Source organism: Mchenga conophoros, linkage group LG9 (genome assembly GCF_057382185.1).
Source record: "Mchenga conophoros isolate Kocher_MC1m ecotype Shallow Benthic linkage group LG9, M_conophoros_male_GT1.1, whole genome shotgun sequence".
Taxonomy (NCBI): Eukaryota; Metazoa; Chordata; class Actinopteri; order Cichliformes; family Cichlidae; genus Mchenga; species Mchenga conophoros.
The window spans coordinates 732,078-783,080 of record NC_140534.1 but is presented as its reverse complement, the minus strand read 5'-3'; the positions used below and the strand labels follow the sequence as shown (position 1 = coordinate 783,080).

The 51,003-nt window shown below is 42.7% G+C and overlaps 6 protein-coding genes, 2 long non-coding RNA genes and 2 other non-coding genes across 17 annotated transcripts; 4 read left to right on the top strand and 6 right to left on the bottom strand.

Moving 5' to 3' along the window:
- The first annotated feature begins 268 nt into the window (after nt 1-268).
- LOC146566554 (leukocyte elastase inhibitor-like) lies at nt 269-18,855 on the top strand. 2 transcript variants are annotated; one of them, XM_085286088.1, is made up of 11 exons: nt 269-371; nt 489-515; nt 1,222-1,403; nt 13,661-13,846; nt 14,340-14,480; nt 15,295-15,412; nt 17,302-17,444; nt 17,825-17,902; nt 18,048-18,137; nt 18,209-18,389; nt 18,517-18,855. In XM_085286088.1, exons 3-11 carry the CDS (start codon nt 1,227-1,229, stop codon nt 18,741-18,743), a joined length of 1,341 nt encoding a protein of 446 aa, XP_085142214.1. In that variant the 5' UTR covers nt 269-371; nt 489-515; nt 1,222-1,226; the 3' UTR covers nt 18,744-18,855. The 2 variants fall into 2 exon arrangements, with proteins under 2 accessions (XP_085142214.1, XP_085142213.1); XM_085286087.1 differs by lacking the exon at nt 269-371 and having other exon boundaries at nt 378-515.
- Nucleotides 18,856-19,508: 653 nt separating this feature from the next.
- Nucleotides 19,509-20,768, bottom strand: LOC146566553 (transcription factor 7-like). The gene is made up of 3 exons (XM_085286072.1): nt 20,380-20,768; nt 20,137-20,244; nt 19,509-19,999 (listed from the first exon to the last, which is right to left on the bottom strand). Exons 1-3 carry the CDS (start codon nt 20,467-20,469, stop codon nt 19,865-19,867), a joined length of 333 nt encoding a protein of 110 aa, XP_085142198.1. The 5' UTR covers nt 20,470-20,768; the 3' UTR covers nt 19,509-19,864.
- A 708-nt stretch (nt 20,769-21,476) lies between these two features.
- Nucleotides 21,477-21,548, top strand: trnag-ucc (transfer RNA glycine (anticodon UCC)). The gene has a single exon. It is a non-coding gene; the product is annotated as a tRNA-Gly (tRNA).
- Nucleotides 21,549-22,123: 575 nt separating this feature from the next.
- On the top strand, nt 22,124-22,205 carry trnas-cga (transfer RNA serine (anticodon CGA)). Its single transcript has one exon. It is a non-coding gene; the product is annotated as a tRNA-Ser (tRNA).
- An 8,187-nt stretch (nt 22,206-30,392) lies between these two features.
- Nucleotides 30,393-33,839, top strand: LOC146566550 (uncharacterized). 2 transcript variants are annotated; one of them, XM_085286026.1, is made up of 3 exons: nt 30,393-30,981; nt 31,958-32,554; nt 32,909-33,839. In XM_085286026.1, exons 1-3 carry the CDS (start codon nt 30,964-30,966, stop codon nt 33,581-33,583), a joined length of 1,290 nt encoding a protein of 429 aa, XP_085142152.1. In that variant the 5' UTR covers nt 30,393-30,963; the 3' UTR covers nt 33,584-33,839. The 2 variants fall into 2 exon arrangements, with proteins under 2 accessions (XP_085142152.1, XP_085142150.1); XM_085286024.1 differs by having other exon boundaries at nt 32,906-33,839.
- A 145-nt stretch (nt 33,840-33,984) lies between these two features.
- On the bottom strand, nt 33,985-36,941 carry LOC146566549 (uncharacterized). Its single transcript, XR_014893787.1, has 3 exons — nt 36,741-36,941; nt 36,258-36,327; nt 33,985-36,058 (listed from the first exon to the last, which is right to left on the bottom strand). It is a non-coding gene; the product is annotated as an uncharacterized LOC146566549 (long non-coding RNA).
- Nucleotides 36,942-37,601: 660 nt separating this feature from the next.
- Nucleotides 37,602-38,100, bottom strand: LOC146566548 (kinesin-like protein KIF1B; the record flags this gene model as incomplete). Its single annotated transcript, XM_085287841.1, has 3 exons — nt 37,602-37,734; nt 37,828-37,949; nt 38,050-38,100. Coding segments are annotated over 3 exons (306 nt in total), but the record flags the coding sequence as incomplete, so codon positions are not given.
- A 60-nt stretch (nt 38,101-38,160) lies between these two features.
- LOC146566547 (kinesin-like protein KIF1B) lies at nt 38,161-38,849 on the bottom strand. The gene is made up of 2 exons (XM_085286074.1): nt 38,574-38,849; nt 38,161-38,395 (listed from the first exon to the last, which is right to left on the bottom strand). The coding sequence occupies exons 1-2, from the start codon at nt 38,715-38,717 to the stop codon at nt 38,210-38,212; spliced, it is 330 nt and encodes a 109-aa protein (XP_085142200.1). The 5' UTR covers nt 38,718-38,849; the 3' UTR covers nt 38,161-38,209.
- A 132-nt stretch (nt 38,850-38,981) lies between these two features.
- LOC146566546 (uncharacterized) lies at nt 38,982-40,819 on the bottom strand. The gene is made up of 4 exons (XR_014893790.1): nt 40,165-40,819; nt 39,560-39,656; nt 39,208-39,439; nt 38,982-39,109 (listed from the first exon to the last, which is right to left on the bottom strand). It is a non-coding gene; the product is annotated as an uncharacterized LOC146566546 (long non-coding RNA).
- A 4,094-nt stretch (nt 40,820-44,913) lies between these two features.
- On the bottom strand, nt 44,914-49,590 carry LOC146566545 (leucine-rich repeat-containing protein 31-like). Of its 6 annotated transcripts, none has more exons than XM_085286036.1 (6): nt 49,444-49,590; nt 49,062-49,174; nt 48,213-48,315; nt 47,723-47,887; nt 47,437-47,592; nt 44,914-47,173 (listed from the first exon to the last, which is right to left on the bottom strand). In XM_085286036.1, the coding sequence occupies exons 3-6, from the start codon at nt 48,265-48,267 to the stop codon at nt 46,716-46,718; spliced, it is 834 nt and encodes a 277-aa protein (XP_085142162.1). In that variant the 5' UTR covers nt 48,268-48,315; nt 49,062-49,174; nt 49,444-49,590; the 3' UTR covers nt 44,914-46,715. The 6 variants fall into 6 exon arrangements, with proteins under 6 accessions (XP_085142162.1, XP_085142161.1, XP_085142163.1 ...); XM_085286035.1 differs by having other exon boundaries at nt 49,079-49,174; XM_085286037.1 differs by lacking the exon at nt 49,062-49,174.
- Nucleotides 49,591-51,003: the final 1,413 nt, after the last annotated feature.

Below are 51,003 nucleotides of genomic sequence, written 5' to 3'. Positions count from 1 at the left end.
ACCTCACATATAAACATCGTAAACAAAGAACAATTTGTATGGAGCTGCTTCTGAAGATTATTAAATAAACTATCAACTATTACTTGCACTTTGTCTTCTTCTTAGCATCCATTTATCCATTCATCCCTTTTCTGTATGAGTTTTTTCTTTTCAGGGTAACTTGAGGAAACGGGTCCAAGACACACCCATTGGCACTAGATGTGCACCCATCAGGGTGGGTGCATGTTTCACTAATGGGTGTGAGCTCTTAATCATTTCTCAAGCTGAAGCCACCTACATGAGCCTGGGTGTGTCAGAGAAGGCTTAAAAACTGCGTCATTTAACTGAAACAGTCTGGATCATTCCTTGAGTCAGAGGAAGATTTTATGTCAGTAAGTAGAGGATGTCAATTATTGTTACTGGAGCGTGAGGATAAGAAAGGTAACAGAGAAAGGTAACGGTCAGACTTTATGCGACTAACAGCTCTTCTTTCATACCTTCTGATACAGTTTATCGGGATCAACAGAGATTTAAAGGTAAGTGAAGAGATCATGAGGAAAATAAGTTTTGTCCAAAGTCATTGAAAAAAACTTTGGGAATGGTGCAAATTTTGTGTTTCATACATGTTCCCTTTTTATTCAGCTTATTCTCTACATGTTTCTGATGGAGAATCATAAACATTTCATAAGTTTCTTTTATTGGGAAACAAATCAAATGTGACCCTTCTTATCTTCTGAAATTCTTCCTGGCACAAGCGTCTGGGCTATATCCTGACTGATGAGGACCCATCCCTGCCTCATCACTGCACTTTTAAGGATTGATCATAGATTATAGATCAGACTAAGATCTAAAGAGTTTCCTGGATCCAAAATATTAATTTGATTATCTCCAAGCTGCATTGTTATCACTTTGCCTTTTGCGTCATCACACTGGAAAACACACAGATTGCCACCAAATTGCTCCTGGATTGTTGGTTTTTGAGGACATTCCTTAAACAGATCACAATCAGGCAGGATTTTGCCCAGAAGCTAAAATTCAGGATACCAGGAAGAAATGCAGAATTTATAAAGAAGTGTCTGTTCTTTAAATGCTGTGCATACATTTGCTGTAAGTCTTTGAACTTTATTAAAAGCTTGATTGTTTATTACTATATAAAAAATAGTGGCAGAAAAAAGTGGCAACCTGTATCAACACGTTGATATATGACATCAGTTTAATATTTATTTATTTATTTATTTTTAGATACAATGGCATCATCAGTCCCTGTATCCAAAGCTAGCACTGCCTTCTCTCTGGCTATGCTCAAAACGTTGAGTGAGGAGGACAGCACTGGAAACATCTTCTACTCTGGTCTCAGCGTCTCTGCAGCCCTCGCCATGCTGATGCTGGGGGCGAGGGGCAGCACAGCCACACAGATGTCAGAGGTAGAATATGCACATGTTGTGAAATACATACATGTTGTGGCACCCATTGGGATCAGAGCGTCTGCTTTCAAATATTATGGGAAGTGTGTGTGAATCTGTCTCATCAAGATAAAAAGAGGAAGGTGTGGTTTCAGGTGTTCGGGTAACTGAGTGCACAGTACAGTGATGTATGAAGGATTTAAAGGAGAGTAAAAGCAGGTTATTTTGTATTGAAAGGAGATAATAATAGGAGATCACAAATATATTTTAATACATTTTTATAATGGGGATAATGGGAAGGTTTGAGGAGGGTTTCTAGTGGAATTTTTTTTAACCCAGCAGGCAGAGTGGGGTGTGACAGGAGAAAGTGTCTGTGCAGGCATTCATTACTCACTTGGTTTCCCAGTGTCAGCAAAACAGGTAGGGAATGCTTGTGTTGGCTGAGGTTCAGGAAAGGAATAATGAATTCCACTGCACTGTGAAGCATGACATCAAACAGGAGACTTTGAATTTCAGTCAGGACAAGTTCCCGATTAGCTACTGGAATTAGACAAGAACAAGCCCAGGCAGGCTTTTTTTCCCCCTGTTAGTGTTTGCGACTTAAACACAAGTTGATATGGACAAAAAAATTGACAAACATAAAATATAATTGTTAACTTCTCAACCAAAGTTGTTAAACTATAATACATTTTCAACCTTTATGTTTTTTACTGTGTAAATGACAAAAATGATCAGCCTTTACCCTGCCCTGCTTTACACTACGTCCCATTTTTCTTTTTCATATTTTTATTGAGAGACAAGTGTACAGTGGTTTACAATGACAATACAATCTGTTCCCCTCACATATTTTTTTAGTTTTTCTTACATGAACAGATACGATAACACACACACACACACACACACACACACACACACTTAAATAAACAAACAAAACAAAACCTAATAAGAAACCCAAAACAAACACAAACAACAAACCCCAAAACAAACACAAAAAAAAAAAAAAGGGGGGGGGGGGGGGGGAAGAGATATGATATTAATCAGCAGGTAGAGCATTTAATGACTTGCAATAGTCTACGAAGGGGCCCCAGATACGATAAAATTCTCTGTATTTGCCCTTCGCCACAAGGCCTATCTTTTGCAATTTAAGAAATGACATCACATCTCTAAACCAAAAAGAAACTGAAGGTGGCTTTGAAGATTTCCAAAGGAGTAAGATGCAACGTCTAGCCAAAAGTGATGTAAAGGCTAAAATTTTGAAATGTGTAGGGTCGGTTAGACCAGTGTTGACTGGAAGCCCAAAAACAGCTAGAAAAGGGTCCATGCAGATTTGGGTCCCAAGAGCCTTGGAAAGAATAACTGAATACTGACTCCAGAAGCCATGGAGTCTTGGGCACAGAAAGAACATATGGCCTAGGTCACATGGGGTGGCATGACATCTCTCACACTGATCCATCACTTGTGGGTAAATCTCAGACAGACGAGACTTTGAATAGTAAACCCTGTACAACACCTTGAACTGGATAAGTTGTAACCTGGCACAGGACATACTATAACGGACATTGGATACTGCTTTCTCCCATTGCTGATCCGAAAAAATTACTCCTAACTCCCGCTCCCAAGCCCCCCTAATTTTAGCAACTGAATGGACATTTAAATCCATAAGTTGTTCATATATTAAAGATATAATTGAATTCTTATTGGGTTTAAGGGATAAGAATTCCTCCCATGGTTGGACATTAGGAAGAAGAGGGTAGGAGGGGAAGAGAGCAGAAGTGCAATGCCGTGCCTGAAAATAACGGAATAGATTGGTAGCCGGAAGATTTGTTTCTGAACACAGGTCTAAAAAAGTTAAGAAAGTGCCATCTTTATAGAGATCCTTAAAGGTATTAATACCATGATGCTTCCACTGTACATAGGTACCATCAATGAGGCCAGGAGTAAACAGATGGTTCTGCGTGATGGGCATGTGTACTGACGCAGAGATGTACTTAAAATGACTCCTGAGTTGTGACCAGACCCTTAGACTAGACTGTACCACGGGATTTTGGGTGAAATGAGAAGGCTTAAGTGGTAGTGGAGAGAACAATAAAGCTTCTAAGGATGAGGAAGTGCACAACAGGCGTTCCAGTTTACACCACAGCAGTTCTTGAGATTGAAGCTAATGGGTCAATTTGTGAATATGAGAGGACCAATAGTAAAATAAAAAGTTAGGCAAGGCAAGACCACCATCAAACATCAGTCTCTGCAATAATGATTTCCTCACCCTGGGGTGTTTCCCTCCCCACAAAAACGATGTAACTAGCTGGTCTAACTTTTTGAAAAAAGCTTTAGGTAAAAATATAGGAATATTCTGAAACAGAAATAACAATCGAGGCAAAATGTTCATCTTTACAGCATTGATCTGACCAATTAGTGACAAAGGTAGTGAATTCCATCTCTGAAAATCTGATTGAATTTGAGTCATTAAAGGGGAGAAATTGGAAGAGTATAGAGAAGACAAAGTACGAGTCACGTTAACTCCCAAATATTTAAAGCCGGCAGGGCTAAGTCTAAAAGGAATGTCAGATTGTTTAAGTGTAAGACTTAAAGAATTTATGGGGAAACATTCACTTTTAAGAAGATTTATTTTGTAACCTGACAGAGAGCCGAACTTGTTTAATAGAGACACAATCGATGGTATGCTAGATAAGGGAGCAGAAACATATAGAAGCAGGTCATCTGCATACAAAGACAATTTTACGTCAAGGCCTGACCGGGAAATACCACGAAAATGAGGAAGAGCCTTCAAAGCTATAGATAGGGGTTCAATTACAATAGCAAAAAGTAGGTGGGACAGGGGGCAACCCTGTCTCGTGCCGCGTGACAATGAGAAGTAGCCAGAGGAAACACCATTTGTCTATACACTGGCTTGGGGTGCCTTGTACAACAGTCGAATCCATGAAATGAATCTGTCCTTGAAACCAAATCTTTGTAAGACCGCAAAGAGAAAGCTCCACTCCACACGATCGAAAGCTTTCTCAGCATCAAGTGAGATAACTACTTCTGGATTAGTGGTCGAGTGTTGGGAAAGAATGACATTCAAAAGCGTGCGGACATTAAAGAACAGCTGGCGGCCTTTAATAAAGCCATTCTGTTCATCTGAAATAATAGTAGGAAGAACCTTTTCAAGGCGAATTGCTAAAATTTTAGCCAAGACTTTAACATCAACATTCAGCAGTGAAATAGGCCTATACGAGGTGCAAGACGTAGGATCCTTACCCTTCTTTAAGAGAACAGTAATTAGTGCTTGAGACAATGTAGGGGGCAATAGACCACGTTCAAAAGATTCATTATACACTGAAAGAAGTAGTGGGGCTAACTTGTCTATAAATGTTTTTAAAAATTCAACTGAAAACGCGTCAGGTCCTGGTGCCTTACTATTGTGCATGGTCTTGATTGCATGCACAATTTCATCCAACCTAAAAGGGGCATCTAATTGTTCAGCTATAACAGGATCGACAGTGGGCATTATAAGACCGTTAAAAAAAGAATCCATCTCAGAGGCGTCAGCAGCAGATTCAGATTCATATAGGGAGGAATAATACGTCTTAAACACCTCATTTACTTCCTTTGAATCAGAGACCAAGTTGCCTGCCGCATCTTTAATTTGAGAAATTAATCGAGAAGAGGCCTGACGTTTTAACTGATGGGCCAAAAGCCTTCTGGGCTTATCACCATGTTCATAATAAGTCGCACGCGCACGAAGTAAAAGACGTTCAGCATCTGCCGTAGAAAGTAAATCAAATTCGGTCTGCAAGTCAAGTCGTCTTTTATGCAAATCAGGAGTGGGACTGTCAACAACCTGTCTATCTATGTCACAAATTCGTGTAGTCAAAGTTTGAAGTTTGGCTTTGTGGCTTTTAGTGGAATGGGCAGAGAAAGAAATTATTTGCCCGCGCACATATGCCTTGAGAGATTCCCAAAGCAATGACCTCATAACAGTATCGCTGTCGTTAAACACCATAAATTCATCAATTGCAGATTTGATAATGGTAACAAACCCCTCATCCGAAAGCAACAAAGAGTTAAATCTCCAGGGTGAGGAAAAAGAGGACTGGGCTATGAGCTTGATGTCAACGCTAAGTGGTGCGTGATCGGAAATGACAATAGGATGATACGTAGATGACAGTACTTTTGGAATAAGGGAACTGTCCACAAAAAAATAATCAATCCGCGAAAAGGACTGATGTACCTGAGAAAAGAAAGAGTACGCTCTGGTGGTAGGGTTAGAAAACCTCCAGGGATCTACAAAACCATTCTGAAACATAAACTCCGAAATAGACTTGGACATAGAGGATTGGGTCAGGGTCCGAGGATTCGAGCGATCTAAGGCAGGATCAATAACACAGTTTAAGTCACCACCCAATATCAAAAGATGAGTATCAAGGGAAGGGAGACTACTCAAAAGTGCATCTGTAAAACCTGGATTATCAAAATTTGGCACATACACATTGACTAAGAGGACGGGTACATTGTACATGGTGCCTACAACAACCAAATATCTCCCGTTTTTGTCAGCTTTAATCTCAGAGGCTGTAAACTGTACCCTTCTGTTTATTAAGATCGCCACCCCCCTGGCTTTTGAATTAAAGATTGAATGGAAAGTATGACCCACCCATGGGCACCTGAGCCTAAGATGATCCCGATTTCGCAAATGGGTCTCTTGCAAAAACATTAGATCACTCTTTAAACATTTAAGAGGCGAGAATATTTTAGATCGTTTAATTGGGCTATTCATACCTTTGACATTCCTCTTTTTTTTCTTTTTTTTTTTTTTTTGCCTGTCCCATTTGGTTCTTTAGCCATCAGAATTGTTGTCTGAAGACCAACAAGGATACCCAATGGATTTAGTTTGCCAAATGGATCATCGTGGCATTGCCGTATTGGTCCATTTGGTCGATCTTTGTTTTTATTATTTATTATATTTTATTTTCAGATGTTACAGACGGGACAGACATGAGTGAGGGATAGGAAAGGGAGAAAGAAAGAGGAAGGAAAGGGAAAACAGAAGGGGAGAGGGACAGTGAGAAAGGGGGGGAGAAAAAAAAATAAAAATCTCCTGGATCACCTGTTGAGAGAAAAATAGAAAACAAGCAAAAAAAAACAAAGCAACATACTAAACACAACACCATCGCATTAATCTAGCTAAGTGTAAACAGCAGTAAATACTAAATATTCAATGTTGTTGTGCAGCACGCAGGACAGATGTGCTTCGAAGTAGCGGCCAAGAAAGGTGTAATTTGGGTCTACGAGCAGTGAACACCCGTGTGCATACCTGTGTGGATCAGCGCGCTTGTATTCCGAAGGTTTCTCTATGTAATGATCTGCTAGGGAGTGTGGGGGGGCCACAGCCCCGTCCTCCAGGGTGTGAAGCGGGTATGGAGGAGATCAAAACTCCAGACATCCAGAGGCCCCCAGAACACAACAGACCATGGAAGACCAACAGAGGGGCAGCCGCGCCACTGTTCCAGTAAGAGCTGAGGAGAGTCCCAGATGAGGGTTCACTCAGCAGCCGCGGAGCAGAAGCCAGGGGGAGTTGCAGTGACGCGCCCGTGAGCTCCGCCGGCCCCCAGCTGTGCCTGAGTGACTGAGCCCCAGGCCGAGAGGCCGGGGGCACCCCACCTCCGAAGGGGCCCGAGCGAGCCCCAGGCTCCAGGCCCCGATAAGCGGCCGCCAAGGAGTGAGCCGGTGTGTACCCGGACGCCCACCCCCAGACACAAAGAACCACCAACGCACCGACACCTGAGGGAGTCCGCCACCGGCAGGGGAAGTGGTGGTGGGTGGAGATAGGCCTCCAAACCTTGGAGGGCCTGAGATGTCCCCAAAGAGGTGGCGTCTGATACCCAACCTGACATATAGACACAGACATACAGGCACACACAGATACAAACATCCATTCCCACCCTCATGCTCTCATATGTACTTACTCCACACTCAACCAACGTGGAGACAGACATAAAGAGACGCTGTACACACGATCACACTCCCCAAGCATACTCTACAAACCGGGTCTAGGTACCCTTGCCCCTGGAGGGGGGAACTGCACCCAGACCCAGGTGGTGTTACCCTTTTCCCTGCGGTGGGGAGAGGCAGACCACCCCGACTCCGTAGCAGCAGGGAGGCCCCACACCCCAGACCGCAGTCGGACGGCCAACTCCTCTTAGCCCTCCCGCTCCAGCAGGCCGCAGAGAACGGGGGTGGGAGAAGACTCCAAACCTCCCTCCACCCGCTCATTGTAGTGTTGATGCATGTGTGTTCTAAGGTGCAATCTTCAACTGGTGGGGGAGATGGTCACATCTTGCAGGAGCTCTCCTCTCTTCAGGAACTCTCTCTGCAGGAGGGGGAGATACAGGAGAGGTGGAGGAAGATCTCAGCCTGGGCGTTTACTGTCTTATGTAGTCTGGAAGATGAGTGGATGGTGGGGTGGGTGTAGTTTTCTCTGTGGTGGGGTTGGGTGGACTGTCCCGGGCTCTGTGGGGCCGGGGGGCGCTGCTGCACTGGGCCTCGGTCTGGATGGGCCTGGGCCCCCTTTCCCTGGCGGGTCGCGGAGTATGGGAGTGCCTACTGGGGTCAGCGGGGGAGCTGGCCCCAGGGAGGGGTTACCTGCCCCTCCCTTCCTTCCCTCCCCATCTCCAGCTGCCTCCCTCTTCCAGCTCCACCACAACCACCCACACATGCAGGGCCTTGGAGTAGGGGTATGTCACCAGGGTGCAGAGGAGGCTACCCCCCCCCCCCCCCCCGTCCCCTTCTGGCTGCCTCTGCCTCAATTTTATCCCACAACTTAGACATTCACATTATTCACACTCTCATTACACATACATATAGGATCTTGGGGGTGGGCACAATCACGGAGTCCAAATTACCATCAGGGTGTACACCTCACCCCTGGCGTCGTTGCCCACCTCTCAATTTTAAATACACGTAGACATTAAGGGCTATCAGGAGGGACTATGCGCTTACCTGCTGCTCCCTGGCAGGTAGCTCCATGCCCTCCTGGGTTTTAATTGTACCTTTGACATTCCAAGTTAAAAATCTAATACCACTATTGCCTAAGGACTGACCTGAAGTACTGGTCATTGCAGAAAGATAAAAGAGAAAATACTTATTTCTTCACCCCCAAAGAAAGAACAAGTGGGAAAAACACACTCACACAAACACACAACGCAAACCCACAACAACAGAAGTACAGCTTCAGAATAAAAATAATAATAACACGTCAAATGCACCCTCCCGCCTCCCCCCTGCACAGCAAAAGCCCCCATCCCCAAACGATGGAGACGGCAGTGCACGCTCCCACCCGGAGCAATCTGAACAAAAACGCTCCCGACTACGAAACGAACCGTGTCAAACCAAAGCTCCAACAGAGTCATTTCTCAATAGATTAAAAGGCACAAATAAAATAAAAATAACCCAATTATACTTTACTATTAGACAGGTAAAACAAAACAAGTGTTTGGCAGAGTAACAAACTTAGCTTACCACAATGATGTTTGGATTTGGATCATGCGCTATTTCAAACAAACAAACATTGTCCCGCTATATTTTTTATCGCGTGGTTATTGTCTTAATATATTCCTTGGCCTCATCTGGCGAGACGAAGTCGCGCTGCATTCCTTGATAAGTGATCCGTAGTCTTGCCGGATAGAGGATCCCAAATCGGACTCCCTGGATGCCGCGAAGCTGGCGACGGACCTCATTGAAAGCCGCACGGGCCCGCGCTGTCTTAGCGGTGTGGTCGGGGAACACAGAAATGGTCATATTATTTATCTGCACCCTCTGCAGCTCCCTGGCCTTCTGGAGAATCCTAGCACAGTCAGCGTAATAGTGCAGCTTCACAACCATAGCACGGGGGCGTTCACCGGTGTTAGGTTTGGGGGCCAAAGTTCGGTGGGCTCTGTCTACAAGCGGCTCCTTCCCAAGCTGAAATGCCTCCATCAACAGCACGGACACATCTGTAGCGGACAGGACGTTCTCCTCTGGCACACCAACAATGCGTATATTATTGCGGCGAGACCTGGACTCCAAATCCTCGCATTTATTCTCCAATTTGGCCAACTCCTTTGACATCGCATCCACTTTGGCTTGGAGGTGGACAATATCATCCGTGCATGTGGAGAGAGACTGTTCCATCTCCGTAACTGTGCTTCTGAGGCCAGCGAATTCCTGCCGCATGGTAGTTATATCTGAGGAAAGGTCCGTTTTTAGTTGCTGTATGTCGGACCTGATAGACGTGAGATTCTCCGCAAACGCTGTCGTCAGTTCCTTTTTAAACAGTGCTGAAATTTCTTCACTAAGTTCAGAGAGGAGTTCAGCCTTCGTGAATTTTTCCGTATCGACGAGCGGCGTGTCGGGTGACCCAGGCAGTGGTGAAGTTTTACCACGAGGCGGGGATGCAGTGTTAGCAGCAGGCCGCAAGTTTGGCTGAGAGGTGCTTGCGCTCTTATTAACCTTACGCGACATTGTAAACACAAAAAGCAAAAACAGTCTTGTCTCGGAACTAAACAAAAAGAAAAAACCCGTCAAAATGTGCCTGGAAATGCTAGATAATAACTAGACTCTGCAGGAGCTACGCTCGGTGCGACCTACGCCATAGTCACATAAACCGGAAGTCCCACTACGTCCCATTTTTAAGCTCAACATTCTTGTTTGAATATTTTAATATTATCTGTAGTTCCATCCCACTTGTCAGATTTAGACCTAGCATTGCACAAATTTGATGAACTAATAAAATATATTGTACTGAATAAACAACTCGGCATTATAAGGTAAATGAGTTTCAACCATTTCGACAAGTTTACTTATCTTAATGAATTAAGCTCATTCTATTTTGCCTAGGTTGCTGTTTTAGTTCAGTGTTTCTTAGATCTCTTTGTTTCATCACCCTCTCTGTTTAAGTCTCCCTCCTAGGTTTGTCATGTTGAGTCTGCGTGTCTTAACTTGTCGTGTTTCTTGTCTGCATGTCCTGTGTTGTCAAGTTCGTGTCATATCTCCATCCTGTTATGTTTCCTGTTTTATTTTGAAGAGATCGGGTGTCCCATGTTCATTGTGTTTAGTTTCACTTCCCGTGTGGCATCATTATATTCATTCTAATCAGCTGTTTCCCCGTGTGTTTCCGCTTCCCCTGATCACCTCCTGTGTGCACTTAATGGCTGTATCCCAATTCAAGGTCTGCAGCCTTAAAGTACGCAGCCTCAACGATCCTCAAGGGCCGCATACTTAAAGACCGCTAAGGCCGGAAGTGCGAGGCTTGTGAAATGGGACGGTCTAGCCGCCGTTGCGCTGCCCAGGTTGCCTAGCAACCATGATACTAACAGCTGGAAACGTGTCATACAACTTTGTTTGACAGAAATGAAGGAGAAAATCTTTTGTTCATTTGTTTGTTTGTTTCTACAAGAGCTTTGATCATTCTCTGTAAGATTAAGCTCAGCTATTGAACGGCGTATATTTTAAAGTAAAGGCTTTAAAACCAAGTTAGTACAAACGTCACTAATGTTACATAACTTTGCCGACATGTGGCCAACAGTAATGTTTTAATGTTCTTCATTATTAAACATCTGCACATAAATAAGTGACATAATATTCAGTACTTAAAGTCTACTCTTCGGCCGCCCCTCATCCGCCGTTTTTTTCGGCAAAATTATCCATACCCACCGCCGCGCTATGCATTCTGGGATATGTTGGGCCACGAAGTCTACACCGCCACGTCCTTAAAATTCAGGGAAATGACGGACGCATTTGAGGGCCGCATTTCGAGCAGCCTTCGAATTGGGACAGCCTTCGTCGCGTCGCGGTGACGTAATCGGCCTTAAAATGCGGCCTTTAAGGCTGCAGACCCTGAATTGGGATACAGCCAATCTGTGCGCTTTCATGCCTCATCCACTTTTAAAGGTTTTTCATGTTTATTTTCTCCACGTCACATTTTTTTATGTTTAGGATATTTTGTGTTTTCTTTCTAGTTTTCCCCGGTTCAGGTTATTGTTTAGCTTTGAATTGATTTCGCCTTTTTATTTTTGTACTGCTTAATCAGCCATAATAAATGGCGCTTTTTCTGTTAGAATCAAGTTTTGTTTTTGCGTGTCTGCATTTGGATTCTCCTCCTCACTCCACACAGTCAGCTTCAGCCCAACTGTGACAATAATATATAATGTTCCACATAGAGAAACAATATATATTTTTACAGCCTTGTACTCCTTAGTAACATTTAAAGGCAGAGGTTTTACTCATAATGATATATTTCTACTGCACAGTGCTGCTATTTACTGAAGAAGTGAACTGTAATTCAATTCAATTCAATTTTATTTATATAGCGCCAAATCACAACAAAAGTCGCCTCAAGGTGCTTCATAGATACAGAGAAAAACCCAACAATCATATGACCCCCTATGAGCAAGCACTTTGGCGACAGTGGGAAGGAAAAACTCCCTTTTAACAGGAAGAAACCTCCGGCAGAACCAGGCTCAGGGAGGGGCGGGGCCATCTGCTGCGACTGGTTGGGGTGAGAGAAGGAAGACAGGATAAAGACATGCTGTGGAAGAGAGACAGAGGTTAATAACAGATATGATTCAATGCAGAGAGGTCTATTAATACATAGTGAGTGAGAAAGGTGACTGGAAAGGAAAAACTCAATGCATCATGGGAATCCCCGGCAGCCTACATCTATTGCAGCATAACTAAGGGAGGATTCAGGGTCACCTGCTCCAGCCCTAACTATATGCTTTAGCAAAAAGGAAAGTTTTAAGCCTAATTTTGAAAGTAGAGATAGTTTCTGTCTCCCGAATCCAAACTGGAAGCTGGTTCCACAGAAGAGGGGCATTAAAACTGAAGGCTCTCCCTCCTATTCTACTTTTAAATACTCTAGGAACAACAAGTAGGCCTGCAGAGCGAGAGCGAAGTGCTCTAATAGGGTGATATGGTACTATACGACTGCAAGGTTCCTCACAGCGTTACTGGAGGCCAAGGTAACACCATCCAGAGTAAGAATCTGGTTAGATACCATATTTCTAAGATTTTCAGGGCCGAGTACAATAACCTCAGTTTGATCTGAATTAAGAAGCAGAAAGTTAGCGGCCATCCAGGTCTTTATGTCTTTAAGACATTCCTGCAGTTTAACTAATTGGTGTGTGCTACCTGGCTTCATGGATAGATAGAGCTGGGTGTCATCTGCATAGCAGTGAAAATTTATGCTATGTCTTCTAATGATGCTGCCTGAGGGAAGCATGTATAATGTAAACAGAATTGGTCCTAGCACTGAACCCTGTGGTACTCCATAATTAACCTCAGTGTGTGAAGAGGACTCTCCATTTACATGTACAAATTGGAGTCTATAAGATAGATATGATACAAACCAAACTGTACACTGGTAAACTGTTACAGTATTGGTCCGTGCAACCGACAAAAGAAACAAAGCCCCCCCCCCCAAAAAACAAACAAAACAAAACAAACAAACAAACAAAACTGCTGATGGTTATACAGGAGTATGGATTACAGAATGATTACATCAATCATGTCATTTCACTACATATCTGGCAAACAGATCATGATTTGTGTACAAAGGCTGGTTTTGCTCCTATCAGTATTATATGTGGAATATAAGTAGATATTGAAAGTGCAAATAAAAGCAGATGATCTTTGCCAAAGCAAGGGGAAAATTTGTGGCTTTAATAACAGTAGTCGTTAATATTTTACCACAGAATAAAGCCCAGAAACCCAATATTACAATAATAAGCTATTATGGTGATTCAGCTAAACCATTTAGACAAAGCTTCACAGTTCAAATGGAAATAAACTAAAAACTGTTGCAAAATAAACCAGAGAGTTTCTCAAGACAAGAAATGGGATATTCTTCAATGGCCAAGTCTGTGATCACATGGCTTGTTAAGTATGTGTCAACGTCCAGTACAATACTGTATGAATATAATAATGTATTTCTACCTGAGAGTTTTTGGTTTGGTGCAGAATATGTACATGCATGGCATCTAGGCTGCCGAATACTTTCATTGCCATATATAACATAGAGGAGAGGTGAAATGTGTCCATAACCCTCCATATTTCTTTAACCTTAAATTTGAGACTTTTTGTCATGTGGATTTATTTTTTTATTTCCAAAAGGGAAGCAGGTCACCACAGAATGTCTGCTCAAACATATTTATATCCAAATAACATGTGTAATGCATGCATGCATTCACATATTCACACACAAACAAACTATGAAAATGTCAACAGTGATTCCTCCCTCACAGGTCCTCGGCTTTACTGAGGTTGAAAAACTAAAGTCGGCAGAAGAGAAACCGACACAAACACAGTCAGAAACGTCGTCGTCGCTACAGACGCCAATGCAGACCCTGATGCAGACACGGATGCAGACGCGGACGCAGATGCAGACGCAGATTCAGCAGCAAACCAGACTGCCGGGCTACCTGCGCAAGGTGGTAACAAAGCGAATAACTGTGATCTGACAGGGAAATTCAAGGTTTTAGCTCCAGAGTATCTCACACCAAACTTCCCACCACATATATCCAACACATAGCTAACACCTTAAAACAGAATTAGTAGAAAGCAGATTTATGCAGCAGGTGAAAAGTTCAGTGTCAACAAAAGCGTAACATCATACATGTTCTAAATGTTTAACATATTTGAGCGTTTGTTGCGTCTGTTTGTCCTTTTTCTGTATTCTTTCCAAAAGATGCAGGAGGCCTTGTAAATACAGATTACTACTGAGCCCTTCAGTTCCTTAAGACTTTGAATCCAATCATTCAGTGGATGTTAGTTATGAGAAAGCTATTACCAAATGAAAACAAACTAACACTGATACATTCAAAAAGGCCAATGCAGAGTTATGTTAGCCATATTAGCTGTCTTTCATCTGTCTTTTGTTCATCGTGGCTTTATAACACGTAAGTCTTCTCTGGCTGTTCACAGTGTCTGAAACCCCAGACCGATGAGGACGATGTCCACGCCAAGTTTGCCAAACTACTAACTGATCTGAACAAGGCTGATGCTCCATACTCCCTCAGTCTTGCCAACAGACTTTACGGGGATCGGTCCTACACGTTTCTCGAGGTGTGAGAGGAAACCTGTTGTTACTTAGACTTACAATAAATGACTAACCTGTGCAGTGAGCCCTGTTATAGGTCATGAGACCAAAGCTGTGCACGTTTCTCCCTGCTCCCTGGATTTTCACTTACACAAAGTTTAGGACAGTAATGCTAATTTAATACCATGAAGTTGGCTACATCTAGTCAGTAGTAGTGGTAGTACAAGTTCACTGTATTTACTGGAAACATTTCACAAGAATATGTTCTATGATAAAAAACAGACAAGTCTTCATAAAACACAGCAATAAAATAGAAACATTTGCATTAAAACTAAATAACACAAAAACAGTAAAACTGAAAAAATAGAACTAAACAGATAAAACTAAAATGAAATATAATCATTTTACAGTTTTATTTATTTACAGTTCATAACAAGAGACAAGGCACCATTTCTCTCCTTTGTGTTCCAGTCATCACAGCAGATTAAACTTTTAAAACATTTGCAAATAGTATAAAGAAATATATAAAGAAGTAAAACACTAATTTATTAATACTTAGAAATACTAAAATGTACATTTGTCAGCAAAAACTGCTGCCATCTGAACCGAAACGTTACAAACCAGCTTACCCACAATCTGTGTATTTTTCTATGCTGGCTACTTAAATTGGCATCCAACAAGCTATTTGCTTTAATCTTTTATTAGACAAAGGCTGACTGGTTAGTTCAAGCTTCAACTGCATCCAAAGGACTGAAAATGTTTTAACACAGTGACTGAACTTGATTGAAGTCTCCGTAGTTTGTTGAATCTGTTTCGAGTGACTTATTTTCACAATTCCAGGAATTTTTAAAAGGCACCAAAAAGCATTACAACGCTGAGCTCGAGTCTGTGGACTTCAAAGGAAATGCAGAGGAGGCCAGGGTCCACATCAACAGCTGGGTGGAGAAGCAGACACAAGGTAAGCATAATGTAACTTTAAATGATCTCCACTGTAAATCCTTGGGGATCAGTTGTGTTGTGTTCAGTTGAGACATTATTACCGGATTGTCCACCGTCCACATTATTTTCTGTTTCCAGTTCTTCCAGTCTAATTTCTATTCAGTATTAAGCAGCACTATCTCTGGGTTTTACTGTTTGGTTTCATGCTATTAATAAAACCATCACAGCAGTATGTTGCTGTAAATAGCAGGCCAATTCTTCTATTCTTATTATATTATGTGATGGGTACTTCTACTTTGATCACTTGTGTCTTTAACATATTTTTATTTTTCAGGCCCATTTAGGATTGGCTGCTATTGATTCTATATCTTTATATTATCTTAAGTGCAGCAGGAAATTCATTCATTGTTTTTATAAAAGCGCGATACAAATACAGGCCATTTATAAATCTACCATCTATAATAATAGGATACAAGGACTTTCTATGAGGGTTATAGGACTGTGGTGCCACCTGCTGGAAATGAGACATCTTAATCCCAGTTGAAAGAAGACATTATTTTTGTAGGAGCCATTTTTGGGTTGATACCTTATGTTGCCGCTAGAGGTAACCTTTTTAAGTTTCTTTTTTTTAAACTTTATTTAACAAACAATGAGTATACAACATACGAACAGATGAAGTATACAAAACAACAGAACATGAACACAAAAAGCCAAGAGTAAAAGAAAAAGGTAACAATTATAAGAATACACATACATGTATTGTTTTGAGAGCCTTTGTGTTGGTGGAGTCTGATATTGATTGTATGTACATTTCCACATCCTTAAAATAATGACAGAAATATGGTGTTTTGTTAGTAAACTTACATTTATGGATAAAAAATGTAGCTAAAAGTATGAACAAATTCATCATAAAAAAATTTTATCATACTTCTTGGGGAACTTAAACAAACAGAATAAAACATTTTCCCATCGTAAAGAAAACTCCCTTAAAATATGGACAATAACAAACCTGCTAAATTCCTTCCAGAATCTCTGTGTAAAAGAACAGTACCAAAAAAGATGCGTCACAGTTTCTGGATGATCCCCACAGAAAGTACAATTAGTATTTATGTCCCTTTTACATTTGACCATGTAGTGACTGGCTGGATAACATTTATGTAGAATTTTAAATGAGACTTCTTTCACCTTATTTACAATCAAATATTTATGGGGGACCATCCAGACTGTCTTCCACTTGATATCTGGAACATATCAGTTCCAATAAGATGTTATATATGGGAGAGAGACGATATCTTCTTGGAATAAACTACGTATTCTCTTATTGCTGTTACCAAGTTCCTGTGAAAAGCAGATTTTTCCTATTGGTGACTCAGCTGGATCGGGGAGAGTGACTGAGGCAGATATTGAGCTGTCAGTGTTTTTATATAACATTAAAGTCCCTGAGGGTGTGCCACCAAGCACCACTGAGGATTCCACCTTTTTAAGTTCCTGTATGGTAGGTTTATGTAAGGTATTTAAGGTGGACGCACGTAATCAGCGTCAGGTGTGTTGTTAATCATAAGAAGGCAAAACGTTTGTGACCGCTGCGCTTTTATCTTAAAATGTTTGGAACAAAGACCAAAAAGGACAAGATAAGTACTGCTGGAGTTATTGGACTGTTTAATTAATTCATGCATACCAGAAGCATCGCGTCACCCCCGCTAACAACCACCTCAGTGGCTTCAAGCCTACGCTTGAATTTTTGTTTTTTGTTCCCTGTTATACTGATCATAAAGCTTTTTCACCTTTTTTTAAAATAAAAACCATCTTGCTGTTGCCCTGTTTTCTGATTTTATAGCTGAAGATGTTGTACAGTAACTAGTGCATCTTTGGTAATAGTTAATAGTTTTCATAAATTCTTTTTACCAGATAAAATCAAGGACTTGCTAAGCCAGGATGCAGTGGGTAGCCTGACGAAGCTGGTTCTCGTGAATGCCATTTACTTCAAGGGCAGCTGGAACACGCAGTTTAAGGAGGAGAAGACTGCTGATGTGCATTTTCGACTGAACAAGGTAACAGTGCAGAAAGGCAGCATAGGATGGTGCAGTTATACTTTGATCTGTCATACTACAAACGAGCTGTGGACTTTGCTGAATGAGAACATAAAGCCTGGAGCTCTGAGGGGATAAAATCGTGCTTTTAGGACGATCACTTTCCAACTTTATGCAGTTATGCAATGCAGTTTATTATTCATGTAATATCCAATAAGTTCTCAAATAAATCTCAAACAACAGCACAACACAAACTTCGGCTAACAAGAACAAATTGTGTTGTGACGTGTGCTCTACATCCAAATCCACTCAATGGCTGGAATAAAACCATGACAGAACTTTTTGAGATCATTTTGAGACTAAACACAAAAAACATTTCTCTTGTCTCCCCTATTTTTCAGAACGACACTAAGCCGGTGAAGATGATGCAGCAGAAAAGTAAATTTCCTTTTGCGACCATTCCTGAGGCCAACTGCAAGGTAACATCCATCACTTTCAGCTTATTACAGGATTTCACCAGCATGATCTAAAACTTGTCTTTTACAAATATCAGCCTAAATTTCTAGATTAGGAAGTCAGATCATCTTTGATGGAGTAATAAATAAAAACAATGTTTCTGGACAGATTCTTGAGATGCCGTATAAAGGAAATGACCTCAGCATGCTCATATTCCTACCTAATGACATAGAAGATGATACCACAGGCTTGGAAAAGGTAAGATGCACTTACCAGTACTTTAATGTCCAGTTTCAATCAGACAAGCTAGTGACACTGTATCCACACAGCTGGAGAAGGAGCTGACCTATCAGAACTTTGTGGACTGGACTCGCCCAGACATGATGAGCCCCAACGAGGTTGATGTCAAGCTCCCTCGATTTAAGATGGAGGAGAAGTATGACTTGGAGAAAATCCTGACCAACATGGGAATGGAGAACGCTTTTGACATCTACAAGAGAGACTTCTCTGGTGAGAAATATTGCACCAATGAGACACACTGAATCAATTATACAGTTATATTGAGAGCACAAAAACTGCAAAACATCATCTGGTAAAGAATAAAACACAACTGATTTCTGGGCTCTTCATCTACTAGGAATGTCTCCAGCAAATGACCTGATAGTGTCCAAAGTTGTCCACAAGGCTTTCGTGGATGTAAATGAAGAAGGAACTGAGGCTGCTGCTGCCACTGGGGTTGACATGGAAGTCCGATCTATAACGATTCCCGCTGAGTTTGTTGCCGACCATCCCTTCATCTTCTTCATCCGACATAAACCCACCAAGAGCATTCTCTTTGTGGGCCGGTACTGCTCACCCGAGTAAACACGAGCTGACATTGACATGAATTAAACATAAAACATTATATACAGTATAAGATTTTGTAAGGTAAACCTAGTTCATACAAATGAAGTAAAGAAAAGTTATTAAAACAAAACGTGCCTTGCTGTTTATTCTTTCAGTGTCCCACAGTAGCACATTTCCTGCTAGGAAAATGTCAGAAGTCACATCATTTCTGTAAATTGGGAAGTAACTGTAATATATCAAGTCACCTCTGTCTCTTGTTACCAGGACTTTTAAAATGAATGGTACAACATGGAAAGAGGCCCTACACAAGAGTTTAGCTTTGAGCTCAATATGCGATGATCCTTTCAGCCATGACATCTCTGACATGGGAAACCAGGGAATTTGATTAGAAAATGGTGAAGGATTTTCTTTTCAGTTAGAAACTGGATTTGTGTAACATGTTGGTGAAAAGCCCCCAAAGAAACCAGCATATGATCAGTCGCTATATTGCATTTAATACAAACGTCCTTCGTGTATCCTTTGAATACAGAACAGATCATTTCTGATATCTATGAGTAAACCCAACGAGCACGTGTCCCAAAAGACCCCACAGTGTTTTTATCTGGCTTTTCCCTGACAGTTAGTGGACACTGACAGATGTGTGCTGAATATGAAAGGAAACAAAAGAACTAAAGAAGGTTTGCAGTGTTAAAAACAAGAACTACATGAAGGTTGTTTCATCCTGCTGTAACTTATGACAGAAGCATCTTTTGTTTGTTTTTTTATTTATTTACACAAAGACAGATGTTGAAATAACAGGAGTAACAGTTTAATTCAATTGAAATCGGTCCAATCGTCTATAATGAAATTATTGTTTTTCATTAGTTGGCAAAAGATGGGGGTTGTTGACGGCAATTCAGTGAATGCAACAGGGGAGGACGCCAGTTTGGATGGAGGGGAATCAGCAGGACAGATGAGATTTTGTTTAGGAGTCGAGTAGTTGTGTGAATGAGGAGAGGAGAGCACATTAGACTGCTGAGAGACGGGGAGGTAGTCAAGCACTGACCACATGTCTTCTTGGATTTCAGCAAAACAGATGGGCTCATCTCGGTCTTGAAATAATTCAACTCGGGGTTGAACTGATGCAGTTTGAGAGGCATCTACAGGAGAGGCAGGGGTGGGTGAGGGCTGCTGAGACTGCGCAGTGATGGGGAGGGGGTCGAGCTCTTCCAGCACTGACAGCAGTTCTTCCTCACTGTCTGCGACAAAGGCTTCCTCTGTCTGGAACTGAAGGGCTGCAACAGGGGAGTCCAATGAGGAAAACAAACACAGAGTTTTCATTAGCTGATACAAACTCTGTGCAGTGACTGTTTCATCATTCAGTGCAGTGATGCACACATGTAGGAACTGCATGTTGGCACTTTGGACATACATAGTTTTCTTTGGTCGACCAGGCTGGATGCTCTTTGGCATGATTCTGTCTTTCTGTTTCAGCCTGCTTGAAATATCTGGCTTTCTGGTCGTTTGAAAGCGACTTCCACTGTGGACAGAAGATCATAAGAACACACTGTGAGCACTGCTACTACACATAACTACAGGACAGCTGGGACACATGCAAAAACATGAGCAGACAACATTAACAGATGCATAAATGTATGCAGAGTTACACACTTACACTCTGTCCCACCACTGCATTTACGGCTGCACTTCCAGGGATGTTGAGTTCAGCAATGACCTTTGGCCTCTGCTCTTTGAGATAGAGCATGAAGGCATTTGGCAGCTTCGTGACGTATGGCCCATCTTCATCCTGAATGTGTTCACTGACAGGTGTTGCCAGCTGTGGTGGCTTGTCTCGCGCTCAAAGAGGACAAAATAGAGAACAATACAGTGTTCAGCTGCCTGGCTGTGCTTTACACACAGCCCTGCTCTGGTACACCCACTATGCCGGCCTTTGTACACTCTCTCCATCTAATGATAGAGAGGAAGGATACATTCACTACTTCTAGCCTCCACTATTCAAATTGAGTATTTTCACAGTGTCCTAAAAGCTTCCTGAAAAGCCTTTACACTATTTTCCAAAACGCTGCATCCAGAGCACAGTCAGGGACTGGAAGGAGAGAGTAGATTTCCCCCATATGGACTTCTCTCTTCATTGGCTCCCAATTAAATCCCAAATAAAAATCCAAATACTTGCCCTCACACACACAAGGTCTTGAATAATCACCCCCAATTTTGTCTACAAGATCTCAGTGCTTTGCTCTCAGACTGCTGGCTTCCGAGGGGATTTAAAAGTACAATGGAAGGCAGAGCCATCACTTTTCAGGCCCCTCTCTGTGGAACCAGCTCCCACTTTGTATTCGGGACACAGACACTTGCTCTCATTTTTTAATTAAGCGTGAAACCTTTTTGCCAAAGTCCAATAACTTGAGAGAGGAGCCAAAGACGTCCTCGTCCCAGATTCGTCCCAAGACAGATTCACACCTATTCGCACCTTGTCTGCTGTGACCTGAAGAACTCGCGTGACCATTGCGACTCTCAAGGTGCTAAAAATCACACAAGAGTTTAAATGCGTGAGAGGCCACACTTGAGTAGCAAAGAAGCTTAGCTGATGAGATTAAATGTGCAGTTGCATGAGAGCACTAGTCTTTTTAGTGATCTACCTTTTGACCAGTTTAGAACCTGACAAGCGAGTAATCACAATGCCCACCTTGTTAATTGTCCTGAAAGCTTCATAAGCCGGACAATGAATCAGTGATGTTGCATTTTTTCACAGCGATGGTGGTATAGTGGCGAGCATAGCTGCCTTCCAAGCAGTTGACCCGGGTTCGATTCCCGGCCATCGCAGTTGCTTCTCGCAGTACTGTTCAAGCATGTGGGCTGCGTACTGTTTTACACTAAAAACGTTCTCCGCTCTTTCTGCAAAGGCTTACAATGTCAGGCCAGGTGCATTCTTCATCGGCCTCGCTGCTACCGTTTGCTGTGGAAAGACACTGTTCACACAGGCTTTGAGTTCTCATCACTTCATACATATACCTTCTTACATGACACTGTGATTGGACACGCTACTTCTTCATAAAGACACCCAGTCCCACTTTAAATATTGTGCTGAATGTTTGGAATGAAGATAACATTTTACTAACCATGTACTGATCAGCTCTTTGCGGTGGCAAAATCATCAGCTGTGTGTGTTACTGTTCATGCAAACAAGCAAGCTAATGTCAGCCAGCTAGCTTCAACCGCAGCTGTGCTGCACCGATCTCACGGAACTGCAAAACCACAAGCTTTCTCACCAAAGTCATGCAGCTACCGCATTTACAATCCAGCGTGGCCGTTGTTGTGCACATCCTACTTGAAAGACGTGTGGCGTAGGACTTGGAAGACGTATGTCTTTCAAGTATGTAGCTCCAAAACCAAATGTGGTTGTTGTGGCCGAGCGGTCAAGGCGATGGACTCGAAATCCATTGGGGTCTCCCCGCACAGGTTCGAATCCTGTCGACAACGGTCAGCTGTTTTGCGGCAGTCCAGACGTTGATTTGAGAAGAAGCCACGGCATGGAGTTCACCTGAGAAGGTGCCAGGAGAAAGAGCCAGGCCTTTGCTTGTGAAAATAGAGCACGCAGAAGCAATGGACCCAGCTATGTCCTGACAAAATTAGGCACATATTCAGTAAACATGGCATCCTTCAATTGCTCTCTTAGCCACCCCAGACGTGTAGTCATCCAGGATCCTGTCTGAGTACCGCCAATGACTGATGCGTCTGACAAATGCTGATTGCTTTGCAAGAGGATCGGGATTGGAGGGACAGCGGATTTCACCGGGAATGGGACAACAGCAGAAATAGCTTCAAACATCAAACATTACTGCATGAAAAGCACAAAGAGTGGACACATTTCATTGTTTGGAACACTGCTTTTCACTTCAGCTCTTTGCATGTAAAAACTTTGCTCTTCTCCACAGCTGGCTGACGGACACGCAAAAGTGCAAGCAAGAGTGGCCACAGACCCACTATGCCGGCCTTTGTACACTCTCTCCATCTAATGATAGAGAGGAAGGATACATTCACTACTTCTAGCCTCCACTATTCAAATTCAGTATTTTCACAGCGTCCTAAAAGCTTCCTGAAAAGCCTTTACACTGTTTTCCAAAACGCTGCTGTGCTGCCCCTTTAATCCTCCCCAGTTCCCTCAGTTTGAGATCCTTCTTGGACTTGGTGTCATGGTACTCCAAGTTTTGCCAAACTTTGCAACTGTTGTAGCCCCTATGTGTGCCTGTGCTAACGACAAGAACACTTTCACATGGACTTCAGGTGCACAAGCGAGCTTTGAAGAAGTAAAAAAACTCCTGGTGAATAGTCCTGCACTGGCACTGTTTGACCCTGCCTTGCGTGTTGTGATCTCTACTGATGCAAGTGACTATGGGCTTGGTGCTGTATTTGCTCAAGTGCAACCTGATGGCACAGAAAAACCTGTGGCGTTTGCTACCTGCACACTGCCTGCAACAGATCAAAAGTACTCAACTGTTGAAAAAGAAGCTTATGCTTGTGTGTGGGCTGCAGAGAAATGGAGAACGTATTTGTGGGGCCGACGTTTCACTCTGCGGACAGACCACCAAGCTCTGACAACGCTGCTGAGCACCAAAGGGTTTAATAGGGTTGGCATGCGCATCGCCCGCTGGTCTGCCCGCCTCCTGTGTTTTGACTATGATGTTATTTGCCGCCCAGGTTCTCAGAACTATACAGCTGACTGTCTCTCTCGCCTGCCCCTGCCTGTTTCTTCCCATTCCACATCAGATTCAGATCATGAAATGGTAGCCCAAGTTTCTGCTGCCATGTCCTCACTTCCAGTTGCGGGCTTTGACTCTGCCTGTTCAACTTGCCCTGAACTGGTTGCTTTGCGTTCACAAATACAAAGTGGCTGGCCTGCCTCAATCAAAGCACTTGATGTCACGCTTGCACCTTACTACAAAATCCGTAATGAACTCTCAACCCTAAGTGATTATGTTCTCAGAGGCTCAAGGCTCATTGCACCACTTTCAGTGAGACCTAAACTGATTGCACTGGCACATGAAAGTCACCATTGTGCGCACAAAACAAAGATTAAGAGATCTCTACTGGTGGCCAAAAATGGACTCGCAAGTTCAGTCTGCCATAACCTCATGCCTCCTTTGCCAGTCCAATGACAAAACTGCACATACTAATCCTGCTCCTCTCCAACCCGTCCCACTGCCTGATGGACCGTGGAAAAAACTTGGTCTTGACATTGTTGGGCCTTTTGATACTGCAATACCTGCTTGTAGATACGTCATAACATTGACTGACTACTACTCCAAATGGCCTGAGCTTGCCTTTTCACCTTATGCTACTACTGATGATGTCATTCAGTTCCTCTCATCTGTCTTTAGTCGTCATGGCAACCCAGAGAACATCATAACTGACAATGGTGCACAGTTCACCTCTGTAATGTTCACCTCATTCCTCCAGAATAGAGGCATCTCCCACAGCAGAACATCTGTCTACTACCCAGCTGCAAACGGAGCAATCGAACGGTTTCATCGTGCCCTCCGCACCTGTATCCAGACATCAATCCAGCAGTCGAAACCATGGAAGGCGACTGTGCTGGATTGGCTTCAAGTTTACTGTGCAACACCGCATGCAACTACTTCCCTCTACTTCCCTCTCCCTAAGAACTCCTGTGTGGCAGGAAGATGCGTACTATACTGGATGTACTCCCTTTGCCTCCTGCTGTGTCTCCACTGGATACGTTGCACGTCACTCAGTTCGGAAATATCAGTTGAAAATGCAACGTTACACTGATGGTAGGCGTCACGCACGGAAACCTTCTTTTCTACCAGGAGAGAGTGTGAGGATAAGGAAACCCCACCATGTTCCCAAAGGACATCCCAGATTTACCCCTCCTGTAACAGTAACAAAAGCCAAAGGCTTGAATGCCTTCTTGCTGAGTGATGGAAAGAGTTGGAATGCCACTCATCTAGCACGCTGTCGCCCAGTGACTGAAAAGAACGCTGACACTGCTAGGCTGCACCACACTCAGACTGGCTCACCTACTGCCAGAAGACTGCCACGCGTCAAGTACAAGCCTCGCTGGCACAAAGACTATATTGTAGCATAATAGGTTGCTTCCTCTCTGTGCAGGGGGATGACTGAAGGGATCACCTTGCTAATCCTTGCTGTCCAAACTGGCCTCATTGAGCTGCAGGTCATCCACAGAGCCTTCCTCCTCTCTATCATTCTCTTTATTGTTGTTGCTTCCATCCTGCAGTCCATGCTGGAGATAGCTGAGTCCTAGCCCTGGGAGCATCTAGAGGCAATTAAGATAATATACCAAAGACTTTTTTCATGTGTTTATTTTTAAGAAAACTCTGTGTCCCACTGTTTGTTTTATTTTTTACTGATCATAAACAACCAGAGGTGTGGACTCGAGTCACATGACTTGGACTCGAGTCAGACTCGAGTCATTAATTTTATGACTTTAGACTTGACTTGAAAAAATGTTCTAAGACTTGTGACTTGACTTGGACTTTTACACCAATGACCTGGGACTTGAATTGGACTTGAACCGGTTTACTTGAAAAGACTTGATATTTCACCCCAAATATAAAATTTAACATACATATTATATAGAGATTGAAAATGTGACGTCATTCAGGGGTAAAACCGCAAAGGATTCTGGGAACTCGTGGCAAGAGGTACTAGCGCACGCAGGCTTTCAATTGAAATCACAGCGATAAAAAAGAAACACAAAAATGGCAAGAAGCTGTTGTATTATTAACTGCAATAGCCGGTCGCATGACAGCCACGGGAAGCCGACGGGTAAAGAGATCGGTTGTTATCGGATTACGTTGTTGAAGAGAAATTGTTCGAGCCATGTTTCCGAAGTAACAAAGAGGCGACGGGTGGCCTGGATTGCAGCCATTCAAAGACCAAATATAACGTCCCAGAACCCTCCAGCTCACAGGTTAGTCTGCTCCAAGCATTTACACAAAGGTCAGTCTGCTGTTGTAGTTAATGCGTCATTTTCATAACATAATTGGTGATATAGGTTACAAGCAAGTCTGGCGCTGAACAGAAATTGTCGCTCCTTTGTTTGTTGTGCATAAATAGTGAATTGTCCTGACACAATATTGCGTTTCGCTTCTGTTATTTTGGTACATTGACAAAAACATATACTTTTATTGACAGGATAAAACAGGTTTTTTGTATCACTAATTGTCCAGTACGATTACAGCATACAGTATTGTTGTCACTGCTACATTTCTGTAACGCGTACCAGAAATTATTTCCACTGCTAATTAATTACCGTTGAGCTTAAAGGTCCTATTAATAAACGGTTAACGATTGTGTATTTATGAAGACGATTTGTGAGACTGGTAAACTTATGATACGTACGATGGTCTTTCGTTCTACACGGTGCATTTCAAGGTCCTGCACCCATCCGTCGGTAAACTGTACCTGGGCTTGTTGCAGTGACCTGAAGTTACTATCGTGCCAAACTAGGTATCCCCGACAGAATTTGTTTCCCCTGCGTCGGGAGCACACGCTGGACTGTCCAAATCACGGACAAACAGTATCCCACATTGTTGATTTTTAGTTTACAAACACTTCTTATAATGACTGACTACTCCTGACATTTTTGAGATCTTAGCTCTTTATACAACGAAGTTATAGTGGGATACAAATAATATCAGGCTGGTCCTGCCACAATTTGTTCCCCCTGTGTAAATCACGGACAAACAGTATCCCACATTGCTGATTTTTCGTTCACAAACACTTCTTATTATGACGCATTTCTCCTGAAACTTTGGAGGATTTAGCTCTTTATATAATAAAGTTACAGGAGAATAAAAATAGTTATTAGCCAAAAGGTTTATGGTTTATTAAAATAATCCCATCTGATACCCCGTGAGCAATAAATATATAATTTTCTGTTGTAACCCTCAAACTGAATGGTAATGTAACGATACTAATTTTTCACAAAATGAAAACATCAGTACTTCCTGCATGCTCCCAGCACAGGGGAAACAAATTCTGTCGGGGATACCTACTTTGGCACGACACCGGTCCTACAACCGCATCCAAGAATAACATGCAGCTTATCTCAGAACTGTCGGTGAAAATTATCCTTGGAGCTAGGTTTAATTGAGCTGCATTTTAAAGAGGTGCAATTTCACAATTTGTGTATATTTTCTAAGTTCACTATTTTGTCATGTGTTGAGAAAAACACAGATTTAAAAATTACATGGTCTAATATTTACATTTAGCATAACTGCAACATTATTTTTTCGTTTTTTTCTTTTTAAAGACTCGAAAGGACTTGAAATTCAAAATTTCAGACTTGTGACTTTACTCGGACTTTTACACCAGTGACTTGAGACTCGACTCTGACTTGCCTGACATTACTTGAGACTTGACTTGAGACTTGAGGATAAAGACTTGAGACTTACTTGAGACTTGCAAAACAATGACTTGGTCCCACCTCTGGCTTTATCAAGTTTTATTTTCAGCGCTGTGTATTTTTCCTGCACGTCTTCAAGCTTGCAGTCCGTTTGTTTCTGTTTAATTTCTTGTTGCTTTTGTTCTTGAAGCAACTCTTTATTTTTGTTCAGTGTTTTATCAAGCTTTACCTGAAGCGCTTTGTATTTTTCCTCCATGCCTTGGAGTTTGCACTGCTTCATGTCCTGTTGTTGTTTTTCTTGGAGGAGTTCTTAATTTTTTTTGCAGAGCTTCATTAAGCTTGATTTGCAAGCCTTTGTTGTGTTTCTCCATGTCCTGGAGCTTGAAATCCATTTCCTTCTGTTTTATCTCCTGTAGCCTTTTTTCTTGAAGAAACTCTTCATTTGTGTGCGGTCTTTCATCAAGCTTTACTTGCAGCTCCTGATTCTTTTTGTCCTTCAGCACTAGTTTTTCTAGTGCTTTATCAAGCTTTGCTTGGAGCTCAAAGTTTCTTCCCTGCATTTCTAGGAGTTCCATTTCTTTCAACTTTTGAATATCTTCCTTTTCTAGAAGCTGGTTGAATGATTTGTCTACTTGATCAGGAAGTTGAATTTTGTCTTCCTGATCACAAAGAGGAGAGTTGGGCTTTACTGTTTTTTTCTGTTTTCTCTGAGACATGTTTGAATCTGTAAACTGTCACTCTGTTTATATCTGAATTAACTAATTTCAAGAAACTGTTGCAATTACCTGGACTGCCTCAGCCCAGGTGATGTAACATTAGCAGACAGAGGGTTTGATGTTGCAGAATCTTTGGAGCTGTGCCATGCTGAACTGAAGAGCCCAGCTTTCACCAAAAGGAAGAACTAACTGGGCCCTAGATTGCCCAATCAAACCTCTTAATGCCACCTGCCCTCTCCTACATTAACTGTGGGCTCACCTTGTAGAACAGAGTTGAGTGTGGAAGAAATGGCAAAAATATGGAGCTGAAAAGCTGAGAGAGAAAAAGAAATGATAAATAAATCAATGTGTCAAATTAACTGACATGTTAGCTGGTGGAGTGCCCACTGCATTATATATATATCATCTCTTTTTTATAATAAATAATCAAAAACTTTATTTAAACTAAGATTTTAAAAAATATGTGCAGTGATTGATGTGCTCTCAGACATGTGCTTCAATCCACACACAAATACAAAACAATCTGACCACACGTACAACTGTTTCACAAACTCTATAAAGCATTCACACTCCAATGGATGCATCAGAAAGCAGCTTGGGATTACAATCTTGTCCAAGGATATTTCGCCTGCAGACTGGAGCAGCCAGGGATCAAACCAGAAAACTTTCTGATCAAAAGCTGACTTGTGCTAAATGCTGAACGGCAGCCAACCCATTTTAGCCATTTAATGAATGTGCCATTTAATCTTGGCTGCAGCCAAGATTAAATGGCACATTCATTAATTACAGAGTTACGGATTGTTACATGGAACTCAAAAGAAATAATGAACCCATCTCGTGTCCTGTGTCTTCTATAGCTGTCTGTACTTTTACCTCCAAAGTTCATCAGCAAACAGTTTGCAGGCCTCTAATTATCAGGCTGTACTCAAGCGCTTGAATTCAACCTAAAAGCTGTGCTGTCATACAGAACCAAGTACCCTCCGCGGAAACTATAGCTAATGTCACAACTGGATCTGATGAGACAGCTATGATTTCTGGACTCGAAGTAAATAATCCTGAATCAATTTATACAACATCAGTTTGTTTGTTTTGCTTTCATAACAAATAGTTTGAGCCATATACAAATACAGAAGTGACAAATGGAAACATATTTACAATCCAAAGTCAGACTAACAGTTTTCAGTAGCACAGTCTTTTATTTACAGTCTGCTTCTCCTGGTGGTAAACCTCTATCACATGTTTGGATTAAAAATTAGGCCTATATAGCTGCTGGTTCCAGCTTAAGCAATATGTTAAAAATACTAAATTCTTCATTGATTTGAGCTGTGGGGTTTGCTATACACTGGCAGAAAATTGTAGAGTAAATGGTAAAAACGAACAAACCAAATAACAAGATCCTTGAATTCCATCTTTTTTATTAACAGAAACTCCAACAAATTTGTGCCCAATTGATGATGTTTGGGACATGAAAAGTCCAGTCCAGCAGGTGGCGGTAATGCGCCTTAAAGCTTTAACCGCCAAAAAATACAAGAGCAGAAGAAGAAGAAGCCGAGTTCCCGCTTTATGGCGTTTTTCTCTCCGATTATTGTCAAGACTGATTTAACACTTAAAGGTAAGTATCGAGCTAATATTAATCCGAGTCTAGTTAATCTTGAGTTTAGCTCCTGAATGAGGCTTTCTGTTGCTCTCCTCGGTGTCTCTTCTCAAGTTTTTGTGAACAAGTTGGAAAAAAAAATCTGACTAAATTGACTCAAGCTGCTTTAAACTAATTCACAGAAAGATATCAGCAAAAGGTTGTGAAACACAGAGAAGAAAATAATTTTATTAGAAGAAAGCTTTTAAATGAGCTCATTGTAATCAGAGTTTGTGTTATTTTATTAGTCTGTTATTAAGGCTACTTAGCATCTCTGTGGCACCTGCACAGCTTATGAATGCAGCTTGCTAACTAAGCTAGCTAGCGCCACCCTTCTTCCATATAAGGTCACTTCCGGCTCCAAAAGACCCAACATGTTGGCGGTAAAAGTGCTATAATGAAATACATTTATGAGAAATGTAAAAATAAATGTGTTCCAGGCTAAAACACAGCTGCCTTTATCAGCGCAAAGTTGTGATGAGGCTTACTCAGATGATGGCTCAGATTTCTACACCCACTCGGATATACAGATGAAATCAAGACAAGTACATCAATACAAAAATTCACAGGATTGTTCAAAAAATAATAAATTGTATGAATATAGGAAATCTTCCTCTCAGTGACTGAGTTGTCTCATTGTGTCCTCATTTTTTATAAATCAAGGCCTGAGTAACCCAACCTTAAGTGTTCATTAAGGTTTTTGTCACATAGATAGAAAATAAACTCAGAGATTAAGCGGCTGTTATAAACAGAGTGATTAGTTTATGTAAAAAATGTAGTTTGTTGTTGTTCTGGTTTACGTGCTGAAAATGGTTTTATTTGTGTATGTTCAATGTGTTAGACTTGTACATAGTTAAATATATGATCAAATAATGTTGAATCCTGGATATGGATTTGTAAGCAATGAAATTTGAGATAAGGGGGTAGGAACAAGAAAACTTCATCCTACTCCTTTTCGAGCACACACATTCTGTAGACATAGATATTTACATGAAAACTTGATGATTTTTAAGTTTTGTTATTTTTATTTTTTTCTGTTGTTATTTCAATTATATTTGCATGTTTGAAATAAATTTTATCTATCTATCTATCTATCTATCTATCTATCTATCTATCTATCTATCTATCTATCTATCTATCTATCTATCTATCTATCTATCATTTCTCACGGCACACGTATATTGTCGGGTTTTTTCTTGGCCAGGGCATATTTTAAAGAGGAATTGCTCTCCTGGTACTGGTGTGCCATACTGCTGAATTTGGTATCGGTGCTCAAACCTTTTGTGTTTGTTTCAAACAAGTTGTCCACCCAGGGAAGCTAAAATGTGTTCTGTGTGTTCTCAGATGAACATATAAGACACTTTGACTCTTCAGTGCAGTGTGGAGCTTAACAAAGTTCTGTTTTGTGTCCCAGCTGATCAGGAGGAGGAGAAGAGTCTGACGGAGCAGCAGAGGAAATTTCAGCTACTTGGACTCAGCTCAGCCACTGCAGAGAAAACAATGAGCTCAACACAGAAGGTGACAGATACTAGTGTTAAGAAATACTCCATTAAAAGCTGAAGTACTGATATGTATATTTTATGCTAAACTAAGTGAACCTTGTGCAATATTAATGTAATGTAGAAATAATGTATACAATGTATACAATGCCTACATCTTAGACGGTGACGTTGCCTCTAAACATCAAAATGAGCAGGAAGATGTTAAAGTGGGATTCAGCAGGATTCAACCCTAAAATCAGCTGTAGTGGCTCAGTGTGGGGAAAAGGGTCACAGCTCACAATCATTTCTATTGAGAGCTCCAGTAGATTTTTTTAATGTACAGGCTGTGATCAGCTGACCTGCTGCTCTCTGTGAATTCATCCAGATGTCTGCAGATGTTTCATGAGTTGTCCTGGCTGATTTCCTTTCTCTACACTGACAGTACACTGTCTTTATATTAGACACTAAACTGTTGGTATGTGGGTGGAGCTCAGTGAATGAATGTCAGCATCATGAGCTTAAGTTTAAGTTAATCTCTGCTACACTTGATGTAATCTAACTCTGACATGAGCACCACAGTCACTGTGCACCAGTCACACACTGTTCTTTACTTAAATCCATCACATTACAGTAAACTTGCCTGCTTATCCTGCACTAACCTGCAGAGGATTTTGCTGCAGTCTTTACATCACATTGTGAGACAAACTGCACACAAACAGTTTGTGTGTTTACTGATGTTTGTTGGGCTGATAGAATTGCTGCATTTGAAATTACCTGCCACATAAAAAATATTACTCCATTTATTCTCGCTCGTCTTCTGTATTGCTAACTAGATGTTGAAATACCGCGACCGCAACTTATCAGCACCTGCAGTCGTTCAGGTTCTGGTGGTGTTTGGTGCCACACTCCACCTTCAGGTTTAAAACTAGTGTTAATGGAGGGAGTTTGAAGCTTCAGTTTGTTTAATGACTGCATTTCACTCACTGCCTCTGCTTGTATCTCTGTCACTGCAGGACCAACATGGACCGAGAAGTCAGCGCTCTCAGGAGGCCGACAAACCTCACAGAAGCAAGAGAGAGAAAAAATACACCTGTGACGAGTGTGGGAAGGATTTTACCTGGAAGTTTAAACTAAAACAACATCAGCTCATCCACACTGGAGAGAGACCGTTCAGCTGTGACTTGTGTGGAAAGTCGTTTTCCTGGAAGAATTCCCTGAAAACACACCAAGTCGTCCACAGTGGAGTTAAAGCTTACAGCTGTGATCAGTGTGGCAGAGCTTTTACTCACAGTAGCCACTTGCAGAGACATCTAGTTACCCACTCTGGAGTTAAGGCATACAGCTGTGACATCTGTGGAAAAACTTTCAGCCAGCTATGGTACCGAAATATACACCTACGCATTCACTCCGGAGAAGATGTGTACTGGTGTGATCAGTGTGGTAAATACTTTACAACAGACGCACAGTTACAACACCACATGTTTACCCACACTGAGGAGAGACCTTATCAATGTGACCTGTGTGAGAAGACTTTTAAAACTCCACAGTACCTGAGACAACACCAACAGATCCACACCAGAAAGAGACTCTACAAGTGCAGTTACTGTGAGGTTTGTATTTTTATTTTATTCTTGTAAGTTCAGTCTGACTGTTTGGAACAAGTCTGCTCATTAAATTGTGTTAGCATGTTAGCACTTCTACTGCACCGAAGAGTAGCTCTGAGCCATTACTCAGGTTTTCATTTCATTTAAGTGTAAGTCAGATGTTACTGTAATATTAAATAAGTATTGCTGTAGTATTATGGTGGTAGTATTGTAGTTATTGTAGCCCAGTAAACTGAGTGTGTTAATCGAAACAGTAAAATGTAACTGGACGTCTGCAGAGATGCTCTTTATTTCAGGCGACTTTCAGGATAAAAGTGTTGAAGGACTGACTTACACTGTCTTTGTGTCTTTGTTTAGAAGCAGAGCGACACAGATGGATCCACTTCTCAACCCTGTCATCGCTGTGGTGGTGGGAAAGACTTTCGTTGTGACATCTGTGGAAAAACTTTCAGTCAGCAAGCCGGCCTAAAAATGCATCAACGTAAACACACTGGAGACAAACTGAAATACTGCAAAGAATGTGGGAGAAGCTTCCCCACATCAGCTGAGTTAAAACGACATGAACTCTTTCACAGTGGGGTCAAAAAGCACCTCTGTGATCAGTGTGGGTCATCCTTCACCACTGCAGGTCACCTTAAAACACACAAACGAGTCCACACAGGAGCGAAACCATACAAGTGCAGACACTGTGACAAAAGCTTCTCACAGTCAGGTAATTGTAACGAGCATGAACGTACACACATGGAAGGAAACTACAGCTGTGAGCAGTGTGACAAGAGCTTCAGTAATCTCAGTTCATACTCTGCACACAAACGATCCCACGTTACTACTAAACTGTTTCACTGTTACCAATGTGCCAAAACATTCACTTCATCATCTGCTCTGTGCAAACATCAGCGCGATCACGCAGGGCTGAAATCGTTCCCATCACAGGATCAGAGTGAATCTGAAGAGAGAGAAACATCCTCTGGTTTCAGAGTCCAACTTAAAACCCTGGAGATCAGGCTCCACAGAGTTCAGGTCGGCTCTCCTTAAGTTAAAGTTCAAATGAGGCTGTGAATCAAACTTCCTGTAGTTCCATTTTAATCTTTATAAATTGTTCTTCTGTTTGTGTTCAGTCGTTACCTTTTTTTTTTCAGTGGTTGGATTAAAAATCAGTTTTCTGTTGTTTAAGTTTTTATTGAATGTATTTTGTTAAATAAAGTTAAAATATTGTTAAATAAAGAATTGTTTGAACGACAAAGATTTTGAGCCATGATGTCATTTCCTGTATTTCAGAGTAAAGACTGAAGTGACAAATGGAAACATGTTTACAGTCATGGAATAAACACTGATGGGTCATCTGTAGGAAGTTCTATTGCTGACCTGACAGACTCGACCTTGTTTACAAAGAAAGAAAGGAACTGATGACATGTGTCAGCAGAGGCTTTCAGGGTTGTTTAGAGTAGAGCTGATAGTCTTAAAGAGAACATGGCGATTATGACAATTTAACACAATGATCTGAGAAAAATATCTGTTTCTCTCATTTTTACTGTATTCTGATCAAATTTCCAACATTCTTTTAACATTTCAAAAGAATTTGTCTTTCTTCCACTTTCACACTTGGCCCTAAAAACACCAACATCTGTGCATCACCCTTGTGTCAGTCTAATGAACCTAACATGTGAGTGATACATAACACACATTCACACTGGCTGCATATATCAGTCCGGGGGGGCAGAGCAGAACTCTGTATGAATCAGACGCGCTCACATATTCAGGCTTTCCAGAGGCGTTTACCATCAGAAGAAGCAGAACAATGAATCATCAGCACCCTGCAGAAGAACACAGCAAGCAACAACTCTAACAATAAAGACGTGCTGGAGCCAAAAGATGCAGATAGCGAGTTTTAAACGATAACGCACAGGATCAAAGGGGGAGAGGGTAAAAACCCACTGCCTCCTGAGATAAAGATCAGCAAGTCAAGCTGGCAGCAGACGACACAAAACGCTCTCTGGAGGAGGCGGCGACTGTGGAGCAGGCCGACGAAGAGGCGGATCGGCAGACAGGAAGCTCCCGGGGTCCCACAACAAGATGTTGCGCGTCAGACTGGAGCAGGATATCCCCATGTTGGTGACACTGCCCATCGAGGTACAGCCCAACTTGGCAAACCAACCCTTCCCTTTCTTGGACACCACACTGGCTGATCTGGGCATCCAAGACTGAGTCTCACTCCGTGTGGGGACGTTTTTTTGTTTTTGTTTGTTTCTTAAGAAGCAATCATGTGTATATATTCAGCTCAGAGCTGAAGGAGAGGGTGGTTTGGGTTGACAACAAGAAGACCCATCCTAGAGGTACGGCGGTGGGATCCAACTGCAGGGATGTGGTCAGATGGCAGTCTGTGGAAATCAGGTGACAGTGAGAGCAACTTGATTTTCCTATTTTGTCCTTCAGATACGAGTGAAAGCCCAGATGCCAGGAGACAAGCAGCTCCAGGAGGTCCTGTACAGCACCGAGGTCCACACTGACCGCTCCTTCTGCTGCACTGGAATGGATATCCTGCCCTGGAAACAGACGTGTGCAGGTCTAGAAGCAGTTTAAATCCCATACTTTTTTGATCTGTGAGGCTCTTAATGTCACGTCTGCAGCCATGAAAGTCAGCTCAGGGTTTCTTGATTCTGATTTTTCTTTGCTGTGTCACATTTAGCTCATATCTGCATTGCCATGCCCTGAAAACAAGCTGCCGAGCTTTAGTCAGACTCAGGGACAACGGGAGATCTGAGGAGCAACACAATGAGAACAACTAAAACTGAACAAACTTAACATCTGATTACCTTTTTTATTTGTAAGAAAAAGTTTAACATGAACGCGCCAACTGTCCACAGCAAAGCTTATTATGACAAGACTGCTTTTATTCAGTGATGTCAAAGTGTCATCACTTCATACCTCTGAACTGACATTAGATGTATTGCATACCTTGTTAGAATTACACTGTTGAAGCATTTGTAAAAAGCTTCTGTCCTTGTTAATTTATGTTTTAGGATAAGTTTTTGGGCTGTGTAAGGTCACAGGTTGCATTTCTGAGCAGAGTAGTAAAGGTAAAGTAAGTGTTTTCAAAACTAGCCACTCAGCATGTGTACAAACAGTGAGAAATCTCTGAAGAAAACCGTTTGAAGGAGCAAGAGCACACGCTTTTCTCCACAGGTTAAAGCCCGCTGACTCCCAAAGAGCAATGGGAATGAAAAACTCTCCTTAGCAGATTAAATCCATTACTTCACACTCTTGAGAACAAAGCAAGAAGTGTGTCCAAACCGCGTAAAGAACAGCAGCAGCGATTTATAGTGAAGCAGGAAATCAAAATACAGAACACAGGATGGTGAACCCGAACTCCTAACATAAGAAAAAGTAAACACGGCATGCACGTTAACAAGGGTCTCTGCTGTGCAGGAAGTGAGGTCACAGCTGCTTGGACCTCAGCACTGTGGTTCTGGGCAAACTTTCTCATGAGTGCTACTGAAATGTTCTGGCTTTCTGTGGAGGAGAAACAAACTGAGAGTTAGAGGTCAACACTGGAGACAGATCACTACAAAAGAACCAAATACTGATGAGAGTGCTGTGCACGATGCTAAGAGACATTAGATATGAAGCTCTGAGTCATGAGGGTTCATTCAAAGGAATTTTAACATGCAATCTGATGAGTTATTCTGCATGTGGCCATAGAAATCTTCACCTTTATCAACATCCTTGTTGCCCACGACATGACTGGAAGCAGCAACTATGGGTTTCATTAAATTCACGACCTGAAAGAGATAAAAAAAATAAAATAAAAACATTTAAGAAAAAAGTGTAATTAAAAATATTTTTAAAATTTAGGGACAAAATGCACAATGTGAAGTAATTCAAGATTTACATCAGAGCATGTCAAAGTTTCTGCATGTGTTGGATTGTAAGAATAACTGATTTAACATTTAATAAAAGAAATGATTGGTTGGAAGTTTTTCCTTTCAAAGCATCTTTCTAAACATGTGAACAGCTGCTCTTTAATAATCAATATGAATCAAAGACTTCTGTCAACACAAAATAAATGTAAGGAAACACACTTTCCTGTGCAACATCCAGTTTCTATAACTGACGACAAGCTTGGACCACAGTGATCTAAACTCATCCTCTACATTGGAAATGTAAACAAATGTAAATGTGGTTTTTACTGTACCAAGGCAGGGCTGTGTGTGTAGAGCACAGCCAGGCAGCTGAACACTGTATGGTTCTCTTTTTGGTCCTTCCTCGAGCGGGAGACGAGCCACCAAAGCTGGCAACACCGGTCAGTGAACACATTCAGTTTTCAGGCCCCTCTTCTGTGGAACCAGCTTCCAGTTTGGATTCAGGAGACAAGATTTCAAGATTAGGCTTAAAACTTTCCTCTTTGGTAAAGTATATATTTAGGGCTGGACCAGGTGACCCTGAATCCTCCCTTAGTTATGCTGCAATAGATGTAGCCTGCTGGGGATTCCCATGATGCATTGAGTTTTTCCTTTCCAGTCTCCTTTCTCACTCAGTATGAGTTAATAGACGTCTCTGCATTGAATCATATCTGTTATTAACCTCTGTCTCTCTTCCACAGCATGTCTTTATCCTGTCTTCCTTCTCTCACCCCAACCGGTCGCAGCAGATGGCCCCGCCCCTCCCTGAGCCTGGTTCTGCTGGAGGTTTCTTCCTGTTAAAAGGGAGTTTTTCCTTCCCACTGTCGCCAAAGTGCTTGCTCATAGGGGGTCATATGATTGTTGGGTTTTTCTCTGTATCTATGAAGCGCCTTGAGGTGACTTTTGTTGTGATTTGGCGCTATATAAATAAAATTGAATTGAATTGAATTGAATTGAATTATCTGAGGAAGAAGCAGAGTTGGTTTGTTTCCAGCTGAAATCATCCAGGCTCAGGAATTTGAATCGATCCACATCACTTCTGCTTGAACTAGAGAACATGAGTGTCGACTTACATTTGGTCTGTGAGACACATGTCATAGTGACAGTATTTGGGTTAATATGGCATTACTCACCCTGGTCGCATTTCTTCAATATCAGGCACCAAGTTCAGGAACTCGTTCTTTTGCAGCCCGCGCAAGGTAGGAGGTCTCCAGAGTGGGAACCATCGGGAAGTTTTCACAGTCTGAGCAGGAGGGACTGGAGGCACGTGAGCTGTTCTCAGGGGTCCTTTAACACAAATCACACCAAGTTAGAATCAAATAGATAACCTGTCAATAACCGTTTGCAGATCGAGGTCAATGTTCCTAAAAATATGTTTACTTCTGGCCCATGGAGCCACAGCACGAGTCCGAGAGAGAGGGGCAGGTAGAGGAAAGGGTGAGGGTGGCACTGCTGAAGCTCGTCACGGATGGATCACGTCCGATCGGTGAGATGAGAGAAACCTGAAGTGAAACAACAGCAGGATGAGGTAGACGTCAATATAGGAACTCCCTGATGTGACACAGAAAGGCTATTTTTTTATTTCTTTGTATTATTTCTCACCTTGCAGTCACTGATGCTGTTCACCAGCTGCTTGTATTCAGTATTGAAGGTGTGTGTCAGAAGGCGCAGGCACTACAACACAACAGGAACAAGACCGATCAGCTCCGAGCAGAGAAGGAAGAAGGCAGCAACAAGAACGCCCACTAAGCCCACGTTTTTCTCACCTTGGTGGCCAGCTCCTTCTCACGCTTTCAAAGGTGGTGCTGGAGATCTGCGAGGAGACGGAGGTGGATGTGGACAGAGTGCCGGAGCTCACGCTGGGGGACAGAGACTCACTCAGGGACTTGGTGGTGGGAGCTGTTCCCACGGGAGCCGCCTCTCCCAGAAGGTGACGGGTCTTTTCCACCTGGACGAAAGATGGGGGCGAATGTGAGGTGGGGAGAAGAGGGGAGGTTAGTCATGTAACGTCTGTACTCTAAGAAAAAACTTTTTAGAATAGCACTTTGGTCTTTGAGTTGAAAAGTCATTTTTCCCTCTACGATATTAAACAGATTTATTTCTTTATGAATCTTTTAAGGCCCCACCTCCTGCAGCTGCTCCATCTTCTCCAGCTCCCACTGGTGCTCTAGGATGAGGCTATCTCCTCTGGGCCTCCAGCCGGCCAGGTTCTCCTCTCCACGCACATAAGCCACTGATGTGTCCAGGACCTTCCTCCTCCTCCTCTGCATCCCTGCTCAGGACATGAGCCCTCATTAGGATGAAGCTCTCCACAGAATTATGATAAAACAGCTGCCGTTCTTTAAACATGTTTCATGGCCGCTCACCTGGGCTTCCAGTGTCAGACATCTTACACAAGCTCAGCTCGTAGATCCCAGTCACTCGGTTACTATAATGAAGCAGAAGTTTTGAACAAGGAAACTTTGTAACAGGGCAGATATCTTTGATTGTGAAACAGAGATGGCCACAGTGCAGCAGCCCAGATTTACCAGTCAGGAGTTTTGGAGTATCCAGTCCCAAAGAGGTTCTTGAGAGAACGGGGTGGGGAAATCTTGGCGTCTCGGGAGTAAAAGACCGTGCAGATGTCTTTGGTGATAATGGCAGGCTGGATGCAATGGTCCAGCTGCAGAGAGGAGATAAAGGGTGTGTGTTAGACACGATGACATCAAGAGACTTAAAAACACGTACAAACAGGTACAACACGGCGGAGCAGCGGCTGACCTCCAGATACGCAGATAAGGTCATGTAGATCTTCTCTCCGTAGGGAGTGACGCGGTTGAGCAGGAGGGAACCTTTTAAGGGTGTTTTTATTTGTGCTCCCTGGCCTGGAAATAAACGGTTTCCGATCAGACCTGCTTCATCTTTGTGCCCTTGGTATCTGACTCGCTTGCTCCCCCATGCATTTTAAAAGAATCCTTCTCTTCAGCATGAAGTTCTGGCTCAGCTTTAGTGTCTGCGTTACATGTACACAAAGACAGAAACATTCAATGATAAAAACACACAGTGGAATAAAATTGTAAGACGTCATCAGTTGATGCAGTTTAAGGACACTTGTTGTTCTGTGCAGTCTCACCTGGAGCTCACGCTTCTAGTTCATGCCATCATCACCAAAGATTCTTCAATTAATAGTTTAAAGATGTCCATGAATGCACTGCTAACTGCTCTTCACCCTGATAAAAATCAACATGCATTTAGAATAAGAAACACTTTTACAAAACCAAAAGCTTCACTGTACTTAGTGATTTATACGTCTACAAAACAGGTTCAGTTTGTAACTGAGAGAGCGGCTCAGTGGTGCTGAATTATATTTCCAATAGAAACACAATTTCATATGTTGTAGTAACAACACACTGCCACAAGATGTCAGCCTAGGCCTACTCTACCATGCTGTTCCAGTACAAAAGAAAAAGTGACAGAGCCTTGAAAGAGTGACAGAGACACTTTTTATGAACTCATCTGTAATGTGTCACCTTTTCTGTAGGATGAAGAAGTGCTTCCCTTCTTTTAAAGTAAATACAGGCTTACAAAGATCCTCTAAACATGTTTCTGAAATAATCCTAAACACAATCATTAAATCAAAAATGCAAGAAACTATTTATTTAATCACTCTTCTTGACTTAATTCCTTAACTTAGTAAAAAAATAAATAAAATAGACAAGAACTTTTCTTCTGTCTCACCTCTGTCAGTTTTCATGCTGTTGCAAGAACAGGTGGAGGTGCAGGTGGAACTTTGACTTCAGTGTGGTTTGTATGTGCAGGCAGGAGTCTGACATCTCAGGACAGCAGAGGATTGTCGAGCACGGTGACTCCTGCTGCGACACCCCCGTCTGACTGTCCTGAGCTCTTGGTCCTCAGCGTCTGCCCACACACTCATTCATCACCATGTCTTTACCCTGCCTGTAAGAAAACCAAGAAAAGGCTAACATTAGAAACAGCCACCAACCAATCCCTTTTACTCCACCACCCAAAAACCAGTGAGAAACACTAGTTAGTATTAACTTGGAATCAAAGTGCACTAATCCCCAGGCTCCCAGCATAACATACAGTCCAACACAAACTCCACAAACTGTCTTGCTTCAGCTGACTTTCCTTCACCTTCTCTCCAAACAATCTGTTGTGCTCTTTTCAGCACAAAGCCACACTCCTGCTCACTGATCCTCACCTCTTTTTAACCTAGTCTCAGCAACTTTGTCCCATAGCTTGCACATCCTTTCCACCTCCATCTTTCTTCCCAGCCAACTGATACATACCTTTTCTCCTTCCTTAAAAGCCAGCCTAAGAAATACGAGTTCATAAACGCCACAGAGAAATAAATCAGAGGAATAAAATGCAAATGATATTGCTTACACTGAACAGCAACACCCAGGTGAGGATTATCTAATGCCAAATTTTCCAAACAATTAACAAACCGTGCCCTTTTTCTCACCATGTCTAGAGTGTAGAGGTCAGCCAATGTCGCTCGGATCTGCTGCACAGCTTGAGGCTGGTCTGGGAAGAATCTGTCCAGGACTCCAGGTCTGGGGAGCACTTGCTGAACCTTCTTGGTACCAGCCAGGTGAGCGCTGATATCTGGACACAAAACCATAGAAAAAAAAAAGAAAAAAAATGCATCTATTAATCACCTGGATCACCTGTTGAAAAAGAAAAAAGAAAACAAGCAGAAGAGAACAAGAGTAATAGAATAAACAACATCACAATGATATATGGGAATATGACAGTAAATACTAAATATTAAACATTATTGTGCAGCACATAAGATCAACAGAACACAGTGTGCTTTGAGGTAGGAGCCAAAAAGGGTGAAGTTTGTGTGTGTGAGCACCTGTGAGCATGGACGCGCTTGTTTTTTAAAAAGGTTCCTTCATGTAATGATCTGCTAGAGGGTGTGGGGGGGCCACAGCCCCGTCCTCCAGGGCATGAAGCAGGTATGGAGGAGATCAAAACTCCAGACATCCAGAGGCCCCCAGAACACAACAGACCAAGGAAGACCAACAGAGGGGCAGCCGCGCCACTGTCCCAGAAAGAGCTGAGGAGAGTCCCAGATGAGGGCTCACTCAGCAGCCGCGGAGCAGAAGCCAGGGGGAGTTGCAGTGACGCGCCCGTGAGCTCCGCCGGCAGCCAGCCGTGCCTGAGTGACCGAGCCCCAGGCCGAGAGGCCGGGGGCACCCCCACCTCCGAAGTGGCCCGAGCGAGCCCCAGGCTCCAGGCCCCGATAAGCGGCCGCCAAGGAGTGAACCGGTGTGTACCTGGACGCGCATCCCCGGACACAAAGAACCACCAACGCACCGATGTCTGAGGGAGTCCGCCACTGGCAGGGGAAGTGGTGGTAGGGGGAGATAGGCCTCCAAACCTTGGAGGGCCTGAGATGTCCCCAGAGAGGTGGCGTCTGATACCCAACCTGACATATAGACACAGACATACAGGCACACACAGACACAAACATCCATTCCCACCCTCATGCTCTCATATGTACTTACTCCACACTCAACCAACGTGGAGACAGACATAAAGAGACGCTGTACACACGATCACACTCCCCAAGCGTACTCTACAAACCGGGTCTAGGTACCCTTGCCCCTGGAAGGGGGAACTGCACCCAGACCCAGGTGGTGTTACCCTTTTCCCTGCGGTGGGGAGAGGCAGACCACCCCAACTCCGCAGCAGCAGGGAGGCCCCACACTCCAGACCGCAGTCGGACGGCCAACTCCTCCTCCTAGCCCCCCCGCTCCAGCAGGCCGCAGAGAATGGGGGTGAGAGAAGACTCCAAACCTCCCTCAACCCGCTCATTGTAGTGTTGATGCATGTGTGTTCTAAGGTGCATTTAAAACCCAGGAGGGCATGGAGCTACCTGCCAGAGAGCAGCAGGTAAGCGCATGGTCCCTCCTGCTAGCCCTCAATGTCTACGTGTATTTAAAATTGAGAGGTGGGCAACGACACCAGGGGTGGGGTGTACATGTATCGTGTATCCATGTATCCATGTATTGTGCCCACCCCCAAGATCCTATATGTATGTGTAATGAGAGTGTGAGTAATGTGAATGTCTAAGTTGTGGGATAAAATTGAGGCAGAGGCAGCCAGAAGGGGACAGAGGGGGGGTAGCCTCCTCTGCACCCTGGTGACACCCCCATACTCCGCGCCCCGCCAGGGAAAGGGGGCCCAGGCCCATCCAGACCGGGGCCCAGTGCAGCAGCGCCTCCCGGCCCCACAGAGCCCGGGACAGTCCACCCAACCCCACCACAGAGAAAACTGCACCCACCCCACCATCCACTCATCTTCCAGACTACATAAGACAATAGACGCCCAGGCTGAGATCTTCCTCCACCTCTCCTGTATCTCCCCCTCCTGCAGAGAGAGTTCCTGAAGAGCGGAAAGCTCCAGAGAGTTGCAGCATGGCCTGGAGGTGTCACTATCACAATCTGCGGGGAGTATGATCATTTGTTATGAAAAAAGAAGACCCAAATGCAGACTCACAGGCTGGCAAGGATAAACTAAAGGCAGCCTGTTTATTTTGGACGGAGAGAATGATATGAAATATCTGACAGGGAACTGAGAAACTCAGAAACCTATACTGGGGGATAACACTAGGAAACATGACCAGTGAAGCTGGGTGACGAAAGGAGAAGATTAAACAATAAACACACAGGACGGTCATTAGGGAAGAGGAGACGGCAGGGACAAATCAGGAGTAATGAGACAGTTACAGCAAAACTCAACATAACCAACAAAATAAAATAGGAAGCACGTGTTTTGATCGCTGGCTCCAGTCTGCATGCTGAAGCTTCCTTTGGTTACAAGATACAGAACCAACGTTAGTGTGAATGAGACTATGAGAATGTTATATAGCATTTGCTCCACTTTGAATTCAGTTTGAAGAAGTAAAGAGACAAACAAACTTAAAAGAGACCATAGGATTAAAAAAACACAGACACCGCAAAAGGACGAAACACGGGCAAGAAGCAAAGTAAACAGAAAAGGAAGCAAGGAAATAGAAAGATAAGATCCACATGAATAGAATAGACAAAATATGAGTGCTTCAAGCAAACTGTGCAGGAATAAAATATAAATAGCAAACAGCAGAAATAAATAACAAATGGGGGAAAATATGTAGGATGAACAGGAACAAAGACACTGGAGAACAAAGTGGTGAGGGTTACTCAGACCACCATTAACTGACTAAATACATGGGAACTGGCAAAGTGAGACGCGGTCACAGAGAGTGACAAGGTACAAGGCGCACAAAAAGAGGGACTGGCAAAATTAGACGTCTATCAGAAGTACAGAATACAGAGACAGACAGGCAGACAGTGAAACAAACATGGAGACAAAACCTGCTACACACAGAGACAACACTAACACGGCCTGAACATGAAAGGAAACAAATTTAGACCAGCAACTAAGAGGAAGCACTAATTTGGAAGGGAAATAATACCAGACATATGGTGCACTCTGAATATCACCAGTCTGTTGCAAAGCTAACAGAGAGACAGACAAGCATTCACACCTACAGCTAATTTAAAGATACCACTTCAGCGTCACAGCTGGGTCCTTCTCTGTGTTATAAACGACACAGAGAAGGCCCCAGCTGTGACGCCACAGTAGTTCATTTGTTGACTGATACATCGATGTAGTCTCTCAGGAACGAGGGCGAAATGCCAACGACCGCCTGTCTGTTTTCAGGGCTGTATTTGAAGCCATGCTCCAATCAGGCAAAGTTTTAAGTGTTGCACATTTCGATGGGTTTCTTTCAGCTGACATAGTTTCCATTTGGGTCATGTGGTGTTAGATACCCCAGCGTGTGGTCATAGGGTGAAGAGCCCGGACGATTAGTGGGATTTTAGGTGTGGTGTAAAAATGACGCTGCAACTTTAAAAACGTTGTTGCTTTAAGGATTAACGTACAACCATACTTGGGCTGAGTTTGACACTGGTTCTCTTCAGTAATTAAAATAGCTTTAACACATGATAAGATCAAATGTCAGCTACACTGTGACAGTCGAGGGGCCACACTCAGATATATTTATTCGCTTGTTCTCTTTGTGTGATAAGAGTTTCCATCTGAATTTAACCCCTGTGTGGGGCTGATCTTTCATTTCATTTTATTTCAAGCTCAGATTCTTTGCCTTTGGCACATTTTCTGTGACGAGACTTCAAACCATTCCCACCGTCCTTATTAATCAACATGGTGAAGTGATTCTTCGCAAGGTGATGGGATAGGAAGAGTTTCAGAAAATGAGGCCTTTTGTCTTTATTGGAGAGGTCAGTGCAGACAGGACGGATGGGGGGAAGGCGAGGGGGGAATGACACACAGGAAACGGTGTTGGTCAGACCCAAAGACAGGCGTGGGCAGTGAGGACTCTCACCTTCAGACTCACTGTCTAATCAGTCTGACAGTGAGTCTGAAGACAGAGCAACCCAACACACGTTACTATGTTCATCATCATCATCATTGTTTATTTATATAGCACTTTAAAAACACACAAGGCTGACCAAACTGCTGAACAATAGAAACATAATAGATACCATAAGAATAATAAATACGATACAATAATAAACATAGCGAAAAACAATAAAATACAAGTCAGTCAACCACTGAGTCAAAAGCCAGTGAATAAAAATGCTTTTTCAATCTGGATTTAAAAACCAGCACTGATGTCGATTGCCTAATGTGAAGAGGAAGATTATTCCAAAGCTTAGGAGCCACGATAGAGAACGCTCGGTCTCCTCTCAGTTTCAGCCGTGATTTGGGGACTGAGAGCAACAGCTGCTCAGCTGACCGGAGCGAACGAGTGGGGACATAGGGCTTCAGCAGGTGCCAGACCATTTAAAGATTTAAAAACCAATAAAAGAACTTGAAAATGAATCCTAAATTCAATTGGAAGCCAGTGCAGGGAGGCCAAGAGTGATGTTATCACTAAGCAGGACATTAAATCAAATTAATGAGACACCAAAACAAGAGCTGGAGCCCAAGACAGCCATGAAGTCACAGTGTACACAAATACACAAGAAACACAGAAACCAGCTGGGTGGATGTGGCTCGGGAACCTTCTGTTACCTTGAACGTCGGTGTTTTGAACGCTGGCTGCTCCAGTCTGCTTGTATTTGTCCAAGATTTCCCCTCATATCTTGGTTATGGTTATTTTTTCTTTTATTAAACTGATCACACTCCTGTTCATGAATAGAAAAAAACCCCATCAGTGTATTTTCACTTAAACAAGCAGCTGTTTTTTTTGCATTAAAGTTATATAAAAATGTAACAGTGCAAATTCCTCGCTGACAGTTTAACCAAAAGGCATTTCCAGTGGAAAGTAGCCGACATATCCTCAGCATAACCATGTATAATATCCACAAAACCTGAGAAGGTTGGAGAGAAGGTAGGCGAACTCTGCTGGGATCTGCGTTTAACAAAGTGTCTAAAGACGAAACAAAGAAATCTTTCTGTAAATGTTCAGATGCACAGACTGGACTGAAAAAGAGTGAAAAAGCAGCTAACGTCCAAAAATAAGAAAACTTTGAAAGAACTCCAAAAAAACCTGGAGAACTTTTGCTCAAAAAACAGTTTTGTTTTTTTTAAATTACAAGGCAATCTGACAAAATGTCATCAAATGAGACTCAAGACTTCTGCAGGTCTCTGCCATGACTCAATTTTTTTTTCTTAACGGCAGAAACAATTGTTCCTTTTTTACTTTGTTTCTATTTTCTCTTCTTGTTTTTATCTGTTGAACAACAAACAACATTCATGCTGATTCACATAATATCCTGTCTCTAATCTCTGGGATTTCCTCGTAGCTCTTTGATGCAAAGAACATCCATCAAACGCTCCAGCTTGTGCTCAACATCATCGTGAACGGTGATGGTACTCTGACGAGAAAATACTCAGTCGACCTTTTGGTTGATTTGTTAAAGAACCCCAAAATAGCTGATTACCTAACAAGGTATGCAGATAATTCACAGCTCTTTTCCTGAATAGCTGCTTTAAAACTCTGCTGAAAGCCTTTGTCCATTTCCAGGTATCCCCACTTCTCGGCATGTGTGTCTCAAGTGTTAGGACTGCTGCATTGGAAAGACCCAGACCCTGCAGCCAAGGTGAGAGACGACAAATATGATAACCCACACCAGCTGTGTTTAACTCTGTAAGTTCCCAGTATTCCCTGAAACCATCACGTGTGACACAGTTTACATCAGACGTGATGCAGCTGACCTCAACACTGACCTTCTTGTGGTAACAGAGACTTAAAAAAATAATAATAAAGCAACAAAGTGGGTCGCTCTTTGACAGTAAATTCCAGTGCGGTCCGCTCCAATCTCCTCAGGCTGACTCTCTTCTAGGCTCTCCTGACTGTTCCCTTTACATGTTGATGATGTGTCTTGTAAATCTGGATCCCTTTCCAGCAGGACGCTCCTCTTTTTCAGACAGTACCTCAGCTGCTCTCTCTCCTGACAGTCAGCTGTCCACCTCTGCATGGCCAGTCGAGCCAGCGCCGGCATTTGAGGCAGAGCTCGGAGCAGAGCGGGCAGCCAGGCTGAGCACGGAGCAGAGGTTGAAGGTCGCAAACTGACATCCACGTCTTCCAGAGAGCCCAGACCTCCTGCTGCAAACAGACTGCACCAACCGTTGTCTCCCACCAAGCTGTTGTAGGACAGATCCAGTGCACGGAGTGAGGAGAGACAGCCCCGTCTGCACACGGCAGCTGCACAGAGGAAGAGGACCCATTGATAACTGATCACTTCACTTTACTGTTTTGTTCACAATGTTTCTGATGGAGACAAAAATAACACCGAATAGTTTCATTGTTTTGTTTTATACGACAGCTACAGATGCTGGCAGCATGAAATAAATGAAAGAAATATCAATTTCCTTCAGGCTTTACTTGTCTTAATATACATTTATGCAGCCTAATGATCCACTACAGACCAAAAAAGAAAAAGTATAATGTCATTGTGTGTTAGTTACCCAGATGTTGCATGTCATCAGTGGTGAGCTCGCAGCTGTAAAGACGGAGCTCGCTGACGACTGATGGCTGCAGAGCATCCAGCAGGAGCGCCAAGTGACCGCCAACCACTTTACACCAGGAAATATCCACCGTGCGCAGATAGGACACCGCCAGGGCTGATGCATAAACACAAAGTTTTCACCATTTCAGGCTAGAGGGTGGAAGAGGTATTCAGGGAGAATGACTTGAAGGAAAACTTCTATAAATAAACAAGTGTGTGTGTGTGTGTGTGTGTGTGTGTGTTACCCAGAGCAGTGAAGGACTCGTTGCTCATGTAGCAGCTGTTGAATGGCAGCCTCCTCATTTGTGTCGCAGGGAGGGCGGAGACCAGCAGGTGGACCACACCTCCCACTTCCTTATTGGATGACACATCAAGCTCGGTCAGTGCAGTGAGAGAGGGCAGCACCTGGACTGAAAAACAACGAGTCACATGACTGCTGCAGCGAGCATGCGATTAGTGTCCGGCGTGTGAGATTGGTAGCAACTGACTCAGAGCCTCTAGATCATCTCGCGTGAGGCAACACAGGTGGAGGTCGAGTCTCTCCAGGTGTGTGACGTGAGCCAGGTGAAAGGTGAGGCGGCTCAGTCCACCAGCTAGAAGCAGCTTTACAGTATATTAATCAGAACAATGCTGCTCTCTAATGTATCTTGGTAAAGCGCAGAAAAATCTAATGTTTTATATGATACAGTGTGATTTCAGTAACATATCATAATGGAGGCTTCAGCAAGTACTTACGAAGGAAATCTTTCCTCTGCTCTTCAGTTAGTTCATCAAATACCTCCCAAAACATCTGTATGGTGGGGTGGCGGTCATGATATCTCCAACCATAACTTGTGTTCTGAAAACAGTGAAAATGACTGTTATAATCATAGAGTTTGTAAGGTCAGGCATACACTATGTTGCCAAAAGTATTCCCTAACACATCCAAATCATTCAATTAATGTGTTCCAATCACTTCCATGGACACAGGTGTATTAAATCAAGCACCTAGGCATGCAGACTACTTCTACAAACATGTGTGAAAGGACGAGTCGCTCTCAGGAACTGAATGAATTCCAGCATGGTAATGTGATAGGATGCACCAGTGCAACAAGTCCAGTCATGAAATTTCCTCGCTATTAAATATTCCATAGTCAGCTGTTAGTGATATTATAACAAAGTGGAAGTAATTGGAAATGACAGCTAGTCAGCTGATGCTAAGGCTCATAGTGCACTTAAGTCACCAATATCTGCAGTCTGCTGTTGTTACAGATGTCCAAACTTCATTGGTTTCCATGGCTGAGCAGCTGCATCCCAGCCTTACACTGACAAACACAATGCAAAGCGTCAGATGGAGTGATTTAAGCATCTCAACACTGGACTCTAAAGCAGTGGAGATGTGTTTACTGGAGTGACGAATCACACTTCTCTGACTGGCAATCCGATGGATGTGTCAGGGTTTGGTGGTTGCCAGAAGTACTTGTCTGACTGCACTGTGCCAAGTGTAAAGTGTGGGCATGTGTGCACATGGCTGGGCACCAGTGCACAATACAAGGTCCATAAAGACATGGATGAGTGAGTTTGGTGTAGAAGAACTGGACTAGCCTGCACAGAGTCCTGACCTCAACCTGATAGAACATCTTTGGGATGAATTAGAGCAGCAACTGTGAGCCAGGCCTTCTCCTCCAACGTCAGTGTCTGACACCATAAATGCACCTCTGGAAGAATAGTCAAAAAATTCCCATAAACACACCTAAACCTTGTGGAAAGCTTTCCCAGAAGAGTGGAAGCAGTTATAGCTGCGAAGGGTGGGCTGACTATTATATTATACTATCATACAAAAGTCTGGATTAAGACTGAGATGTGACTCAAGGTCATATTTGTGTTAAAGCAGCCGACTGAATGCTTTTGACAGTATGCAGTACACAGTTATTGTGCTACAGGACAGCTGTGAAACTACAGCCTGTGTCTGTTTGGCTGACTCTACCTGTTTGAACTTTTCCCAGTCATGCACGTCCTGGCCGACCAGCACTCCCTGCAGCTCCTCTGGTCGAAACAGCCTCACCAAATCCTGCTCACACACCAGGAAGAAGCCTTGCTTGAACTCCTGGAACAGATTCTCCACTGATGTGTTGAAGGCATGATTCACATAGGCCTCCACAAACTCCTTCCTGTTTAGGAGGGAAAATGTTAAATTAGCAAACATTTCACAGAGACAAAGGTGCTGCAGATGAACCTCACAAACACTTCATGTTTTATATTTACCTCATATTAAGACCTACTAAGGACCTGATTGTTTTTAATTATGTCCTGATCAGAGATGGGCAGTAACGCGTTACTTGTAACGCGTTACTGTAATCTGATTACTTTTTTCAAGTAACGAGTAAAGTAAGGGATTACTATTGCAAAATCAGTAATTAGATTACCGTTACTTTCCCGTAGGAACGCTGCGTTACTGCGTTACTAAAACCGTGATTGTTTTTGCGAGAATGTCTCATGACAGTGACGTAAGCAAGTGCGACGTTGGTGACAGCAGCTGTGTGCAGATCAACAATGGATAATATATCGAGTGCGGGAGAGAGTATGAGCGTGCAGCGTTTAAAGCGTGGAAGTACTGACCTTACTTTGAGTTTGATTCCATAAAAAGTGACAAAAACATTAGCGTCCATCGTGCGTGGGAAGAAAACTTCTTTTTACAGCGAAAAAAACCCCTAAACTTCCGAGCAAGCACCGAGTAGCTACGACGTGATGGGAAACTCACAGAGACACTGCGCGGATTCTTCAACTGACCGCAGCACACCTGCACCAGGGTAACCCTCCGCCTACCCTGCTCCTGCTTTACAGGTGAAAATAGAGCAAAAGGACCGCTGAGTCTTTGACTTTATTTATTTTCTGCTGTGTTTTACTTGCATCTGTTTGAAAGAGTGAGTGAAAACACAAAAAATATTTTATTTTATGTGCTGGAATGTGTAGAAAATAGGTTTAAATGTTAAACTAATTTATTCAAGTCAGAGAATGTTGCATATAATTAAATGTTTTGCTTGATGCATAAAGTTAAAAGATTAAAACTGATAAAACAAGTTAAAAAAAGAGACTTTTCCATTTGATTACATTTTGTATGATGGATTATGTAGAAAAAGTAGAATTGGGCTGAAAGATCTATCACTTTATCACCTCTTCAGGTTGTAAATCGTGTTTTTAAAAAGTAACTAAGTAACTAAGTAACTAAGTAATTAATTACTTTTGAAAATAAGTAATCAGTAAAGTAACGGGATTACTTTTTTGGGGGAGTAATCAGTAATTAGTTACTGATTACTTTTTTCAAGTAACTTGACCAACACTGGTCCTGATACATAAAACCTGAGAGCTCACATAACTGCATATGCTCAGAATAGACAGCACACATGGATACAAATTACTGCCTTGCAGCAGCAATCTTCAGACCATCACTATGAGCTCCATACAAGGTTACACTGTTCCTGTTATTAACAGCAGGGGGCACTATCAGCCACAGACTGGGAGCCAGATATGCTCTGCTGGTGCCTCA

What these genes read in the sequence shown, in the direction of transcription:
- LOC146566554 (XM_085286088.1), top strand. Translation starts at nt 1,227, where the DNA reads ATGGCATCATCAGTCCCTGTATCCAAAGCTAGCACTGCCTTCTCTCTG. An exon ending in GGTCCTACACGTTTCTCGAG is followed by an intron (nt 14,481 to 15,294) that starts GTGTGAGAGGAA and finishes TCACAATTCCAG; the next exon opens with GAATTTTTAAAAGGCACCAA. An exon ending in CTACAAGAGAGACTTCTCTG is followed by an intron (nt 18,390 to 18,516) that starts GTGAGAAATATT and finishes TTCATCTACTAG; the next exon opens with GAATGTCTCCAGCAAATGAC.
- LOC146566553 (XM_085286072.1), bottom strand. Translation starts at nt 20,469, where the DNA reads ATGCTCTATCTCAAAGAGCAGAGGCCAAAGGTCATTGCTGAACTCAAC. An exon ending in ATGCAGTGGTGGGACAGAGT is followed by an intron (nt 20,245 to 20,379) that starts GTAAGTGTGTAA and finishes TTCTGTCCACAG; the next exon opens with TGGAAGTCGCTTTCAAACGA. An exon ending in GGTCGACCAAAGAAAACTAT is followed by an intron (nt 20,000 to 20,136) that starts GTATGTCCAAAG and finishes CCCCTGTTGCAG; the next exon opens with CCCTTCAGTTCCAGACAGAG.
- LOC146566550 (XM_085286024.1), top strand. An exon ending in ACAAGTGCAGTTACTGTGAG is followed by an intron (nt 32,555 to 32,905) that starts GTTTGTATTTTT and finishes GTCTTTGTTTAG; the next exon opens with AAGCAGAGCGACACAGATGG.
- LOC146566547 (XM_085286074.1), bottom strand. Translation starts at nt 38,717, where the DNA reads ATGCAGAGGAGGAGGAGGAAGGTCCTGGACACATCAGTGGCTTATGTG. An exon ending in AGATGGAGCAGCTGCAGGAG is followed by an intron (nt 38,396 to 38,573) that starts GTGGGGCCTTAA and finishes TCTTTCGTCCAG; the next exon opens with GTGGAAAAGACCCGTCACCT.
- LOC146566545 (XM_085286035.1), bottom strand. An exon ending in GCAGAGGAAAGATTTCCTTC is followed by an intron (nt 47,888 to 48,212) that starts GTAAGTACTTGC and finishes GTTGTTTTTCAG; the next exon opens with TCCAGGTGCTGCCCTCTCTC. An exon ending in CGAGTCCTTCACTGCTCTGG is followed by an intron (nt 47,593 to 47,722) that starts GTAACACACACA and finishes TTTATGCATCAG; the next exon opens with CCCTGGCGGTGTCCTATCTG.